Genomic DNA, 72,089 nt, shown 5'->3' with positions numbered 1-72,089 from the left:
CGGCTCCGCGAAAGAGGGGGAGAAAACGACGAGGTTAACAGTGCCGGCGAGAGTGTCGCGGCGTAGATCAAAGAGTGGCGCTACTTTCCAACATCAAGGGGCTTTAAGCAAACCTTTGGAGTCGACAGTGCGCATGCGCAGTAAACAGGAGCACACTTTTCGAAAGCAGCGTAGCGTCCGCTTCGGGCTCTGCAGGCTTTGCGGGACGTTCTCGCGTGTCCACGAGAGCACGGTTTTCCATATCTCGCGTGTCGAAGACAGCGCAGTGTTAGATAACGCTCCGGCCGAAGTATGGCGCCCAAGTTTTTGCGGCAGCACTACTAACCGGGTTAAATTCAGCCCTGCAGTTGACCTGCAGATGCTCGTACGTGCGAACCTGAGGGAGTGGACACATGTAGCAGCGAAAATGCAGGATTTAACAAACTAGCCATTCACAAGTCGGACAGTGCGCGAGCACACCTACCTGCTGCTCGGGCGCTTCGTCGCAAAAGACCATATAGCTCCCCGCAGGTGAGTGTCGGCCACGGCGTAAGATATTAGGTGGGGACACTCGCGAGGCGCGATCGACCAGATAAAGTTAAAGCGCCTATATATAAAAAGTAGCGCCAACCGCTTCCCTCCTCTGTTCCACTGTCGCACTCGGTGCGGCCAGCGCGATTGAAGCGGTATATCCGCAGTGGCGCCGCCTATGTCGGGCCTGCCGTGGCAAACGACAGATAACGCGCTACCAGAGGAAATCCGCGGAAAACTTCGATCGCGCCCTGCGGAGCAGTTTTTGAGGCGCGATTTTGCTTCGTCAGTCAGTAACTGGCCTTAATAATGCCGTTTTGGAAGTAGCAACGCGACGATGCGAGACGGTGCAAATACCAAGTGTGCAGCAAGGGTTTGCGCTCGCCGGATGGTAAACAAAAAAGCATTTTGCCCTCGCCTTGTCGGTTGCGGCAACTTAAGGCGCAGCAGCATGCCATCACAACGAACTTCTTGTCCCTAACACGTTTGATCCGTTTGTGCGTACAGCACTTTCGTCGCACAGGCCCGAGAATGGCGGTCGGAGCGCGCAGGAAAGAAAAAAAAATATATATACAAAAGCGCAACTACTGCTTCCACGTGACACGGATTGGGCAATAGGGGAGCGGAGGAGGCTGGGGCGACAGGAGGTGGCGAGGAGGAAACGCCGGGGTGAGCGCGGTGGCGGCAAGATCTAAGAATGGCGCTACTTATATATAGGGGCTTTAGATAAAGTAGCAACAGCGCGCGTCAGTCGGCCCGGTGCCGGCAGCCGATACCTATCGGCGGTTCGAGGCAACTTCAAGACAGAAAAGGTTTTATCTACCGTTGGTGTACCAACCGGCGATTCGCGGGAAATCGGAAATGGTTGCGCGACGCGCGAAAGTAGGTCACCGTGGTGAGGGGCGCGAGGGCAGAGGGCATCGCCTCGACGGAGAGCAGATACGGCGGCGCGATCTCTGGTTGCTTGTGTTATCCGCGCGTGCCTGCGCTCTCAATGCACCTCGGTAAGGCCCACCGTGACAAAGCCAAATCAAAACGCGCCAAGCGGCGTTCAAACTCGTAAGGCAAGATTAACAGCACGGGACGGATCGCCGGTTTAGCCTTCGGACGAGCGTGACGTGGCTCAGTGCAGCCGGATCACGTCGCACAAACGGAGGCCGCTGACGGAATTCTCGCGGCATCGTTTGTTGAAGCTCAGCCATGTCTCTGATTAATTGGTCTAACCCGTCACGTGAATCCCGCTTAAGAAATGCTTAGAGGCCCTTGGATTCTGTGCTGTTGAAAGCTTTGTAGCTGTTCTTCGCTCGCCTTCCGTCGCATTATGTTAGTTGCTTGCGTGCTGAGCCACGTTCGCTGACCAGGAAATCAACATATTTTGAACATTGCCGTCTGCAAAATGAACTTTAAGTGGTGAGCAGCCATGTGCAAAATCTGACGTAACAGGGCTACACAGCAGGCGACGATGGGAAGGAAATGCTTCGTTATAGGTTGCAAGTCAGGTTACCAGACCTGCGAAGAAAAATCTACTTTGTTCGATGTTCCTTCTGATCCAGAACGCCTCAAAGCCTGAGCTCAATCGATTCCTAGGAAGAACCGTACGCTCAGCACAAAGGATGTAGTTTGCAGCAAACATTTCACAGACGATATGATATTGAAGATACTTCTCAGAGCTAGGAGGAGAGCCTCCTCCTTGACGTGCCAAAAAGAAGCGTACTTTCGGAAGATGCAATTCTTTGCGTTTTTCCGCCTTCTCCCGCACATCCTTTGCCGGCGTCAGGGAATAGAACATACCCTAGCACGAGGTACTCACCACCACCACCAAAGGCAAAAAACAAAGACTGCAAGACTGCAACAGCTGCCACACCTCAAGAAGATCCTGCGATGCTTTTAACGCAAGAGGAGGATAGCAAAGCATCCCCTGAACCGATGTGCAACGAAGCATCCAAAAATGTGGTCCTGAGAGGAAACTCCCCCGCTTCTGGTGGACTGTTTGCAGCAGCAACTTCAGCAGGAAAAGACGAATGGAGAACAGATGTGACTGTTCAGGAGTGTGCTTAGACCTCTCAAACGCCAACTTGCCAAACTCTGAATGGAACCATCACACACTGTGTGACTCCGGCCTACACTGCTTTTATTTTATACAAACTGGATTGTCGTCATCTGCGAATTCACTGTCAGTCAAGATTCTCAATGTTCAGCAAGTCAAGGATGCGACGTTCACTCTGAGCACTTGCGTACTTGGTTGAAGAGTTGATTCAGCGCTTATTCCTGAATCATGTGAATTGCGCTCTTCCGGTGACTGGAGTGTTGTGAGTGAAGCCCTCAAAGATTTTAGTGAATTGAAAATCTGTTCTGGAGGGCCACCACAGGAGAATTACGCAGACGTGTGCCAGGAGTGTGGCTACGTGGATGCAGCTGGCGTTTGGCGTCGCAACCGGTGCTCCATTCTTCCAGCTGGAGAATCATCTTGTACTTTTTCCTTGAGGAAAATACAAACTGTTTCTGATTATGATTCTAACTTATTGCAAGAGGCTCAAAAACACACTCCGGATGCACAAGTACAGGAAGGAGAAGCGCAAAGAGGAAAAACGAATAAAAAATCCGTTGAAATCAATCGTGAAAGTCAAGGTAAATACATTACGATGACCACGCATTACCTGCTATAGGTCGAAGTTGCAAGCGCTGAAGACTAAAAGAAAGCTATTTCAGCAACTATTGTCTTGTCGTGACAGACTGAAGATACTAAGTGACGACTTGCTTAGCGAAACACTCACTGAAGCAAACCTTTCAGAGGCGCAGCAAATGCTAGTGACAGAGTGCGTAGAAGGAACCCGACACCAGTAAAAAAAAGGTGGAAGGTAAAATAACTAGCTCCTGTTGTGCCTTCGCTCGCCGAGCGCCTATAGGTTTTTTTAGAGAGAATGACGTCGTCCCCCTGCCGTCAGTAAAAGCCATCCGACGTTACATATCTCATATTTTGTTTTTTATTTATTTATTTACAATACTGCCGCTCTCGATCGAGAGCATAACAGGTGGGCATATTGAGGGTACATTGTAGAGTAAATGTGAGACGAAAGAGAAAAAAATGTATCTATACATATATATGCCTAGGAATGTACAATTGCGACATACATATTTACTCGTGTGATTTGCAACAGCAACATAAAAGACGGAAAAAAGTTTCAGTGAGTAGTACGTATACACTTAATTTCAACATGAAACAAGAAAGCGTACCAAAAAAAATTAACACGCAGAAAAGAAAGAAAGAAAGGCAATCAAGTGATTAAAATATCTATATATATCCTTTACGATGAGACAGTCAGCCTGTTCAATTGCGTAAACATGCTGTTTGTCAATTTAAAGTTAGTGCCTCTATTTTGGTGCGGAACTCAGAGAGAGTGTTAGTGCTTGTTATATTGCGATCTAATTGGTTCCATTTTCGTATTGTAGATGGGAAAAATGAGTTTAAATGCGTCGACCTTGTGAGAATATTCCACCAATGTATGCAGATGCTTATGTCGGCTTTCACGTGACTGTGAATAAGCGACATATTTGGAATGGTCAATTTTATAAGTATTATGAAGAATTTGAAAAAGAAATATTAATCGTGACTGTACCGCTCTAGCTTCTAATGTCTGAAGGCCAGAGGCAACCAACAGGTTAGTAGGGGAATCCGTACGTTTATATTTGTTGTGAATAAACCTCACAGCCTTACGTTGGACAGTTTCTAATTTTTTAATGTTAGTCTTCGAATGCGGAAACCATACTGTATTAGCATACTCTAAAATAGGTCTCCCGAAGGTCGTGTAGGCTAGGAGTTTGGTGGACGGAGGTGATAATTTTAGGCATCGTTTAAGGTAGAACAGTTTGCGCAGCGCTGTGGTAGTGATGCTTGTTATGTGAGTGTCCCATTTCAGGTCAGATGTTAATGTAATACCTAGATATTTGTGTTCTATTACTTTTGCAAGGGGTTGGTTATTAATAAGGTACGTGTAGCAAGAGGGTTCTTTCTTTCTTGAGACGGTCATGGTCACGGATTTTTTTACGTTTACTGGCATCTGCCAATTATTGCACCAATCTGCCAGCATACTAAGAGATCTGTTAAGTAGGAGGTGATCATTGTGACTTAATTTCTCTGTAAATAATGCAGTCGTCAGCAAATAACTTTATACTGCACTGTATGTTACTGGTCATGTCATTAATAAATATTAAGAATAAAACTGGCCCAAGCACAGATCCCTGCGGAACTCCGGATGTTACTGGTACATTTTTAGATGGCATGTTTTCTATTACTACGAATTGGGATCTGTCTAATAAAAAGTCTTTAATCCAGGTGGTTATTGCCCCTTTTCCAAGCACGGTTTCTAGTTTCGCTATTAGTTTTATGTGGCAGACAGAATCAAATGCTTTAGCTAGGTCAAGTAATATCGAATCAATTTGACTGTGGTTATTGATAGCACACGCAAGGTCATGAACTACTTCAGTGAGCTGAGTAATGGTTGACAAACCGCTACGAAAACCGTGTTGATTAGGTGATAAGTAGTTTATTGTCTCTAGGAAATTAGTGATATGTTTCAGAATTATATGCTCGAGCAACTTACAGGATGTACTTGTTAATGATATTGGCCTGAAATTAGGCGGCGTGTCTGTGTCTCCCGATTTGTGGATTGGAGTTACTTTAGAGACTTTCCAATCGTCTGGTAATTTGGAAGTTAAAATTGATTTGCGAAAGATCAGGCCGAGGTACGCGCTACATAATTCCCCATATCTTTTGAGGAAAATATTAGGAATGTCATCAGGGCCATTAGCCTTTTTGGGATCTAGTTTTAGTAGGAGGTTAAAAATTCCGGCATCAGTGATGTCTATGGGATCAATACTCGCATTAGTAGTCGTTCCTAGCGGAGGTAGCAAGCCGTTATCTTCCCTAAACACTGAATGAAAAAAATTGTTAAATTCATTTGCTCTAGCGGTGCTTTCTTCTGGCGAGGGCGTGGACGCAGAGGAAGAGCTCACACGAAAATATCTCCAGAATCTTTGCGGATTACTTGTAAGAAGGTTCGGAAGGGTTTCCTTGAAGTACTGTTGTTTCGCTTGTCTTTTCTTTGAAGTCTGCAACAGCGGCAGCTAGCTTTGAATTTTTACTTGGGTCACTAGCACTGTTTTTAATTGTACGGCGTAGCCGTTTAACTCGTCGTTTTGCGTGGATGACTTCTCGAGTTATCCATGGGTTGTCTGACCGGGGTCGTTTTTGCTTAAGAGGTATGAAGTTACTCATGCAATGAAGAACAATGCTTTTAAAATAGAGCCATAGCGTGTTAACAGTTGTAGATGTTTCCAAAGCCATGTCAGAAAACGATTGCAACTCATGCACAAGATAAGTCGATATGCTACCGTCGTCAGCTCTTGCAAAGTTAGGCACATTTACTACAGGTGACAAAGTTTTTAATGTACTATGTAATGGTAGTAGACATAGTGGTATTTGGTGATCTGATATACCCTCAGTAATATGAACCTGGATGTGACTTGCAGAAAAATGAGTGCTAAGAAATATCAAGTCTAGGATATTTGCTGTGGAACCTTGCGTGCGTGTAGGTTGCAGTACGACCTGTTGAAGGTTGAAGTTAAGCATGAGGTCAACTAGCGCATTCGAGGCAAATGATGTGTAATGCATAGTAGTCCAGTTAAAGTCTGGAAGGTGAAAGTCTCCCATGAGGATGACTCGAGAGTTGCGTGCGTGTTGTTGCATGAATTCTTGAAGGGCCTCTATGCACTCGTGACCCGAGGACGGACTCCGGTAAACGCATCCGGTTATCATTGGATTGCCATTGCACAGAATCTTGCAAAATGCTGCTTCAGCTTCCTCAACCGTTGGCAGATGCGCAAAAGGAATGGACTTTTTAATTAGTAGGGCCACGCCCCCGCCTCGACTTGATCGAGCTTTTCTAATCACTGAGTAGTTTGGCGGTGCGATTTCCTGGCTATGGATTGCAGATGAAAGCCATGTTTCAGTGACACTAACTATGTCGAGATCGCGATGAAGTAAAAGATCTTCAAATGTGTCAAGCTTGTTCAGTATACTCCTGGCGTTTATATTCATGAGTGTTAGTTCCTTGACTGCGCATTGCTGCGAGTCACTGGCCGGCTTATCGCTTCGTCGTTTTTTTGCAATGACACTTTATCATTCTTTTTGTCACACCAGACGTATGGCCGATTACTGATGTATACTTCCGCTACGTCACCAGCGATCGACAGCAGCGCTACGTTGAAGACGCATCCCTCCTTAAATCTATGGCCTGTCTATTTTCGCACTGTGCGCAAATATTTTCTACCTATCTCTTTCAACGTGACGCGCTCTTTGTTAGCCAGGGCTACTTGCTTATATTTTGAGAGCAGAATATCAGTACAAGTAATCAGACAGCGTATTCTTCGGCTGTTATCAGTTCTATTTTCGCGTAGCCACGCTGTTTTTTTTTTTTTCGTGAGTGCGTGAGTGAGCGGTGAGGCAGCCATGGGACACAGATGCTTAGTCAGTAGGCAGAATTTTTCCGTTCCTCCCCCATCGCTAAGTGACAGTAGCGGCCGGGATTTGATCGCCTGCGCCCAGGTTTGCTGCGCAAAGCCCGAACCACCGCGCTGCTATAGTGGTTACATTTAGAAAAATAAGAAATAATCGGGTGCGATGACTCTTTTTATAACCCTTTGCGACACGGCGTCCTCGTTTGGGGACTCGAACTTCGGAGGCGCGTCCCACGCCACGTGTTTCTTCAAATGACCTAAAACTCAGTGTGCACATTCGTGTCCGCTTCCTGATGGGACAACTAGCGGTCAGTTAACTTCATTGTCCTGCGTATTGCTGCAGATGATCACTTTGCTGGAGACACTACCATGTTAGACAATCGTTCAACGTGCCGCGTTCCAAGACCAACGTCAAGAGTATTTTTTTTCTCCGGTCGACACGAATACAACCGAAAAAGCAAGTGTGCATGCGTTTCGGGCCTAATAGTTGATTCTTTTTATGCAAGCATTGAAGCTGACGGATTTCAGAATAATTAGGTAATGAGTTATACGCTAATTAATTTTTTACTGAAACTCGCACAAAACAGCACATTGCTTCGTCTTCTTTCTTGGAATGTAATAGTTAGCGTCTTGAAATGATGCCATGCGCATTTGACGCATTTGCAGACAGTGCATCATAATTCGTGTCTGAAGGGGATGAATTTATTCACAAGACATTTACAGAAGTGTCATGAAACATAGGTCTCTCAATGATCTAGTAGGAAGTGAAATGTCCGCCGTTTTCTAGCACCTTATTGATGCGTGTGGGCATCGACTCGTACAAAGATTCAGTAATCTCCGGTCGACCGCGCAGGCTTTCCCCTTCTTGTGCGATCGCTTGCCACAGCGTATCGGCCGTGCGGCCGCGGTTGGCTCGTGTGGACAGCCGTTTCTTCAACATGCCCCAGACATTTTCTATGGGATTCAAGTCGGCGCCACATGGAGGCCACTCAAGCTGGCAAACAGCATGTTCTTCTAGCAATGACTGGACGATACGTGCTTTATGGATCGGGCTGTGGTCGTGTTGAAAAAAATAGCAGCCGTCGCTGAAGGGACCGTCCAGCGCATACGGAACGAGGTGTCTAGTGATGACGTCGCAGTACCGTGACGCAGTGAAGGGCCCTTCCAGACGCACAAGGGGACCAAGGCCATCTTTGCTGATTGCTCCCCACACGCTCACGGAACACCGTCCACTGGATAGAACACTCTGTGTGTAATTAGGCAGATATCTGCAAGAAATAGCATACAATTGGGTTCCAGCGGCGCGTCTAAAAATGTTGTGGTTCCTCTTGCGTATGAACTTTATAATGCTGTTATAGAGTTGCAATAGAAAACGTGCAAACATCATTAGATAGTACTGAAAGACCCACTGGCAGCTTTTAATTAGCTTCAGAGTAAGTAGTACTATGAAACAATCGTTAATGTTTTCAACATAATACCACTACAGAAAAATCTCGTAATGTCCAAAAGCTCATTTTACGTGAAACATGTTGTGATGCAGAATTAGCTTCGTGAATTAACTGCCAATACACTGTAAACACACCTGCAGTTTAGTGGACGCCAAACCCGCTTCCGTTGGTCCCAGCGCGTGGAAAAAGTTGACTCGTGGCTAAAGATGACATCGCCCCATTTCTCTGTTGTCCAATCTTTCATTGCTGTAGCGGACATGAGTCGTTCTTGTAGCTGGCTGTCTGAGAGGCAGGGCTTCTGTGCTGCTACGAAAGACTGCAGGCCAAGCTCACTCAGCCTTCTTCTTACAGTCTCAGACGATACCGTGAGCGAGAGCGCTTCTCGGATATCCTCTGCACTTTGAAAAGGATCAGCCACGATGGCGGCCGTAATCAGGCGGTCCTCTTCCTCAGTCGTGGCCCTTGGACGCCCACTGCGCTCCATATCTGTGAATCTGTCATCGTCGCGGAAAGCTTGAATAATCCTATTCACGGCAGTCCGGCTCCTGTTGGTTCGGCGGCAGATTTCGCGCTGAGGTATTCCCTCTATAAATAAACGCACAATGTGCCTTCTTTCGTCAAGTGGAACACGCAGCGGCATCTTTCCAAATAGGCAATCACCACGTGGCCTGAAGCAAGTCTACTACGTTTTCAGCGACTGATGCGAAGATGCGCCTATGTGTGAAAGAAAATTTTCTATGCATCCGCTTTTTCTTTATTTTTGATGACAGTGAGACACCTCCCTACCCTTTCTCTCAAGACGCAGAAGCAGCAACACTCATTGGACCAAGATGCTGCCAACCAAAGTGCGCCAGTAAACGTCGCGTAAAAAAAATCGTCGCAGCGCTTCGTGAAACTTATCTACCCACTGGCACACCAGTCGACAAAGGTTGCAGTGATTGCTCCGATACTGCTATCAAGCCAGATATGTGGCGGTCTTATCGCAGACAGCGCTCTGCGTCAACACAACGAACTAACAATGTCATGCACGGGAATAAAAAATTAACAGGCAGGCGAGTACCAAGAGGGCTCATATCCGGGAGAGCGCCCCTGTCGCCGCTAGGTGGCGTACCGCTAGGTGGCGCGGATAGGCAGTCTGGCACGCGCTCGCGTGGTCCGCAAACTTTTGTGGTTGACTGTACAATTTATCGAATGCGAGGGACGCTTTCTCGTGTTTTTCACGGTTTTCTTTCGCGCTATCCCAAAGCTTTTTTTCTGATTTCTCGCACTTTTTGTGAAAAGTCTTCCCCGATAGACCAGTCCGTGTTTCTCAGTTTATAACCTCTCTTTAAAACATGTGTTTTTGTCGTGAATTTACGAGCTTAAATATAACAGGCCTTGCCTTGTTTCTTTTGGCCTTGCCTAAGCGGTGGATGCGTTCTATAGTTACTGGTTCCAAACCAAGCGTATCCTGGACGATTTTTCGGTTTACTGTATCCTCTAGTACCTCAATAGTTTCCCCTTCAAGTTCAGGAATGCCATAGACGATCAGATTCGACCTCCTACTACGATTCTCCAGGTCGTCAATTCTTTTTTCAAGCGTTTCAATCATACGATTCATATTATTAACCTGATTTTGGCAAGCATCAAGTTTTCTTTCCATTATAGTGAACGCGTCCAATTTGGTTTCGATATCAACCAGCCGCTTTTCCTTAATGTCCTTGATATCTGCTGCAATTCCCTTAAGGTCCTTAGCGATCTGCGCAAGGTCCGGTCCTGGATTGGTTTCAATGTCCCCTCCAAGTAAGAGCAGGCCCCCCGGATACACTGCCGTCTCGATCACAAAGGAAAATGGCCGTGGGCATGCCAGCACTACCAAAAACGGATTGCTCGTGCGAGTGCACGTACCATAACGTTTGCTCACCTGCACAATGTAGGCAAACGGGTTAACTGAAGTCTGCATGCTGGTAGTGCTGTCATGCCCAGTGACCAAAACGTTGCCGGTGTGGCCTTTTATAGCCTCGATGTGTGGTGGCGCTGTCTTGGAGAGTGCTGAATGGTCCACACGTGTAGCTGTTCGCAGATGCACAAGATAATCCAGCGAAAGATTTCGCGGGAAGCAGCTTGTGACGTTGTACCCTTGCGCAGCCCAAGTCGAATCCAACTGTTGCGCCTGTCCAGCGCACGCAGGTAAAATGGACGCGAACAGGATCTGCACAATGTAGGCAAACGGGTTAACTGAAGTCTGCATGCTGGTAGATATGTCATGCCCATATAGATATGAAGTGCGGCTTTGACAAAGACATTTTTTCTCAGCGCTGAAAAAGAAGTTGCAAACGAAGCCGACATTCTTCAGCCATGGAATGCTGTTGATGGACGAGATGCAAGTGAGACAGTGCAAGCGGTTCAAATCTAGGACTTTGAGATATGACGGCCTTGTGGATCAAGGTGAACAGAGCATGCAGTCACCAGATTTGGCCGCTCATGCCGTTGTGCTGATGTTCTGCCCGTTTACCGACCGCTACACGCAGCCTGTGGCAGTTTTCGCTTCCAAAAACGCCACGCGAGGTACAGTGCTGTGCTAATTGCTTTTGCAAGCGATTGTGCTCCTTGACGAAGCAGGAGAAATCATTTACGGGGTCATGTGCGATGCGGCAAGTACAAAGCGTACCATGTGGAAGCATCTTGGTGTTTCTGGTGACATGGAGAAAGGCAAGCACTTCTTCCAACATTCTCTTGATGCTGAACGAAATATGTACGTGTTTTCAGACGTTCCGCACTTGTTTAAGTGCATCAGGAACAGGCTGCACTAACAAAAGTACCTCAATGTGAATGGAAAGTGGGTGAATGGTCACACTACGTTTCGGTACTCAAAAAGGACGCGGTGCACCATGGAGGTGCACCGCATCAAAGGTGTGTCCCAAAATTACTCAGCGTCATATTTACCCATCCAACATGGACAAAATGCGCGTAAAATTCGCGACTCAAATTTTCAGTTCGTCCATAGCTGCTGGTAAAGTATTACCCTGAACAAGGTAAAATCAATCTGACAGACTGTGAGGGAACCATTGAGTTTACAGTGCGACTGAACGATTTATTTGACGCCTTAAATCGACGGTACCCGGCAGAAGGAATAAAGCAAAGCAGCAGCGACATCACGGTCTTGAAAGAAGGCTTGAAATGGCTGAACGAGTGGGAGAAAGAGCTTTCCGATGGGTCGATTAGTAAAGACATGTTGCTGGCAAGGACGACGGCTGCAGGCCTTCGCGTCACATTGAGATCCACAATTGATATTTGCCAGCGTTTACCAATAAGTGCAGCTTCCGATGCGTTCTGACCGCTAAATTCAATCAGGACCCGTTGGAAGGCTTTTTCGGGAAAGTTCGGCAAGCAGGTGGTTAGAACGATCACCCTGGCATGCCTACAGTCCTGCAGTTGTATAGAATGCTGAGCATATACACAATGCTAAAGCCACCCAAGTTCGGAAACTGCGAAGCTGCAGAAGATGCCCCTATCTTGTATTTCGCTTGCTTCAAATTAATCTTCAAGGGCGAAAAATGCACCTGAAGAGCAGCTCGAGGAAATGCGCCCAAATTGAATGGACTCATTCGCACCGAGTCATTGGAATGTGAAGATGATTTCCCTGCCAATTCGACCACAGCCCAAGGTGTTGACTGTATATTTACTACGTCTGTAGTTCGCTGAGCAGGAAGCTTCGGTCAATGTTCTCATGCTTAACCTGCAGGCGGTCACTCACCGTGACTTCATGCGTTGCACCGGAAGCTGCCCTCACATATTTGAAGACGAGGGAGGACTGACCCACCCAAATCACAGGTTCTACTCCTTACTGAAATCCTCGGAAGAGTATTTCGCCAGTCACGCAGACGACCCTCACGTGTTTGGAACGTGATTGAGCATGTCACTGACTAGCGGTTAACATTTCCGTGCGCCGAACACAAGACGGACGCAGTTGCTAGGATCCTACGGTACTACATTAGCATGAGAATGCGGCAACACTGCAAGACGCGAGGCCGAAATGCACCTAAAGAAAGCTGCAACAAAAAGAAAGAAGCAAGGCTTTGCAGTGTTTAGACTCGTCGTCTTGCACAGTTCGGTCATGCCTCGCCTTTGTGGTGGTGTCAGTTTTGTGATATTCAGTTTCTATATATTTTCTTTCTATGCTGTGTATGCGAATGAATTTTTGCTACAAGAACATTTCTTTTCTTTTTTTTTTCTTGTTATGCAACGCAATAGCAGCTTCCAATAAATAACAGTTATTTTGGTACAGGCGTATTGACCATTTATTTTATTTCGTTATGTTGTGCACACACCGTTTTTGTAAGCATGCCTCCAGTGGCGACCTTAAAAGGCCACGCTGTTTTCAGTATGAAACAAACATGATTGGGCGCATCCCACGCAGAGTGGGAAGTGATGGTAAGTGAAGCTTTCGCAGCAATGAGATAACATGCACAGTGACCGCCTTGCACAGCACTTTGTTCGCCCCACTGTTCTCCCCACAGTGCGGAACTTTGCGCCATTAGCCATTTGAACCACAAAAATGTAATTCGGGACCACACGAAACGGTACAGCAATTGGTCCCGGTACTGTAAGTGGTTGCTTCGCAACAGAGGAGCAATGCTTCTCGTTTACGAACAGTCACGCGCTCTCGTTCAAAGTTGTGCTTTGCTGCGAATCAAAAGCGCGCGTGCCCCCCTCCCTGTTAGTGCGCTCGGAGACCCCGCAGCGAGATCGCCGATGCGAGAGCACCGAGTACCGTCAGCGAGCGCGCGTAAACCAAACTCCTTAATAGAGCCGCAATACACGAAATTTTGAAAAAAAGCTTCGGTTCAAGCACGTGTTTGTTGCACGCGAACAATTAGTATAAGTTGGCGGGAAGCGCTAGGGGGAACCAGCTTCTAATGCCAGCATGTTTCCCATAAAGAAGCAGAGAGCCTGCCGCATGCCGCTGAGATACGAGTAAATCCGTAGCAGTAAGAGCGCCCTCATTGAATTCAGATTTCCCGCGAAGCGCCAGTTGCTATAGCAACCTCACATAAAACCTTTTCTGTCTTGAAAGTTGCATCGTACCGCCGATAGGTATCCGCTGCCGGCACCGGGCCGATCGGCGCGCGCCTTTGCTACATTATCTGGTCGATCTCGCCTCGCGAGTAAGCCGAGAAGTGTCCCCACCTAAAGAGTAGGTGGTGTCGGCTAAGCGCGCGATATATGTTCTTTAAAGTAGCTAATGCGTATTCTTTCATGTCTCTTTTTAGGTCGGGGACGGGCAGGACTAATGTCAGAGCGACGAACTCTTGCAAGAGATACTCGACCTAGCTCGGGTAAGAGGAGTGAATATTCGTGCTCCACGAAGGGCCGACGTGGCGAGCGCCCGTCCAGTTGCAAGAGCCCGACTTTGTAACGGCGCAACCACGGCGGCAGCACGAAATTCCGCGGCGCTTGCTAGGAATGTCGCTGCCGAGCTCCACGTCGCGAGGCAGCGCCTGTGAGTGCATTCGGCAATGTCCCCGTCGGCAACCTGCCTAGTTGTTATGCTGCACCATAGTAAATTTTCCTTGCGATTTTTCGTTATGCTGCTATGCTCGGCGTGCTACGCAAATGTTGTCACGGTATCAATGCCTTTGGCACAATTTTCTTGTGTCATTCTCGGAAGGTACGCGATGGACGGCGGGATTGGCAACTCGAGGTGCAGTCGTGCAAGCCGAATTCTAGTTCTAATGTATCATGAGGCGTTGTTCGCTTCAGTAGTGCCCCTCAGGGCTACAAGACCACTGACGTGCCGTGCGGTCGACGCTCGTGTCTTATTGTTAAAAAATTGCAAGGGTGTACTTTTCATTGCATATGCAAATAACGATGCGGATGACGCCGCGACGCAGCTTCTTGGAGAAATTCCGAATAAAGACGACGCCAGAAGCTACGATCTCGAGAACATCACGGGAACCCAGAGAGGGAACAAACAGCCTCCCGTAATCGCTGAGCAGCCTTTGACATCCTTCGCTGGCCCCAGCGGAGATGTTTCGTCCAACCAAACAGGAGACACAGGAACTGAGACTGGCCAAATTGAGGCGACCCTTTCCACATCCCACCCTGCTGCACGAAATGCACCACCACGTGGTATGTGCTTTTCAATAACTGCATTTTCCCCTTGATGTAATGAAATACTGTCTCTTTAATTTGCATATAAAATGAAAATGAAGTTTACGGTTGTTTTCTCATGTTCGCAGTTTTTGACACTCCTTTGTGTGCCTCACAGCTGTGGTACTACTGCATTCTACTGTTTCGTGAACGTTTTTTTTTTTGTTTTTTTTTGTTTGTTTTTTTACAGCGGAGCTGTTTAAGCTCTTGGTTAGGCTGCGTAGTGCGAACAAAAAACTGCGCCTGGCGATGACGTCACCGCGCGTTGCCTAGCGACGCCTCGCACAGCTGGTACGAGGCGTTGCTAGGCGATACACGTGACGTCATCGCTCGGCGAGGTTACCACCCTCTCCCTGGTTACCCTCGTCACAGCGCGAGGCGCGGCCGACGTATCCGGGGTTCGTCGGCGTGCCCCGGCTGAAGCCGGCGTCGAGATGCGACATGCTGCATTTCGCGCCAGCCTCATCACCCAGAATATACCACATCCGCGTCTCGTCGAGCAAGATGGGCTGGTGGATAGCCGTGACTATCGAAGGCGCGAAAACCCTCTTTAATCCAACTAAAGTCCCTTAGTCCAACGTGTGCGCCGCGCCGCCTAGACGCATGCGGATTTTATACGAAGCTAGGAATTTCATGATGATACGAAACTGCGAACTCGCTGCACATGCCGCCACCAGTATCCATCAGCTCATCTTGCTCGGCGATACACGGATGCGGTTCATTCTCGATGACGAGGCCAGCGCGAAATGCGGCATGTCGCATCTCGACGCCGGCTGCAGCCGGGGCACGCCGACGAACGCAGGATACGTCGGCCGAGCCTCGCGCCGAACTATAGAGTGCTGCGCTTTCGCTGGCGTGCCATCCCGGTACCGAGCACGCTCGCGCGTCAACGCTACGCCGGACTATAAAGTGGCCTTTAGAACCCGAGTATCATCCCCGATACTCGGGGTCGGCTAAGTTTGACTAAGAACCAGCCAAGCCAAACCAAGTTAAGCAAACGAAAGCAAAGACAAAACTAAGAACCAGCCAAGCCAAGCAAAGTTAAGCAAAGTGAAAGCGCCGAACCAGCCAAGCCAAACCAAGTTAAGGAAAGCAAAGTTAAAGCTAAGAAAGGGCCACCAGCGTCGCTGTTTGCTCAGTCTTCGGCTGATAAGTACCTCGGCGTACACATAAACGAAGGAAAGAATTACTCAAGCAACCACCAAGATAATCTGAAAATAAAGGGGAAGCGGAATGCAGCATTAATGAAACACAGAGCACTGTGGGGCCACAATAAGTATGAGGTGGTGCGTGGAATCTGGAAAGGAGTAATGGTGCCAGCGCTAACATTCGCAAATGCCATTATATGCTTAAAATCGAATATATTGGCGGGTTTAGAAGTTAACCAAAGATCAGTAGGCCGGTTGGCTTTGGGAGCACACGGTAATACGACAAATGAGGCAGTGCATGGAGACATGGGTTGGGCCTCTTTTGAAGTCAGAGAAGCACAAAGCAAAATTAGTTTTGAAGAAAGGCTCAGGAACATGGATGAAAATAAATGGGCGGCTAAAGTGCACAAGTATCTCTACATGAAAAGCGTGGACACAGAATGGAGGAAGAGGTCAAGGAAGTTGGCAACCAAGTACAGGATAATCGAAACTGTAAATAGACAACCAGGGGTCATCAGAAAGAAAGTGAGAGAAATAGAGACCGTGAATTGGATGCAAAGAATGGAAACGAAAAGGACAATGGAGATTTACAAGAATGAGAAGAAAGAAATTAGAAGGGAAAATCTGTACGATAACACAAAGGGCAGTGCCTTGCTATTTGAGGCTCGAGCCGGTTGCCTAAGGACGAAAACATATCGGAACAAATATTCGGAACTAGATGAGACATGTGTATGCTGCAGTAAAGATCCAGAGACCACTCAGCACATCCTAATGGAATGCGACGGGATCCACCCAGCGAGAACCGTAGGTAACGTGCAACTCCCAGAAGCGCTTGGGTTTAAAGTGGAAGGAAACATAAACAGATCAGCCGTAGAGATCAGCAAGAGACGATTAGAGTACTGGTGGAAAAAAAGCAGGGAAAAGATGGATACGACCTGATCTCTTAAAATCATAGGCAGCGGTACAAGCTAAATTTTTGAAAAAGGTATACAAAAATGCGAGATAAAGAACATGTGTAGTATACCTGATTAAATCAAGCAGGCTAGGTGACTATTTGTCGCCACCCCGTTTCAAAGGGGATGCCAATAAATCATCATCATCATCATCATCGCACCACATAGTGTGAAGGTGCCCCTAATTTTTTCTTTCTTTTTTTACGTCACAACTAGAAGACGCAGTGAGAAGGATGCAAATTATGAATTCCTTGAAGAAAGAATGCGCCACGACTTGCTCGTTAAAGAAAAGGACTTTGCGCTCAAGTCCAGGCGTCCGGCACTCGAAGAGGACATGCTGGCCCCGGAAAAAGGGCGGACGTTCAACGAAGGTTGCTTAGTTGACTTGCTTGATGACACAACAATACTTAAAGAAACCCGTATTCCACATAACTCCTATATCCAATATCATATGACATATAGGAAAAAGAGGTTTTTGTATAGGATCCTACATGTTTCATATCGGATTATTGGATATGGGGGTTATGGGACATATGGATGTTTCAATAGGGAAAGCGCCAGCTTGCAGTACAGTGGGCTGAGGAGCGGCGGTTGCCAGCCGATGAACGAGAGCGGGAGAGGACGGAAAGAGCGTGCACTTGTCGCAGCCCAGAACCGTCACTCACGAGCATCATCGAAAAGGTGGTGTCCACAATAAAGTAGAAGAAATGCATTTATTTCCTCGTCATTGGACAATTATTTCGCAATTGACATACAAACCTACTGACACGCAGGAAAAAAAAAAACTCAAGCATTTACTTACATGAATAGCAATTCAGCACTTTGTAATGGTAGATTGTGAAACATATGGAAGCAGCATACCAGTTTTGGCCAGCTGCTGCTGACACAATTTATACTTAGAACTCAAGCAGTGGCACATAGATAGATATACACTGTTATGACCTTAGTGTTATTTGGCTAGCAAGCATTCGTGGTGGTACTGTGGTAGTGTAGTTCCACCCTGCATGCATAAATGTGCTACTTTGCGCAATCCGCCTTTTGCATGTCCCGAGTGCGCATGCGCTGTGCCCTAGCGGCGAGCGCCGAAAACGTTTTGTACGGCGTCGGTGGTTCGTGCAGCTGAGGACGCACGCGTATGCAGCGTAGTCGTCGAGGACGCGAACTCTTTATTGCCGGCGCTGCGCCGGTCGACGACACGGTATTTGCGCTGTGTTTCGGTAGAAACTTTAGCTGTTCACAGCGATATTCGGTTAACGTCCGGTACATCACAATATATGCCGACACGACACCGATGTCGGTCAGAAGTCGACCTCACGCCGGCGCCAACGCTCGGCCGGCTGTAGTTGTCATACTGTGCCAGTGGGAGACCTATATTGTCATGCAAGTATGACGACGAAGTGGCCAACGACACTACCGACGACAACGAGTGATCGTAGTGTGATAAGCTTTCGTGCCGACGAAGCCGACAAAACCAGTGTGCTGATCGCCGTGCGAGCGGCCGCCGAGTGAGAACATCGCACCGACAACACCAACAACGTGAATATCGCCGCAAATGCGCTCGTGTGTGTATTTATTGACGCTCAAATTGAGTCGAAACGGGCTTTCGACGCTGATATGCACGGTTTCCAGCCCTTTACAGCCCTCCACATCAAGTTTGAGGTGGTTTCGATCTCGTTCAGGCAGCTTCATTAAACCTAACACAGCCTACGAGTTCGTCCGCTACCGGCGGACCTGAAATATAGGATAATCAAGTACGACGAAGGAAACTGCTTATACAGTTCGGTCCTGACCTTACCGACTTGAAGTGAACCACTCTTAGCATAGTAAGATGCACACACAGAGAGTGGGAAGCGACGACACGGCGCAGTGCTAATACCGCGGTACAGGCACCGTTCTTTAACGAAGGCTGTCGGTCGCAGTCGCCGGCGCTTCAATGAACGAAGTGCAACTACGGAGAGTGTATTTTTATGCTGCCAGATTTAGTATTTGCTGAAAACAGTTTGCCTCTTATGCTAAACAGAAAAACGTAATGGCCCTTTCGATACTGCATCGTAAGCAACAACACCGCTCGTTGCCACGCGAGTACCGCAGGCATCGGCATTTTCGCGTGCCACTGCGGCTAGGTGGTCGTTGTCGCCGTTTTCGATGTGCCCGCGACGTTCATGCCTTCTCGTCTCAGTGTGATCGCTTCTGATATGGGCATGATAAGTGTTCATATATGCTTTGGACATTTCCTCATTATTTCGTGTGAGCGGTGCACGGTTTCTACTGTACTTGAAGCGAACAGCGAGCGGTGGCCGTACGCGTGCCGATGTAAACAAATACGCCGTTCTTGCGCTGCATAAATACTCTAGGCGCAGTGTCGCCCCTTCAAAGAGCTATGGCCACTGTTGTCCCGACTCAGCTATAAAAGCAGTTTTTATCAACCTATGAGCTTACGTTCTGTGCAGGTCTAACAGTGACAAATGCATGAACTCGGCTGCTATATACGATGCGCCTAACCTCCGCTGAGCGGAATCGACCCCAACTTGATGTGGGCGGCTAGCGAGTGCTCACGTTCGTGCATTTCAACTTCCGAAGAATGTTTGGACTCATATTCGGTACGAATAAATATGAGTAACAGTAATACAAGCTTAGGTGGTGTGTCAATCGCGTTACGGTGCGATGTATCGCACGGTGACTGGTTTTGTCGGCGTAGCTGTACGAAATCCCTTCATCATATTTCGACGACTTGCGATTGTAAGTCGCACCAGAGTCATTGCCGGCTTAGGCATCCTGTCCAACAAGCGGCCACTCACACAAAACGAAAATTACAACGACTGACAAATGCACAAACCCATTTCAGCTCGCTTCTTTCAGCGTGCCCCTGCGTCCCGCGGGGCCCCGACGCCGTACATATAGTTTCTCGCGGAGCCCGCTAAAGTGGCGCCACAGCGCAGTGCAAAAGGCGGAGTGTCAAACAAAGCAAAATATAATATAGAAAGTGTTGTAAAGTGACGTCAACTGCCTTGCAAGCGCTGGCGGCGCGTGCGGTTTCTTCTACTATCGTTTCCCTTGGCCTCCCTTTCATTTTCGTATATATAAGCTCCCTGACGGAAGCAATAAACATTCATGTTCCAACCTGCCAACTGAGTGCTGTCGTATTCGGCATACACGGCACGTGTGCCGAAACTATGCAACAGAAAGCGTGATTTTTTTAGGCAGTGATAACGTGCGGCCTGACACAAGCCTCGCAGAGCACGTTAAAGGAAAACTTTGATCATATACTTGGATTAGAAAATATCACAAAATATGCTACATCCTGGGTTACGCACCAATTCGCGTCCAAATAATGCACATGGACCATAAATTATGTGCATCGTGGTTTCAAGTATTGTTGCAGAGAAGGTGACTGCAAGGCATAATATTGCGACACCTGGCTGCCATACAAACATGGGTGGCAGTTAGATAGAATGGTGGCAGCTTTGTATATTTCAGCTAACTGCTGCCTTAAAAGCTTAAAGGCGGAGGGGCGTTCTACTCCGGGCGCTCCCGCCTGGGCCACTGTATCTTAAAAGCCTGTTCAAGTTCAAGTTTAGTCAAATAGGAACAGTACACAGGAGATATTGTATAAAACGTCCGGAGCCCAAGCTTAAGGCTAGTTGGGATCCATGCTACGTCGGGGACACAATCCGGCATGCGCTGTGTTTTCGCGGCTTAATTCGCGTTGATGCAAGCACGAAGGTCAATTCGCTCGCTGCTGCTACCGCGCTTCCTCTCTCCAGCGTTTTGGCAGCGAGTTTCCGCGGCTATCGAGTGATATGTGTTCATGTTGGCTTGTTCAGAGCGTGACACCATGCTTGTTCATTTAGTTACTACGTCTGGTTTTACTAGTTTATACGGTCGATAAAACTTCCCTGACTTCGTATAACTGTCCACTAATTTGCTATCGCAATCGATGCTTCGCCTTTCGGGCAAAACTGCGACTTTTTTCTTGGCATCGCTGACAGAGGTGCTTCCAAACGGAAGCTTTTAGGTAGCAAAAGCGTTGACTTTGCGAAGTACGCACGAATTGGAAATGACAGTCAGGGACTACTCGCGGTTGAGCAACGGCGCTGCTAGGCGGTGCGAACTGTGCAGTAAAGCTAAGATCACTGGAACTTGGAAAGCAACGCAGCCGTCGACGTTCGTACAGGCAACAGTGTGCTGTTGTTGCCAGGTTTCGTCCAACGCGTCACTATGGTGGCAGCAGCTCAGCTACGCAACTGAGCTTACCGCTGTTTCATCATCATCATCAGCGTAGTTTAATGTGAAGCATTGTTTGCGAACTTCAATCGTATCGAGTCTATATCTAGCATCCTACGTCATACCGTGACGCCATCGTGGTGGTTACTTCAACTGGGTACCTATGAGATAGGCATGCGAGGCATGACATGCATGCATACATAACATGAATTACATGTCATGCCAAAAATGTCATGCCATATTTGTCTTGGCTTGTGCCGTGATATAAATTGAATGACGTGACGCCGTAGTGGTCATTTCACTCGATATATATCAGGGGAATGCCAGCAAGCTTGAAAGTAGAAAAAATCGAGAAGCAGACGTAGAGAAAGCTACGGGAAGGTGGCTGGAAGGAAGGCCAGTCACCTTCCTGCCGATTTGTCTATGTCTAGTTCTCGATTTTTTCTACTTTCATGTTTGCTGGCATTCTCCTAGCATAACTATGTACCAACTAGCCCAACAAGCCACTCTCATATGAATATGAATGATAAGGGATATGAATGACAGGCATGCTTGACTTGACATGTATGACAAGACATGAATGTGCATCTCATGTCATGACATCAGTAACATCAATGCTTGTCATAGAATGAATGTGATGACATAAATGGTATGAATCAGATCATGCCGTCGTGGTCGTTTCTTAAACTCGATATATATCAGGGTGTGAATAACATGCATTCGTGACCTCACATGGATGGCATGACTTAAATTTTATGACATGAATGACATGCGTGTTATGACTACCATACCACGTTATGCGCGTCATGACCTGGAGGACAAGACATGCATACGAATGTATATCACATCAATGATATCACATGCTTGTCATACTATGTATGTCATGACATAAATTGTATGAATGACATTGTATGAATGACATGTCCTTGTGGTTGTTTCTTTACCTCGACGTATATCAGTATATGAAGGACATGTCATGCGTGTACGCCCTGACCTAAATGTCACTACATAGATGGCATGTGACAAGAAATTCAGGAGCATGTCATGCCTTGCCATTCTTGTCATGTCATGCAGGCATGTGTCGTCACACATCTGATACAAACCTCGGTAAAGAAACGACACATGATGCCGTCAACTCATGTCATTTATGTCATTCATGACAATCACATCCTAAAATGCGAGCAGGTCCTTGATATTGACACGTATACATGTTTATCTTTCACCGGTGGCCGCTTTCCACCGGCTAACAAATGTTAAACGTTATCGCTTGGCGCAGAACGCGCCTGCATTGGAAGCTTCTCGAACGTTATCGATGCTTCTATCCGTCGTCTGTGGTCACCGACGCTCATGTAATCTGATTGTATCAGCGGCGCGAATTCTTCAGAACTTTCTAGAAGACACGCGGGCACCAGGGATTAATCCGGAATCTTCGATAACTCACGTATAAAAGCCGACGCGTTTCGCCGCTGATCAGATTTCGACGATCGCCGACTGTGTTCGCTGCTATCGTTGTGCTTCGAGTGTAGCTTGCTTTTGTGGGCACAGGTTCGCCCAATAAAAAATCAGTTTCGTCATACAGTTTTACGACTGTTTTCTTCAGCGTCACTAAACGTCACATCTGGTGGATGTGCTTTTGTGTCCATGCAGCGCACGCCCCCGAAAAGCCGTGATCCAAGCCCGAACCATAGAGAAAGAAATTTAACAAGAGGGGACACTCGTCAAAAACTGGCAACAGGAAACACGTTACCATACGTCACGCTATACTTTTGACACCGAACGTTAGCTGCCGCGAGCATCGAAAAAAAAAAAAAAAGAAAGTGAACTTAAGTTAACAGGCATTGATTTATTTTTTTTTAATTCTTTGCCGCGAAAACTAAAACGTTTTGCGTATAAATGAACTTAAGCTTTGCGACTTATTTTCCTTGCCTTACCTAACCACAGGTCAATGACGCGCCAGATACATGCGTCATCCGTCAGACACTCCCCCGAAGCCAGCGAGGATGGCTGCGCGCGCGTTTGAGCGCTCGCGCGCGGCGACCCGTCTGTCTCATTATTTTTTTTTCTTTTTTAAATGTAACCTGGTTTATTGGGCTCTGGGCGTATTCTTGCGTTCATTCTGCACTGGGAGAAGACACCACTGCACTATTGGACTGCGGCAAGGTGAGAAATCTTGTTTCACAGTCTGCGACGCAATTAGGCTTACGGCACGCGACCGAGACTTAAGACACGCAGTTAGCGAAAAACAGCTCGGCCATCCTGGCGCAGTTAATTTGAGTAAATGAATCGTGCTGAGGCATGTTTCCGACGCTTCCTAGGGGACTATTGTAACTTATTTTGGTTTTTGAGCCACACTGGCCGCACAGGGCGCCGTGTCGCAGTTAGCGAGAACTCAGCCGTGGTGTGTAGTCTAGTGCATCTTGCTAGAAGTTTGTGCCGCTTTCTCTGACGCCAGACATTACTGAAAAGTAATCTCGTTACTTTCTGGGGTACTTTTGAGGCACGCTGGCCGCACAGCGCGCTGTGACGCAGTTAGCCATAAGCAGCTCGGCCGTGGTGATATAGTTTGACGTGTAATGAATCTTAGAGGGACAAGTCTGTGACGTTTTTTGTGGCTCCGCAACAACATATACCTTCTTTCGGTACTCAGGCCTGTTGAAAACGCGATGGGCGATTGCCAAGAGTGATAACATGGGGTGTGCTGCGGGCGCCAGCAGAACGCGCGAACGAAGAACATATCAGAAACTTGTGATTCGAAAATTACGTCTTCTAAAGGACTGAAAAAAGGCATTGCACCCACGCATTTGTCTTGAGTGCCTGTTGCGTCCGTCTCTGTGTATGTCGCGTACCGTCGCGTCGCCCGAGGCCAAGTTTTCGGAAACGCGAAGTCGCTCGTGTATTTGTGCTGCCTAAGTGCAGGAAATAATGCCCGGAAATTGGGGAACGCTTGGAAATCAGATGTTTTCATATATGTTTGGGATGAGTCGGGTATTTTCTACGCCATGTATGTAAAAGCGAATTCCTTTTTTTTGTAATGCCGCCCATTCACCGCTTTCGCACGTTTCGCCTCGCAGTATTCCTATGTCTAAATACCAAAATGACTCATGCTTGTACCATGCTGTTACGTGCTTGCAAATGTAACATGCTTGTAATTTACTTTTTTTTCAGCTGGTACCGTCCGGTGGAGCTTCATACAGGAACTACTGCCTTACCTGCTGGTGTCACAACGTTGGATGAACGCACAAAAAGCGCGGAACGAGCTTTTATATAGAGCAAAATAAATATTTCCTCATTGCACAAAAGGTCTTGCATCTACTTTGTGAAATTGCACGTGGCACAGATTCGATGGGACTTTACGAGATCGTTCGCAATCATTTTTACTAAATAATAAACCGATTCTGCACGAAGACCAAAAAAAAAAGGAAGAGGGGGGGGCGCAGCCGGCGTGCTAGCTTGCGTTCAAAATACGCGCGCCCAAAACCGAAACCGGAAGTGATGTAAGTGATCGACACCGACCGCTTGGCACGCTGCAGTCAATTCGGCCGCTGGGCCCTATGGGAGTGTTCCCTCTTGTTGAATTCCTTTCTCTATGCCCGAACCCCAAAGAGGGTACCAACGTTGTCCCGGACCATCGAGCTAGCCTCAGGCTACAAAACCAACCCCCGGAGTACGGACTTCTTCCCGAGAAAACCAGGAAGTGCACGGTCACGACGACCGCATCAACCATGACAGCCCCAGTGCCGCCTACACCGATCGTGTTACAGCACCCCCGGGAGCCACCGACGTTCCGCGGATCAACATTTGAGGATCCGGAAAGCTGGCTGGAGACGTATGAAAGGGTCGCTGTATTTAACAACTGGAACAGCGACGACAAACTGTGCCACGTCTTCTTCTCATTGTAAGATGCTGCCAGGACGTGGTTCGAGAATCGGGAGTCGACCTTGACAACATGGGACCTGTTCCGCGATGGCTTCCTGCAGCCCTTTACATGCGTTGTCCGCAACGAAAGGGCCGACGTTCTCCTAGAAGTAAGGGTACAGTTGCCCAACGAAAACATCACGATTTTCACGGAGGAGATGACTCGCCTGTTCAAGGACGCCGCCCCCAACACGCCAGAAGAGAAAAAAGTTGGCTTCTTGATGAGGGGTGTCAAGCTAGAGCTCATCGCCGGATTGATGCCCAACCCCCCCCCCCCCCCCCAAGACTGTTGCTGAATTTATTTCCGAGGCCACAACCATTGAGAATATACACTCGACATGCAGACAAGGCAATATAACCGCCGAACACTCGCCGCCAACAACATTCACATTCAAGCACTTGGCAGCGACGATCTGCGCGAGACTATCAGAACGGTCGTTCGTGAGGAACTGCAGAAGCTCTTTCCCAGGTCTCGGCCTTAAGTGGCGTCTATCGCCGACATCGTCAAAGAAGAAGTTCAGCGCTCACTTGAAGTTCCCGATGTGCAGCCGCAATCGCCGCAACACCAGCCGGAAGCGCTGACCTACGCCGCCGTCGCCCGTCGACAAGGTCCCCCTCCGTGCTCGCGCCAGGGTCCCGTAAAGCCCCAACCACAGGCATGCGTCGGCATGCTTCCGCGCGCGCCGACAAGCGAACGCGCCGCTTCGCGTCGGCTGGAGGAAAAGGGCGCGCAACCACAGGATACTAGCTCTGACGCGTGCCGGCGCTCGCTCCTCGGCTGCAGTGCACTGTTGCTTGACCATTTTGTCTTCAACCGTCCAAGTGCGGCCTAAAACAGCCTTCTGTAAACTGAGCTTGAAACAATAAGTCAGTGATCTGTATGCTATTTTAGATATCAAAAAAACACGTTTGATTAATGAATGTACGCCTGCCGCAACGGTTTCCTTGAACATAACTGCACAAGCTATCGACATCAGCGATTGCGTTCGCGTTGTCGTCTGCAAGATCACTTTGCAAACACCTGCACGAGCATGGCATGTCACATCAATAGCTCTCGTACGATCTCTCTCTTTTTTTGTAGTTAGTTGCACAGCCAACTATGTAAGAACTACCTAAGAACTACGTAGGAACGACACAATGTATCAGTGAAAAATCTGTATTATAAATATAATTATGCTTGTTGGTGCATGAATGAAACGCGTAAGTGGGTTCTGAGAAAATCAGCAAAAATAAATAAATAATTGAAACACTTGTGGCGCTCACAAAGAGACATTTCGAACAGCCAAAATTTACCAGTTTCGTAGCTTGTCTCCTGATTCTTGTTTGTCTAATCTTTCCCATGGAACCTTTAATTTTTCTAGGTTGTTTTGAAGCATCAACACCGCATCGGGAGGCCTTGAAGCACTTATTCGTACTCTTGAAGCACTTATTCAAATGTATGGGCAGCTCATTTGCATAATATGAAAAAATATATGTAAACAGGTTGTTTTTAAAATTTATACACTTCAAGTCCCCACAAAAAAAACGGAAAGAAATACCAGTTTGTTTATTGTTTTCTGCCTACAATGATGTTTCCAATGAGAAAGACATTCAATTTGTTATGTGAGGCATGTAACAATTGCTGTGCCATAAAATGCACAACAATGGACATGGCAGCCAACCATTCTTAAACCCCAGAAGAAATTAATGGCACAATGCATATGATCAAGCAAACAGCGTTTTATTACACTTAATGGATGCTTTAAAAAACTGTCACACTATAATAATATTGCACAAAAGCTACTGAAATAAACTAATATACTAGTACATATTTAAAGATCAATTTCATATTACAGTAACAATAACCAATCAATCAAATGTTTATTATAGGGCCCTGAAACAGCTAGAGGGCCTCTGACTGGTGCACTTAAAAAGCAATATGCGAGACAAAATGTACAGAGAACACAAATGTGGAAGACAAAACAATGCGAGATAGAGAAACATATAAGGGAAAAGAAAACAAGGAAGCGTAAACTGCAGGTAATCATACAACATGATTGTCTACATATATACAATACATAGAAAATTAACTCTGAAATATGGCAATGCAGGCACAATTCTTATTATGTTTTTTGGAGTCGAGCCATATATAGGACAGTCTTTATTGAAACAAGACCAGGCAGAGAATGCGGAATGTTACCTGGTATACTGTTGCAGCACGACAAATTGCGCAGCTTTGGGAAAGTATAATGCCATGGACCACCTTATACAGGAACGAAAAGGCAGGATTTAATAAGTCTTGGATGAGTGACTAACAACTTCATTAATCGAAGGGGTGAGGTGTAAGGGAGTCTAGAGGTGTGAATTGAGGTACATTTGAGAGTGCTGGACTATGGTCGCCAGAATGGCAAAAGTGGTGTTGGAAGACAGATATCAATTTATTCTGGATGCATGCAGTGATGTCAGAATTAATTTGCATGTTCTACCTCAATCTACAGAGACATACTCTAGTAGTGGAAGGCACACAGCAGCATACGATTTCAGAAACAGAACAGGTGAGTGGTCATCATGCAATATTAGACATGCAATTCCAAGAGCGTGAAGGGCACTTTGTGCATATTTAATGTGTGAACAGAAGCTTAGTGTTTTGTCGAAGTACACACCAAGATCTTTGATTTCATCGACATTGGACAGTGGAGCATCCCGAAGGGCGTATGAAAATTGTACATGGTATGTTTTGCGCGTGTAACTTAATGCCATAGTTTTGGAAGCATTTAAGGGTACATACCATTATTCTTTCTGCACCAGCTTGAGAGTGAGAAAATGTCTTTTTGGAGGTCAATGCAGTCGTGAACACTGTTGACAGTCTTAAACAACCTTAAGTCGTCTGCATACAAAACCATGCTGTCCATCTATTAAAATGTTCTTAGCACTAACAGAAAGCAGGGAATGCAATACCGATTCAAACACTTTTGACTCAATGCAGCAGATAGATATAGGCTGGTAGTTAGTAACTGCACTCGCAGCACCCGATTTGTGCACGGGCAATATCCATGCTACCTACCCAAGCGCTAAAAAATATGCTAGACTTTAGGGAACTATGGAAGATGCTTGCGACAACAGGGACGCTTCTATACGTCTTAAGCAATGTGGGAGGAATACCATCAACACCACAAGAAAGGGAAGGTTTGAGGCACTTCGTACATTTGAAAACAAGGTCTTCATTGACTGATAGCATAAACACTGTGCCAGGCGTAGAAGGAAGGTTACTTGAAGCATCCTTTACACAATAGACACAACATAAATGTTCTGCAAGGCATCACCAGTGTTCCAAAACATCATCACCATTTTCATCAAAAAGACACCTCTTTGGTGCTCTCTTTAGAAGAATGACAGCGCACGAAGCTCCAAAAATATTTTGAATTATGTGTCATGCTGGCTTCAACACCATCAATGTGGTTGTAGGGATCATTATAATAATAATAATAATAATAATAATAATAATAATAATAATAATAATAATAACCTTAGCAGTACCATGGCACTCTAGACAGCTCGCAAGGCTTTTTAAAAAAAGTAAGGCTCATGCCTGCACGCTAGAGCGTCTGATAGTCAGCCATCTAGAGCAGGAATTTGCTCTAGATGACGCGCTCGCTCGCTCGCTCACACACACACACACACAAACAAACACGCTTGCTCACTTGCAGAACACATCACACGCACATACAGGGCAATAACTGGGAAGTCGACGGTGCACAATGTACAGGAGTGCCGTTTCACTACGGTCGCAAGGAATGGGAGTCCTAATGGAGAGAAAGCTCTGTATAAGAATGGAGTTGCAGCGTTGGACTGTACAGGTGTGATGGGGCTCAGGCTGTCCTGATGGCTTGTTCAGACGGACAGAACAAGAAATATAAGTGTTTCCAGAGAGCCACACAGCGCCCTGCAGAATAGACAGACAAGTGCAATTTTGCGCTGGTATTGCAGGGTGCGCCACTTAAGGGCTTTGAGGTGATCCTTGTAGGCTGGCATGAGCTTGCGACGATCGAAAAGATGGGAGTAGAGGGTGTGCATTGCCCGGCGCTGAACAAGCTCAAGTTTGTCAGCGAGATGAGTTTGGTCAGGGGACTAAACTGATGAGCAGTACTCAAGCTGTGGTGGTACGAGAGAAGTGTAGAGTGCTCTGAAAACCTCAGGTCCCCAGGGAAGGGAGAGACAGGTCACAAATCCCAGAATGCGACGAGCCTAGTGACTTGAGCGGAAAAGTCGAGAGAAGGGCTGAATATTACACCCAGGGTGGGAAGGGTCCGAACGGTCTACATGGGGGTGCCACTGAGGAAGTAGGTTGGGTGCACAGAGGTTGTGGTGTGGCTGATATGCATGGCAGCACTTATTTCAGTGCTAACACAAAGTTTGTTATTGTAGGCCCAGTCGTCCACCTTTACAAAATGTATTTATTTCAAGCGCATATGCTGCACTGCGTATTGGCATTATGTTGCAGTGCAAGTGTTAACTAGTGAATTAAACACATTCTGCGAAGATGCATTAGGAACTTGGTTTTGAGTTAATTTTTTTCCCGACTACAGTTTATAGTATCACAGCGAGATGCATTTTAGTGCAAGCTGAAGAGATTTGGGCAGCTTAAGCATACAGACTGCGAAATGCACTGATGACACCTTTACCCCTTCCCTGCAATGCATGCACTCACACCACCTGCTCTTTCCATAAACAAAACAAAAAAATATCAAAAGCCAATTGCAGTTTCACTGACTCAGTACGTGCTGCTTGTCAAGCAGGCATCGAAGCAATCCTGGTATACGCAGCAGCATGCATAAGGTCCTCCTTATGACGCAGGTCCTCCTATGCATTGCACACGGTGCACATAGTGCAGATTTTTTTTTCTTCCAAGTGCTCAACTACAAGAACACATGACAGTGCTGTATCACGTTTCCTTCAGTGTGTCAGCGTTCTTGAGCGCTGCACGAGCGATTTATCGTCAACTAGCCCATAAGACACCTGCACTTGAAAGAAGTGAGTGAAGGAGTACTGTGAACTTGCACTGAACTAGATTTCACACGCCTTATCGAAGAGTGCACTTTCAACTAAACAGATGGCATGGCTGAAGATGTACGCGTATTTCCCATTGTTCGGCTATTAGTGTCTTTCGCTTTCGCAAGTTATCTTTGCCGCTGGAAACAGCGCAGAGCTCGCCCGTTAAACCCAAGTCCCGAGACCACATAATTCACACACGAAACACGCCGCGGTTCACCACCTGAAGTTCCACACGGTTCATTTACACCACACCACACACAGCACGAAGTCAGGAGAGCCATATTTAAAATCACAGCAGCGCAAAGCGTAACGCAAATTTCATTTCCTTCGGCAGAGTTTCTCAGCTGGGCTCGTTCACCGCCGGTCGAAGTCGACGGACGCGCTAGGCCTACACGTAATGTAAACAACATCGGCGGTAGACGAGTGCTGATTATCCAGACTTCGCACTTCGAAAGCAAGTTTCCATTCGTTTCGAGCACAAGAAAATATACATACAACAAGCACAGGCGTTGCCGCAATCGTCTGCAATCGTGATTAGGTTGGATGTTTTAGCAGACGATCGCACTGAGATCGGCGGAATCCAGCGGGCCGGCAGGTTGGGTTCGGCGGCGTCTTTCGAACGCGGCACGAATTCTCGTCGCACTTCCACCACCCACGGTCGTGGGGCGTGTCGGCCTAGTATCACAACACTGTCTTTCAGAAACACTGTCGCGCGCGTCGTGCGTCCGAAGCACTCGGACGATCGTTGGTGTCGGCGCCTTCGCATCGGCGGTCATCATCAGGCGTAGCAGCCAGAGGCTTCGCGGACTCTGATTGGTGGACGCCGGCGTCGCGTCGGCCGCTAGTTTTCTAGCATCGGCAGCTGGGAAAATCTCCGCGCGCCGGCACGCGTCACCCCGTTCGCGACTGACGCTCTTGACGCATTTGACGCATTTGCGCGTGCCGGCGCGTGCCTGTAGTTGGGCATTAACGCCGCAGCTCCGTCGTCCACCGCAGCCGTCGCCAGCCCGCCCGCCCGTCGCCCAGCGCAGCTACCAGGGGAAGACGGACATTTGGCGCGCCCCCAACCACCACCCGCTCTGCTATCATTGCGGGGAAGCCGGCCATGTCTACCGCCGATGCCCATACCGCGAGATGGGCCTACGAGGGTTCGCCGTGAACGCGCCACGCCCATAGCTTGGCGAGCGACCACGTGACATCGCCGACTACCTTGCCGGAACCCAGTGGTAACCACGGCGACCCTCACGCTCGCCGTCACCAGGACGCTAAATCTCGCCGCATCGCCAGCTGTCCGCCGGCCCAACCCGGGGCCGATCTCCCAGCCCTTACCCGGGAAACTAAAGGCTGCAACCGATGGAGGTGCGGTTGCTGTACGACGCAATGCCGAAGATCCTCCGCCGCCGACGAAGAAGATTCGCGAATCATCACGACGACATATCAGCACGCCGTCTGGAAAGGGCATTCATGACAACACTTCGCCGCCGAAAGAATATCTGCCGACGCGACGTAGCAGCAGCGGAGCAAGCCGACGCAGCCGTGATCCGACGCCACGACTTAACCGTAACGCCCGACGACGGTCTACCGACCTAGACGTGCTAATCGATGGTCTTAACGTCACCGCTCTCGTCGACACCGGCGCCGACTACTCCGTCTTAAGTGACCCGTTCGCCGCCAAGTCGAAGAAGGTGAAAACGGCCTGGCAAGGACCCGATATCCGGACAGCGGGAGGCCACCTAATAACGCCGGCTGGAATGTGCACAGTGTGAGTCACGGTAAACAACCGCACTTACCCGGCGAGCTTCGTAATCCTGCAGCACTGCTCCAGGGATGTCATCCTATAGGTATGGACTTTCTAAACCAACACAGTGCAGTCATCGACTTACGGTACAATCGATAACGCTTTGAACCCACAACGCGATACCACTGGATACAAACATCAGTTACCATGCCTTTAACGTGCTAGAAGAACAAGTCACCGTTTCGCCTCGCTCCAGCGTAATTATTTCCGTCGGTACCCAAGTGCCTGCAGACATGGAGGGCGTCATGGAGGGCGATCATCACTTACTGCTCGAACGTGAAATTTTACTTCTCGAACGTGAAGGGAAAGCAAGAGTGATGCTCACAAACTTCAGCCACGAATACACACACACATTAACAAAGTCACCACGATCGCCTACATTGTGGTCGTCTACAGTGCACCTGCAACGACGAGTGCAGTACCTGAACCAACTTTCGACGTCAATCAGAACCTTCCCAGGCATAAGAAAGAACAGCTAAACGCCCTGCTGCTGCAATACAAGGACTGCTGCTCGTCTTCGTCAAAAGTTCGACAAACCCCTGTCGCCAAGCACCGCATCATAACCGACGAATATTTCCGCCGACTCCGTCAGAGCCCGTACCGAGTTTCGGCGCGTGAACAAGAGGCCATAAAGCAACAAGTCGACGAAATGCTACGCGACGACGTCATCCAGCCGTCCAAGAGTCCGTGGGCGTCACCCGTGAAGTTAGTGAACAAGAAGGATGGAACCCTGCGTTTCTGCGTCGATTACCGTCGCCTCAACAAAATCACCAAGAAGGACGTATACCCTCTCCCACGTTCGAGTGCTGTGCCTCCCCGCCTGTCCACGTGTGAAGTGTGGTGTGTGCACCCCCTGTGTTGGTGGTACGTGCGCCCCATGCAGAGCGTGTTCCGTGCGCCTCGTGTGACACACATTTGGCGCTTCACAGGTGCGACTTCACCTACGTGAGGACCTATCCGCCGCCATGTCCCGCAGCGACACCCCCAAGAACAAGAGCTCCCCGCAAGGGTCATCGTCGCACCTAGAGCGCGACGCTCAGGCCTCCAGCACCAGCAGCACGAGGCTGCCGTGGCGAGGGCAGTCAACATCGTTGACCTGTGGCTGGCGAAGCAAGACTCGGCTATATATATGAACGACATTAAATATCGGGTCCCTCGGTTTTCTTCCTTCTCGTTGATATATATATATATATATATATATATATATATATATATATTGCCACGATACAGTGAAGGGGCTGCTACTGTCGGTCGGACGAAGACGACGGCCACGAAGTAGCCAGAGGCGCGCGACAGCCTTGCATCCGTCCCCGCTGCTTGTCCAAACTTTCTATATAGCGATACTCCCTAAATAAACGTTATCAGCGTAACATCTTTTGGTGGAGGTGCTGGGTAAACCTGTCAACGTGCCGGCTCCGTCAACCAAGCACGGAACTTCGAAGCGGTCGCCGTCTTGGTTGCTCCGCGATGACCAGTGGAGTGTCGACGGTGCAGCAGCCACCGGCTCCTGTGATTATTTTGCACCCACAAGACCCCCCTATTGAAAAAAATGTGAACGAGAATGTACGAGAAATAGTGTACGCGATTATTGCTCCGTAGACTGTGCGAGAAACTCGTTCAGTCTGCGAGAACTCGTTGAGTCTACGAGAACCTCGTACAGTCTACGCAGCAATCATCGCGTACATTTCTCGCACACATGTGTACGAGATCGCGTTCTTGTCACTGAACGAGATTCTCGTACATTATGAACGAGTTCGTTTCTACGAGCTGAGTGCGTACAAGATGACGAGCTTGTACGACCTGCGAGAGTATGCACCCTGAAAAAGATATGCACCTCATATTCATATTTAGTATAATAATGCAAATACAATTCTTGTAAATACAAGTGTTCATGCATGAACACTTGTGCTGACCTTACTGCCGTGTTGTGTCGCTGTAATGGTTTGTTCAGAAATCTACAGTAAAGAGTTATGTTGAGGTGAAAAAAAATGTCAGGTGAGGTAATGGTTTGTACTTGTTAATAAACAAGTACACGTTACACAGGTTCTTCAGCACACCTGTTCAAGCTTACATTAATAGTCCTGCACTGCCCTCCTCCTATTTTAAGCAAGAGCACGTCACACATCTCGCAAGCGTTGTTTATTGGACCTTGTAATGGTACTTCAATACACCCGGTCTGTTGACAGAAGACCACTGGAATGTGTTGCTTGAGTGAGAGCTTGCCGCGCACCTGAAAAAGTAAACAAAAGCCAACAGTTTTTTTTTCACACATGCAATAAGATAACACATAGGCAAAAGCAGTTTAGCTGACATTCACACAGGTAAGAATGCTTTAGCATTGAGAACATGCGATAGTGAACAAAATTTATTAAAAATAAGTGGTTTCCTGCAATGCTTATGACTCCTAAGGAAACGTGCATTATAGTGTCGTAGAATAACCTGTTACATTAGCAGATCAATGAAACAAGTGTTATTACAGTAAAAAAAGGTATTATTGAGTAATAATAATTACTAGTACTGAAGCAACATAAGTAACATGCATAAAATCTACTTATAGAGAGCAGCATCAACAGGTCGAGCTAATTAAATTACTTGGAAACTGCTATTCTGCCAGCAATACTAAAAATCGTGGTGGTGTAGTGGCTTTGGCATTGCACTGCTAAGCCGAATGGCGCAGGATAAAATCCCATGCACAACGGCCACATTTTGATGGCAGCAAAGTGCAACAACACCCCCATAAGGTGCATTGGGCACATACCACCGGTGTTCAAAGTTAATCCAGAGTTCCCCACTACAGTGTCCCCCATAATCATATTGTGCAGAAGGACTTGGTGTTAGGCAAGTTGCTGTTTGCTGAACGACATAGCGCAAAGGCACAAATACACAGAAGATACACAGACACACGTCACAGGCGCTACTAACAACTTTATTTGAAGCACAGCGAGATACAGTATATGTACTCCTCACAACGCGCAGGCGCACCAGCCACTTCGGGCAGAGCACAGAGGGCGATTATCAGGGCTAACACGACCATTTTGAAGATCTAAAGAAAGCAAGTTTCACATCATGAAAACAATATAGGTCAACTTTCACAAGCACTACTTTTTTTCTTTTATGTAAAATGCTTCCAACAGCTCACGTGCTGTTTTATCTTTAGTTGCTGCCCAGGATCTTCCCATCATGAAATCTCGCACGACAAGGACAGGCTTTACAGTGTGCTGAAAGATGCGCATTCAAGTCTTTCGTCGTGTTGTTAGCATGCTCCATGATTCGATCATTGATGCAGCGGCCAGTTTGTCCTACATAGGTCTTTCCACAAGACAGTGCGATTTCATAAACCCCTCTGGTAGCACATCGCCAGTAAGGTGTGACGTGTTGTACTTGGCAGCCTACCTTAGATCTGCCCATTATGCGGGGACACAGTTGGGCCAGCATATTGGGAAAAGAAAACACTACAAAAGCGGGCACACTGGTGAATGAGGCCAGAGCTTTTCTTTCTTCTTCTTCTTTCTGGGGTTTTACGTGCCAAAACCAGTTCTGATTATGAGGCCATGCCGTAGTGGAGGGCTCCGGATTAATTTTGACCACCTGGGGTTCTTTAACGTGCACTACAACGCAAGCACACGGGCGTTTTTGCATTTCGCCTCCATCAAAATGCGGCCGCCACGGCCGGGATTCGATCCCGCGATCTTGTGCTCAGCAGCGCAACGCCTTAGCTGACTGAGCCACCGAGGTCAGAGCTGGTGAGCCGTGTGGCCCAAGACCGCAAGTTGTACCGTATGTGTACGGTATAAGTTCAGCCACAATTTAAAGAAAGTGGTGAACAGGCATGGAGTGCCTCTATTGTTCTCTGTTCCCAATAGGCTGGCCCGAACGTGTCCCCGCAAATGGGCAGATCTAAGGTAAGCTGCCAAGTACAACATGTAACACCTTACGGGCAATGTGGTCCCGGTGTGGTTTATGAAATCCCACTGCCTTGTGGAATGTCCTATGTAGGACAAACTGGCTGCTGCATCAATGATTGAATGAGGGAGCATGCTAAAAACATGACGACAGACTTGAATGCACATCTATCAGCAAAAAAAAAAAAGCCTGCCCTTGACGTGCGAGATTTTATGATGTGAAGATCCCAGGCAGAAGTAAAGATAAAATTGCATGTAAGCAACTCAAAGCGTTTTACATAAAAAAGTAGTGCTTGTGTAAGTCAGACCTCTGTTGTTTTGTACGACGCGGAACTTGCTTTCTTTAGATCTTCAAAATGATTGTGTTAGCACGGATAATCGCCCTCTGTTGTCTTCCCGAAGCGGCTAGTGCGCCGGTGCGTTCGGAAGAGTATATATACAGTATCCTGTTGTGTTTCGAATTAAGTTATTAGCAGCACCTATGACATGTTTTCGTATATCATCTGTGTATTTGTGCCTTTGCCCTACAATATGTCGTTCAGCAATCATATTGAGGTTTTGACAAATAAAACCCAAACATTTTATTTAAAGCAAATAGTATTGCATAAGGCCAAATGCTTATATAGAATCATCTGGCAGCAGCTACGTTTAACAAAATTTAATACTGTCTAAAACAAGAAACTTTCAGATGGTCTGAGCAAAAATCTACTTATGCCAAAATTATTGTCATTAATTTTATATGGCCCATTCCGCCTTACTTTCTTTTTAACCAAAGTTATATATGCAGTGCAGGTGCTCCCCACACCTAAAGAAATTGTCACCGTTCCTTAAAGTGCATGGTTTTGTTTCAAATGACAGCACAAGTATGCTTTGCGATTGTTAGCCAATGAAATGATTGTCAAACTTCTTGAAATCACGGACTCCTGGACAGGATAACTAGTCACATTGGGCACCTCTTTCATCAGTTTTTGTCCACAAAATCAAGCAAGTAAAGACATTACCCTGAGTCTGCAACTGTTAATGCGTTCTGTTTGGTAATGATAATTTTATGGTCATTGACCCAAGCCAAGCCAAAAAAGCTCCCTTTCTGGAGCCGAGACAGGTTCCTGAATTACACCATGGAAGGTAAGCTCGTGGGCCCTTCTCCTGCTTCAGAAAGAGCTTACTGCTGGCACGTTACACGATGCAGCTTACTTTCGTCAGTGTTGGGTGAAGTGCCAGTGTTGAAGTTGTCTTTTGCGCAGAATGGCAGTTTCAAGTATAGTGGGCTTGTAGGAAGACAAGCTCAAGATAACTTCCTGGTTTGAACAGGCTGTTTTGGTTATAATACATCAAGCTTTCTTGTGACTGCCCGCACAGGTGGTCCGTTAGTCTCGCTGTGAAGTTGACATTCAGCTGTATGTCCCAGAAGACCCGAATAATGGTCTGCTCTAGTTCACACGCTCTTGATTTTCTGTCAGCACTCTTGAACTCTTGCTGCCAGTAATTTCTTCCCAGCTGGCCGAATTATCTCGAGGCCCCACGCTGACACTACCGATGCTTTCAAGTGTAGACTTTTCAGGATAAGGTTCTTTGCAGGTAAGGTGGCACTTACAGATTTCTATTCTGGACGCGAGTGAGACGAACCAGTAAGTCTTGGTAACAATGTTTTGTACATAAGTTCTGTAGAAGGTATTATCAAGGGTTCGACGAAAATTCATGTAGCCAGCTAACGACTATGAAGTTGTGGTGAATGACCAAGTGCTTATCATCGTGTTAGTGACGATACAATTTTTCGTAAAACGTTTAACTCCAACAGGACTACACACAAGATGTAACCAAGACTTGCCGGTTCATTTCACTCAGGTCTTGAATAGCCACCTGTAAGTGCCACCTTTTTTTAAACCACACTTGCAAAGCCAGGAGTCTTATCCTGAAAAGTCTTCAATTGAAGACATCAGTAGTGTCAGTGTGGGGCCTCAGGATAATTCAGCAAGCCGAGAAGAAATTGCTAACTGTACAAGTAAAAGTATGCCAACAGAAAATGAAGGGCTTGGAAGCCGATGTATTCTTCGCAAAGTGTCAACTACAGGGTCATTGTTCACGAGTTCCTGGATGCGTAACTCCATGCCAACTTCATGCCGACGCTAAGGAAACACCAGGGCAGGCAGTTGCAAGAAAAGAAATTCAGTGCTCTAAGAAAAATGCGGCCACTCAAACCATGAAAGTAATGTTTAACTTGTCTTCTTACAACTACACTGAACCTAAACATGCTGTTTTGGGCAAGGGAACAAACATCAACACTGGTGCCTTGCCTGACTCTATGAGAGTCATCTGCGCCGTGAATGGTGCCGTCAGTGCACTTCCTTCTGAAGATGAGGCCCGCACCTGCACTGTCAGTGTGCTGTACAAATTTCAGAAGCACATCCCACAAGCTTGTCTGCCTAGCAAAGAAGCTGTGTGGGGCTCCAAAACCCATAGAACCAACGAAACAAACCCAAACCTCGTCCTTTCAACTCTCGCTTCATATTGCTGTGCAAGCAGTAAAATTGGATGGTGTTAGTAGTGTTCTGTCCTGTCACCTCCTTGCCTTTCCTATGAATTTTATGCTAAATAAGGCTTTTTCTTGGTGAAAGAGTGCTAGTTTAAGGCATAAACCAGCTCCATGGCAGTTTGCAATTAAGGAATGTAAACATTTGCTGAAAATAGGTCCACGAAGAATATTTCAAAAAGAGCACTTTAAAAAAACACACGTGTATCACCAAGGCCAACCCTTGTGTCTTCTATCTCAACATATTTCTCAAAACTCGAAGCTCAAAACTGATATCCAGGTGCAAGCTCTCCATATCATATTACCTTGTCAATGATGAAGCAAAGCACGCTGGTGCCTGGATGTTGTGGGACCAACTCAGGCGTGGAGATCAGCACTGATCAGCAACACAGCACAGTCTGCTTACACTTTCTCTGCAGGCCCAGCCATACCTGCATTAATACAAATGGGCTTAGTGTCACGTGAGTACAATATAAAAAGTGGCACCGTGAACAAATCAATCCTTGTTTGGTATACATATGAAAAAATGTAGATATTCTCCATATAGCAAGCTTCACTTTGAGTAACAAATCCTGCACTATAAGAAAAATATGATGCATGAGCCATCTATGCAAGAAAATTAATTGAAGATCCCTTTTTCGCCTCCCTCCTCCTCCTTGTGTATAGGTGGCAGTCAGATTAAGTAAAGTAGGCCAGACAGCCACATAGTGTAAGCAAAGGTGGTCACTTGGTGGGCCAATTATGATACCATAGCACGACATGCATTCTGCAGGCACTGCAATGTTAAAGCACCCATAAGCCTAGCAGCATTACCCAATAGGGCTAACCAATAAGTGTCCCCAGCAGCATAACTCAGCATGTCTACCAGGAGGCTTTCATTACACTTTGACAACTATCCTCCTACGGCTCGAGCCCAATTTTTGTCAATAGAAGACAAGCTTTAAGCATCTGCACAAGGGCACTTTAAACAGTACCACAATAGCTTCCTACCTAATCCCACCTTTAAAATGACATTGGTAAGTTCAGTACCATGTGTAGAACCAATCAAATTGTTCTGCAATCAAGTAAGCATCCCCTTTTCATACACGCAAATATCAGCAACACTACTACTGCCACATGGGCATTTTGTAGACAAAAACACCAAGCGCAAGAGGTGAAGCTTGGGCAAGTTGATGATGGCATTTTGATGGTGTTCATGGCACACACATGCCAAAAGAATAAGCGACAGGCAGACAGTGAAAAATAACTGTCCTCTTTCACACTCTGTGTGTCCCTTAGTGCCTTGGAATGTGTGAGCAGTGAATGCCACCATCTGCCTGTCCCTTATCTCCTTAGAAAGTGTGCACTGTGAATAGCATGGAAAGGAACATAAGAGACCAGATAATGCTACAATAGATAAAAGAAAACATGCTCTCTGATGCAACACGTCTTTAAGCAACTTAATTTTCAACCAACATCCTAAGCCTGCCGCGCTTAAAGAACTCACTGAAGAAGTTGCTGTGTAAGACAATAGCTTGCTTTTACAAAAAATAGAGCTAAACTTATTCTATTATTTTTGCAAACTGGTGCTTCAGTACTGTGAAAAGGTGGTATTATTGAAAACCAGCTTAATTTTTGTGTAATAAAAAAGCCTAGTCAGCTACAGAGATCAGGCTTGATATAAATCTGCCAGTGAACACGGTAAATCAATATTTCCATGACTGTTGAGGTAAAAAGAATCGTTGACAAATTCCCAACACACTATGCATGTTTTGGAGAAGACAGTGCTTTTCTACTGCAAGCATTTAACAGGGCCCCAGTGAATACAGTATGATATAACTTATTGCAGGACATTTCAAACAGATCCTCTTTATGGCTTCTTAGGGACTTGGGTAATGAAGAGTAAGTGCAGCGACATCTCTGAGCACCTCAAAGACAATACTGGTGATTACATGGCAACACAACTGCTGACATGCAAGATAACTTTCGGGCAGTGTTGTCTCATGCCACATCAATCAGACAAAACTTTAAAGGGACACTTAAGGGAAAAATAATTATTTGAGATGCATCATTGAATTACTCTTCCGCAAACCCAGAAAGACTGCAGTTATCCACAAGTAGAGGCTTGATAAGCTAGAAAATACACAAGAACGATATACAGGTGGTGAAACCACAATAAAGTTCCCACACCTGCTGGCTGTCTGCTAAGGCCTAGTTAATTTGTTTTTGGCAAAAATTGACTATATTGCATTCTAAAAGAGGCAAGAACTGAACTTAGCAATTTTGGAGCAAGTGTACTGAACCGCAACAGCCAAAATATACGAAAATACTCTGGAATGCATGATGTCCTCCAACGTACGATGTTTACCCTATTGAAAATTTGCCCGATGCTGGGCATGCTGGAATCCATCATCCATCATCGTGGTGAATTATGGTAATGGGCATGCTGGGCGATGGGCATGCTGGGTGATGGGTGGAATGCTGGGTGATGGGTGGAGTGCTGGGTGATGGGGTGGAATGCTGGGTGATGGGTGGAATGCTGGGTGATGGGTGGAATGCTGGGTGGCACGCTGGGTGGTCGGTAGCACGCTGGGTGGCATACTGGGTATGACAGTGGGCACATCAGGTCGAAGGCAAGGTGTGTAATGAATCAAAGGAGCAGCCATTGCACTTGGGAAGCTCATGATGGGCTGTCTTCATGTGTTCTTGAGTCTTGCAAAGTGTGCAGTCTGTGTCTTACATGTGGCCAAGTATGCCGCTACATTTTCATGCCATAAGAAATCACTATATATCACCATAATATGTTGCATATCCTTACACTTTATTAAAAACATTTAATAATTAAGTTTGGGCTATTCCAGTCTTGCGTACGCGCTTGCCCTGGTGACCTGCTTCTGTAAAGAAGCTCCGGAGGTGCTTCCTTACAGAAGCAAGGCGGTGCTCAGGAGGTGGTGCTGGTGGCCCCATGGGATGCTCGCTGATGTACTTCTCCAGGCAGTCTAAAAGAAGAGTGCAATATAAAAATAAATTGTTTTTTCAACAATTTGTAGTAATAAGTGAATGAAGGAAATCTGCAATTACTCAAGCAAGAGATTCAACAAGTTTCAGATAATACAATGCAGCATATATTATAGAAACATGCTACTCGGCACGCATGGGAGAGCAGGCGTATTTGCACAGTGAGAATGCATAAACATGCATCACATTGTTTTGCCAAGTTGCAAAATCCACGCCTCTTCTCAGCAGGAGGTGGCTTTACTGCAAAGTTTAGTCATACGGCAGCTGTATTCAAAGCCCCTTCAAGCTGACTTCTTGCTTCCGATTTTGCATAATTTGCTCTTCAACCACCCAAATTCCTGTCAGATTTGGAGAGCCAAGACATTGCTAGACTGTCTCACGCATGCAGGAGAGCTGCAAGGTGCGACCTCTGTCATCTGCTACCGTTTACTTGTTGCTCGAACCTTTACCTCGTACAGTAGGCAATGAAGTGGGTTGTAACTTTAACATTAGCCATGTAGGCAAAAATTTTTTTATGTCAAAGACGTAATCATGGCTGGTTTGCATGCTTTATTTAGCTGCCAATGATGGCAACCAATGTTTCAGTGTTTTTAAAACTCCATAATGCTTTTTTGCTAAGGTAGCCTACATCTTCAGTGTAAAAAAGCCTAAGGAAGCATCTTAAAATACAGAGCAATCTCTTATGCTTGTTTGTTCCTAAAACCCATTTTTGCAGCAAACGCTATTTGCAGCAAACTGTTGATGCCAGTACAAGAGTTACCAACACTTCGATTCATAAAACAATTGAAACTGCGCAGAAAAACAAGACCAGTTACAGCCACACTATGTAGTCATCCGTTCTAATCCAGGCTGACAGAGAGTTCTAGAACTTTGTATGATGCCCAGCACCTTGATCTTTTGTGACACTGACGACAGGCATGAAAATTTATAGGAAGCTTCACACAGGACAAGCTCTGCTATACATGTCATAGCATACATGTACCACTAATGTGCAAGGTCTTTTGTTAGTGTAGTAATTCTTTCCTCATTTTTATGCTCAAATAAGACACATGTAGCCATCTGACTTTCTTGATTGCATTAGTTGTCATTCAAACCGATTATAGGGTAAACTGCGGACAATTTTCGCAAGACACCAATGTCTCGAAATTATCGTATGCTGATTTTACAGTGCATATATGCGGCACAAGAAAAAGACATACCTAAGGGCACTTGCATCATTCTTTGCCATTTCTTTCCGTTGTGTGTACATCAACACTAACTCATCCAGATAACTTTCAGATATACAGTCATGTTTCTTAAATTAGGTGACTGTTTACTTACTCTTCACAGCAGCCACTTTCGCTGGTGTTGCTGGAAGCTTCCCGGATGCGTCAGAGATGGTCCGACAGGCCTGCCCAGTCAGGCTTCTCTCCCCAGCTTGCGTTGCTGACCACAGGTGCCGTGCCACGTCTAATGTGCACTTGGCATCTGAGGTAGACTTCATTATGTAATGCCACTTGTTTAGTGGCATCACAATGCCCGCGCCAATCTGTACCTGCAATAGATATGAAGTATTGTTTTCTCTGACCAGTACGCGCAACACTAAAACACGCTTGCATAGGTTAGGTCCTTTGATTTCGGATTAAACCCCATAATTTTCTACTTCTGCACCTCGAATAAGGTTTATAAAAATGGGGTTAAACCCACTCTTATTAGAGAATTAACCTTTCTGTAAAGGATAACAATACATGCAAGTGTTACTAAACTAATAAAAGTTGCCCACCTTGTGAGCAGCAAGCAGTCATATTTTATACAGCTAATTTAACCTTGCAATAAGGAAATTGATGGAGAAAGCAAAAAAATTAGTTCAAATAGGCGCAGTGCCACGCAGAGAACAGTGCAAGAACAAGTGCCATCGTGGCCTCCGAGATTGCAAGCAGTGTCACAATGCGAACAGAACATAAGAGAACCATGTGCGCCGGTCTCCAAAGGCCACCATCATTATATACTGCACGGCCTCGTTCTGAAGCACACTGGAGGCATGCCTTGAAAGCACGATTACCCTTGCATGGCTGAAAAAGAGTGAATTTCCTTGTGGCTTCTGAAATTCACATGCAGCACTCACTCATCTTAGCCATGACTAAACTGAAGCAGAGTATGTGCCTAGTCCCGCCGCAATTTCAAACTTCAGAACTTGGCGCACACCCTCCTTTTACTGTGATCGCGTTTCACATGTTTGTTATAACAGTACGGTGCTATTGAATATGTTCATTATGTGTGGACGCAGTTTGAACAGGCATGGTCATAAAATCGTAAATACAATAAAATGTGGTCATTTTACCCATAATTCGTTATATCTGCGTTTGTTATAAGGGAGAATTGGGGGGGGGGGTATTCTGTAAGAGTCCACCTAGTGGGCCATCCACTTCGGCTGTGGCGATTGGTTCCAGCAGCAAGTGCGAGGAGACTGGCTAGCTCCTCCTCGCGCATACCACTGGAGCGAATCGCCACAGCCGAAGTGGATAGTCCACTAGGTGGATGGACTAGGCATGGAGAGGTTTGCAGCACACACTTCAGCGACGAAGCATGCGCTACAAACCTTCAGTGGTGGCGCCTTAGGCTTGCCGATCCAGAGCTTATTCACAGCTCATTTCTTCTTAAGACACGCGTAGAGCGGAAACGAATGAAGCCTTATCTCATCCTTCACCGCTCGGTTGGTGCACTGAGACACGCAGCACATTCTGTTGCTGTTATTTTTTTTTCCGTGGCGAAGGTACAAGCTGTTAACACAATAGATACGCATCTGCAGAGTCACACAGTAACACTGTGCGGATACTCTGAAATATTTATCTCGCTGGCCACTACGCAGTGCGACTGTCTGCGTGCATTTGCGAATACTGCGCACGGGGACACTGTTATCGCCCTTGGACTTTTTACTGAACACTGCGGTGACCACAACGGCAGAAGTGCCACTGGAGCATCCATATCATTTCTATCGCAATTATATAGGAATGGCACCCATGTGCATCAGCGTGATCTGCGTTCACGAAGTGAAACATCAGAAACTTTTTTAAATCGCTTGCCAAATGAACAGGTGCATCTTATAAACCGGTGCGACTTGTATACGTTTTTTTTCTGAAAGACTGCCGTTTTAGGGGAGTGCGACGGTTTGTTTTTCTGAAAGACTGCGGTTTTAGGGGAGTGCGACTTATAGACAGGGAAATACGGTAATTATGCACCTGACGAGCAAAGACGTTTTAAGAGGCCTCGTAAATTTCTGCATGGGACACAATACTTTGTCTGTAATCATACCCTGCTGATGTTAATGTGTCTACTGCTTGAATAAAAGGTTTGAAGAGCAGCACGAGTGTTTTGCAGTATCTGTGCCTTTCCATAAGCCCTTTTTTTTGCTGATAACAAGTTTCACAGTTCAAACTAGCCCATTATCTAGCTTTACCCGTTTCAAGTGACAAACATGAGGCTGACTTTTCTTGAAGCCGATGTAAGTCTTTATTTGGAGTCAACAGTGTTTAAGCAGTAACGTCACATTCCTTTTGTGTGGCAATTATTGATGATACAAGGACCCTTTTCCCTGACATTCCATTGGAAAGCATGTCTATGAAGACAAAGTGAAAGAAAAAGTTGGCCTCACCTGTCCATCGACAGTTGAAAGCATTCCACCAGTGCATGGAGACCCTGGGTGCACAGCAACAGCCAATTGAGCAGAGTGTACAAGTACCCCTGCCGTGCTTGTGGCCTCCACTGCAAACAATGGCAACATTCATTAAGCACATATAGTGGTCATAGCAGGCTTTCAGTGCATAAATCATAGGAAAACATGGACATAAACATAGGCCGACCAACATTTTAGTGCGATTCAAGCCTGACATGCGCAGTCGCAATTTTAACTTGCCTAATCCAGTGTGTTGTTAAGCCACATAGTCACCAGATAAGTAAATTCTTTAATGTAGTTTTGCTTGGAGAAATAGTAGACACTTGTGCACGTTAGCAGCAGGGACCGTGCATTATTGCAGTGATTATACTAAGCAAATGTGGACTACTAAGAACTTGCATAATGTGCATACTTGCTTTAAAGGAGTGCAGTTAATGGTTTTTTACAAAGCCTTCATTGCACTAGCATATGTAACAGAAAGTTCTATCCTGCCATAATGAAACCACAGTTTGACATATGACATGCTTCCTCCATTAACTGAAAAATGCTCACTCACCCCCAGCTTCAATCATCATCATTGGAGCCTGAGCGCTCTCAGTCGACACACCTGCACAGACAAAACCTCGTGTAAGAGAGCTCTTGCTTTTGTGTCTTGACCAGTTCAAGATGCCTGACATGTTTTCTCTATTAAATAAAAAGAAAAGCTCACTCACCTGCCGGCTCAATTCTCATTGGGGGTGGCGAATGGCTCCCGCCTGTCACACCCAAGTCTGCCGACTCGAACACTCCTGCATAGACATGAGCTATTGTGGAAAACTTGGACTGGTTCCGGTGTCCACAGCAAGGAATGTGAAAAACAAAAACAAACAAGAAACAAGCGCATGCTTCGCGCAGACAAGTGTCGCTTAGCAACGTGGAGACGCATCTCGCCCTTCTTTCGCGCTTCTGCACCGTACTAGCTACACGCGCGGAGAAAGGTAACCTCCGTACTCTCAGGAATGCTGCACGACCGCACTTTGCACTTTCCAGACGTTTACTCGCGCTTTTCTTAGTAATAGTTCAGGTGTCCGTCCCGAGTGAGATAGTTGCAGTGCCCACGGAAGGAATGTGAAAAACAAACAAGTTTGCGCTTTGGAGGCTACAGGGAGCTGCCCTTTCATCAGTAGTTTTTCAGTGCCTGTTCTACTTGCGTAACTCAGTGTTATACCATGCATCGGTGGTGCATGGCAGCGGGATCTATAGAAAATAGTAGCAGCGCATGCCAAGAGCCAACAGCGACGTTTTTGTGGATAGCTGAAATTGTGACAACTTATGAACTGATGGGTTGATGGGCGGAATGGTTAATTTTGTGGATTTCACTATAACAACCTTTCCGATAATGAATGATTTACCGCGGTCCCCTAAGTTCGTTATATTGAGATTTCATTGTATGTGCTTGGAGCTAGTGCTTGGAGCCTTTGGATTTAGTGGGACGTACACCCATAAGAGGCCAATGTTTGAGCTGATGATGACGTGTCTTGCTTGATGTTAGCCAGTGCTTGCTACCGTTGTAAATACACCCTGTAAACAGTCTCCCTACTGTGCTTCCACGTAACATTAATTTGGTTGAGTTGCGGGGCAGACACCACCTTGAGTCTACCTCCATGCTGCCAGGGGACAACACGTCGCCGTCAGCTACGCCTGCGACCACCACCCAGTTTAATACCTCCCACAGCCCAACTTTTGGGACAAACAGCATTGACGAAGATGAGTGGCTCAGCATGTACGAGAGTGTCAGCGAACAGAATGCCTGGGATCAACTACAATGCTGGCCAACATCATATTTCACCTCGGCAGAACCCCTCGCATCTAGTTTCGAACCCACAAGGACGATCTCACCAGCTGGCACCTTCAAGCAGGAGCACCGCAACCTATTTGACAACCCATTTGGTCAGCAGTGCCAAGAAACAACTGACAGCACGTACCCAGACATCAACTGAGCCTTACTTGTACATCCAGGACGCACTGGCCTTGTGTCTACAAGTTGACCAGGAGATGACCAAGGCTGACAAGGTCACTGGCATTTTGAAGGGCATCACAGATGATGCATTTCATCTGCTAGTCTTCACAACCACAAAGGGAGCTATGCACAGCTAAGTGGCTGCCAACACATACCTTCATTAAATTCGAGTGTTCTCTGAGGCAGTCATTAATACAACGGCCAGTTTGGCCAATGTAGCATCGACCGCAGGAGAGGGGGATCTCGTACACTTTGTTGTGGCAGCAATAAACTGGCTTTTTAGTGTGTTTCTTATCACATGTGTGGGGCCTCGTGTCTTCCTTATTCACTTTTTGGCACATACTACAGAACTTGTTTCTTGCCGAAAAAACAACTCTAACGGCGGCCTTATGTGCTACTTTTCTTTATACGATGAAACACCTGGTGCAAATAGGGAATGACCGCGGTTCTTGAATGCTAACTTTTCTCGTTTTAATTGTTACGTTTTATAGGTTTTGGCTGTTTTAAGTCTGCTAAAAGACATTCGACAATGGTGGACAGCAAATTGTCCAGGTAGCCTGCCATTCGCAGTCTGAGCACCTGGGAATCAAAACAGCTGCGCATTGTGTCAAGGCACGACTGTGACAAGGCAGCCCCTAAACAAAATTTGCCAATCGCACGCTTAACAAGTTTTGAATGCGCCAAGCTGTAAGGTACGAGGCTCTTCTTGGTTGGAGTGGGAGGGCATATTTAAGTCTGCTAAAAGACATTCGACAATGGTGGACAGCAAATTGTCCAGGTAGCCTGCCATTCGCAGTCTGAGCACCTGGGAATCAAAACAGCTGCGCATTGTGTCAAGGCACGGCTGTGACAAGGCAGCCCCTAAACAAAATTTGCCAATCGCACGCTTAACAAGTTTTGAATGCACCAAGCTGTAAGGTACGAGGCTCTTCTTGGTTGGAGTGGGAGGGCATACTACAGTATAGACCACTTATAACGTAACCGCTTATAGTGCAGGACCGGATATAGTGCGGTCTTTTCAGACTCCCGTTAATTTTCCCATAGCACTCTATGTATACGCGTATCGCTTATAGTGCAGTTGCGGGAAACGAAACACTGGTTACAGTGCGGCTGCCTGCCAGTACGGAAGTCAGCGGAGACACAGAACGCTCCCCTCAAACGGGCGCCCCAAGGAGTGCTCGAGGAAGAAAGAGAGACGAAGTGGAGAAGAGCATGTGGTGCGAACGAACAGCCAGTGAGGCTGAAACCAGAATCTTGAGTGCGAGTCGTGAAATATCACGGCGCGCATAGCGAGCTACGGCCACGAAACTGCCAAGGCCGGACAACACTCGCTTCACGATAACAGCAACTCCGCCGCTTCGGTGGCTCCCCCCGCCCTCCCTCGTACCTCCCTCACTTTCAACGGTCACCATGTGCGCCCGCCGCCGTGCAGGCGCCGCCGCTACAGCCGGCCCGGCGCCAGCTCCCCGAAGTTTCGTTTTCTGCAATTATCAGGAAGCGGGCGTTGGCCGGCCTGAGACAGCGCCGCTGCCACAGCGTGCAAGGTCAACACGTGACTAGAAAGTAGAGGAAGCATAAAGGAGAAAGAAGGGTTCACTGCCATTTTCTACGCGTGGCTACGGTAGCGTGGCTGAGACGTCGGCACGTAGACGCATGTTCTGGCGCAACGCAGAATCGGCGACCTTGCCATTTGAGAGAGGGTGAAATTTCCGCCGCATATTTTTTCTTCCTTTTTTTTTGTTTTGTTCCACGCGACATTGAGGGGTCTGTAAGCTTTTACTCTATGGCGGTGCCGGCGCAATGCCGGTCAGAGGCGCCGCCGTGTGATCTGGTTCGAATTAACGAGATTCGTCTGTAAATTGAATGCAAACATTCTAGCCGCATTCCTCCACTGTCGCATATGCGTGGCGGCTCGGTGCACATAATTTGCATATGTTCAGGCCTTGAAAATGGTTGCTTTGGTTATAGTGCCGTACCACTTATAGTGCGGATATTTGCGACTCCAGCGACTTACGTTATAAGCGGTCTACACTGTATCAGCACGTACATGGTCAGATAAAACAGTTAAAGATCAAGGAACCTAAGTTTGTTATTATCTATAAATTCAGTAGTTCTAGTTTCTTCATGCAGGAATGAAACACGTTAACAATTTGTCCAAAGGAACTCGCGTATCTTGCACGTGGATGATGACGACCATTTAGTTGTGCTGTGTTTGCATTCTCCATTGTGGCTATCTTCCTGATAATGTATTCCTACTATGATATGTTCTCCTCTCCCTCCTGCCTATTCAAGCCCCTGTATATATTGCTGTGTGCACAATAAAATATCGGTTGAAAGTCAGCGCTTCGTCTGTCTCAGTCATGTCCCGTTGCTCAGTGCTGTTGTTTTCATCAAACCTGACTTACTCGCAATTTAATTGTTTAGAAATGCTTGCCGATAAGGTACAATCCACAAAGAATGTTCTGCCAGTTTGGAGTTATTTATGCAGCTAAAGCTTTAATATCTCAAATTTACGAAATTTACGATTTAACAAAACTTTTCGCTCCAGGTACGACTTAGTTATATCGAGGTTTGACTGTATTAGTTCCGCTGTTAGGCAATTCAATTGCAGATGCACGTGAGGTATGATGCCACACACACCTTTCACAAGTAAAATTATCTCCAATGACATCAAGCATGCACTGGCTTTGCAAAAGCTGTAAGCAGCTATCAAAGTTTGCAGAAAGTAAACAAGGCAAGTAAGAGGAATATGTGCAGTCGCAAGAACAAGTTTGAAGACCATGGCATCAGCAAAAAAATTAAAATATATACTCTAGCGCAGCTCCGCTGCCTGGAAATAGTTTAATACATTGTGTTGGTCAAACACGCACACGTAGATGTGCACTCTTGATTTCAGTCGGAACACCCAGACTGCGAAAAAAAAAGAATATCGTGGCACCTTTGGACCCCAAACTGTTGCTCGCGACTGTACATTGTCAACAGTGTCAACACTGTACAGTGTCAACGGTCACAGACAAAAATGGCCCTTGCATTTGTAATGCCCGTATACTGGTCTGTTACATACACTTACTGAAACTGCAGCACAGAAAGAGTAGTTTTCAAGCTACACTTTTGCTAAGTAATGGCTTCGTGTAGGTGAGTCAAGCAGCACTTTTTCTACACCAATTAATAAAATGGCGATTTCCTGCACTAGCTACACTCTCGTAGACAGTGCAGGTAGAAAATTAGCATAGCTTGCACTGGAGGCGCAATGCCAAAGAGACAGCGGAGCTTATGGGCACCTAGCTAGTCCTGGCTTTTGGGCTAGGCTAAGCACTACCAACTCATCCCCAGCATTTCTCAGGATTTATTGATTATTGATCGATTAGTTATTGATTGGCTATCGATGACTGACTAAGTAGTACCAACCATGCATAGCTAGATTTAGCCAGGCTCAACTTTGCTAGTTCACAGGAGTATGTGTCGTGCTTGGACTCCTTCTGGACTACTGCCAGGATCGGTCCACATTTTTTGTTGACAGATTACACTCAACATAAACAGCTCCGCCTGTTAAAAAAATTGCATTACTCCCAGTCAGTCACATACTTCGCTTATCAGGTGACACACGCATAACATTTTTTTAACATGATTGACACTATATGGGCCGTGAAAAAAAGGTCCGCAAGCAGTCCAAAAACAGATAAGCATACAGGAATAACAGTACCTTCATTCAAAGATGGTGTGCTGGTCGCTTCGTTGGTTTTTTCATGAGCACCCAAGTCTTCTAGTAGCTGCTGGTGGCCCACAGACAAGTTGTCGGCACACATGCTCTCTGCATGATTACCATGGAGAGCGCGGGCACTGGCTTCGGCCTCCTTTTCAGCTTTGCCATGAGCAATCTCTGCATTTAAATTCATTAATGCGCTGTTCAGATAAATGCGAACAAAAGACTGCTGTACACTTCAATTTGCAAAAAAAGTTCATTACCGCCTGCCACTGCTTCAGAAACATGAGGAACAGGTCATAAATTGAGTACAAAAAGTGGATTCCAAAAGGTATGCCTAGCATGGAATAAGGTGCCATCATGCAAGGGTTGCGATGTAGGCTTGTTGGTACATCTTGACAAAAGGGGATTAGAAACACCATGACAAATGAAGGCATAGTGGACACACAGGCCCTACTATCAGCAATAGTGAGCTTAGTTCCTTGACCAAGCTGAACTAAAGTGCCTTTAGGATGCAACGACCCTGAAATATTAAAATAATAATTTTGGGGTTTTATTACGTGCCAAAACCATGATCTTAATTAAATGAGGCACACCGTAGTGGGGGACTCCAGAATATTTTGGACCACCTGTGATTCTTTAACGTGCACCTAAAGCTAAGTACACAGGCGCTTTCGCACTTTGCCCCCATCGAAATGCGGCCGCTGGGGTCAGGATTTGATCGCACGGCCTTGTGCTTACCAGCCCAACACAATAGCCGCTAAGCAACCACGGCGGGTGCCTAAATGATCAAGCTACTCAGCTTCAGTTAATACAGGCCAGTGGCTTCAGTTTCTGCCCACAGTAACTCAAACTCGTAAACTCTAAGAAACATTCGGGAGGGTCGCCAGGTATGACTAGGGCACATCCACAGTGGCCATTAATAAATAACTTGGTATCAAGCCAAGATTATCCTGAATGCAAATATCAACAGCAATTTTTATGAACAAGAACTTTGTGTGAAAAATGCACGAAGAACTAGCTGGGAATTCTATATGGCTTTATGTGCTGCAGGCTGTCAAACAAACTATTAAATTAATTAAACTGAATTCTGGAGTTTTATGTGTCAGAACCATGACATGATTACAATTAAGGCACACTGTAGTGGGGGGACTCCGGATTAATTTTTACAATCTGGGGTTCTTTAATGCACACCCACTGCACGGTACACGAGCGTTTTTTCGCATTTTGTCCCCATCGAAATAAGCCGCCATGGTTAGGATTTGGTCCTGCACCCTCGAGCTTAGCAGTGCAACACGAAAGCCATGACGCCATCATGGCAGACTGTCTAGCAAATATCATGACTAAGTGGAATATATCACAACTGTGAGAAGTCAACAGATAATAGCCAAAGAAAGCATTGTGGAAGTTTAGTTGCAAGTTTAAATGAAGCTGCAGAAATGGTAAATTAAAGGAAAATTTAAATGGACGAAAAAACCTGCCGCTGGTGGGGGCCAAACCCTCGACCTTTGTATAATACATGCATTTAGTGCAAGTTGTAGGTTCAGTCCCCACCAGCAGCAAGTTGTTTTTCCATCCCTTTCATTTTCTTTTGCTTTACGATTCCTACACTTTAATTAAAACTACAAATAACTTTCCCTATGCTTTCATTACCTTTATTATGTTGTTGGCTTCTTATGGTTGTGATTACCAAAGATCAGGCGCCTCGGTTCCCCTTCTCGTTCCGGTGGAATATTGTGATTTTTGCAAATGGAGCACAGAGTAAATAAATCTATGAAATCATTGTAAATTTATCCCTTATGTATGCATGCACACATTTCGATGGCAGTGCTGCACGTAGCTGGCATGATGAGACAATATCTCGTTATCCACACGTGCTTGGGGAATGAATGAAAGAATGAATTTCGTTAATATCTAGCAGGAGCATATTCTTATTCATCGCAAAGAAGTACCAGCAGTAGCACGCTATCGGAAAGTGTGCATGTGCTCTCCAGTGCTCATGGGGAAAAAAAGCTTTAAGCCAATGAGTACCGAATTGGAGAAGCAAGCCGTCCAACTGCTATCTGTTGCTGTGCCTCCTAACAGATTTCATTATGGTGGCCACTATTTGTTGTTGTAGGGCGATAGGTTACTGAGAAGTGCATAATGTACTCACCAATCTTTTCGAGCAGAGCATTCGTTAACCTTTTGTTGAGGTCCACTGCTTGTATGAGCTCTCGCTTCAGTTTTTTAAGTTCTTTCGCTTGTTCTTCAATGGTGGCTTTTAACTTGGCGACCAGCTCTTCTCGTGGTGGTTCAGTTGCCTAAAAGTTTAAGCAGTGCAAAAAAATAAGACGGATCACTATAAAATACCGAGTGCTGTGCTTCTGGCCATTTTGACAGATAATGTGGTTTTAAAACTCCTCTATGTTCTGTTCCTACCTTATGCTGGTGCAAAATTCGCTCATGCAGAGCTTCTGTGGCTGCCATCCTCTGTTTTTTTGCCTCCCTTGGTGTTGGCTCCTTCTACAGAGGCAAGATAATAGAGAGCACGAATGAAATGCTACCTCAAGGATATGTACTTATAAACCTATAAGCATATTTAAATGTTCTTTGCCTCATTTTTTACAATTTGGTAGGCAGGTATGTAGCTTCCTGTCTCGCCTCCCTTTAATAAGAAAATGTGGGACCAATGGTGGAATCGCACCATTGGTCACACAAGCTCAGCAGCCTGGTGTTCTAACTAGGCTATGATCACACGCATGCTTCTCTAGCTCTTTGAACACTCGGTGCATGTTCTCCATGCCTTTTTCTTGTCTTCTTCCCCTGTGACCGCTCGAGCTTTCAGGTGCCGGGTAACACTGTACTTTCTCCGGGGCCGGCCCATTTTTACGAGTACTTTTTTCACTAGCAGTTTACGCGCTATAGAAACTACAACACTGTACCAATTTCATGCCTGCCAGGCTAATCATAACTTATCTCTTCACTGGAGTAGAAATCTCATCATTTTGACATACCCTACACGACATAGCCCAAAGTATGAATGATTATATAACACAGTTGCTGATGACATCACAATAAGTGTTTCTCTCGCTTAGTTTGCCCGCTACATCTATGCAGAACACAACAATCACCATATCGTAATGTCATGACAAACGGCCAGCAATGGAAATGGCAATCCACAATGGCCAGTCCTGCCATTGATGCCATATGATTCTTTTCAACGTGGTCGTCATGCTGCTGTCCTCACAGAAGCATACGCTCACTAGCCACACACACAAATAAATTTACAAAAACACGCTCGTCCACCTGGTTTCACTTAGTGGAACTTCAAGCAATGCTGAATAGCCAGATACCTGCAAAATGCTTCGCATAACATGGATTTCCACAGTGAGTGCATTATCTGCAGAATTTTTTAGTAGCTGGCAATGCATTCATTATATCACTGGTATCTTGATAAAACTTTGAATGCCACGTAACTAGCATGCAAACTCCTGGTGGTGTCGAGATAAATAAGTGGACAAGTAATGACTAGACCTTCAAATGACTATAGCGCTCACAAATACTCACCCTTTGCTTGCGAGGTCCTAACATGCCAGTCTCCACCTTAATCAATCGAGGAAAAGGTTCCCTCATTTTTTTTAGTTTTATGTTCAGGGCCTCCAGGGTGTCTGAAACCAAAACAGCACAATAGTATCACTTCACACTTAACTACAGTCAAAAGTACCAAGTGCATGCAGCTACACAAGGATGTACAAAATAATTCTAAATTAAAGATGGTGCTGCAATCAGCTGAACACAATTATATTCATGAAAATTCGCTTGCACTGCCTTTCTTTTACCCAAATTTCATGAATACCCGAAGAGTCAGAGAGACTAACAGCCACTGTACTATTCAATTCTTTTTCATAGACTGTACTGTACTATCGAGGTCCAATAAAATTGAAAGAACAAAATGTGAAGCCGAAGCATACATGCAGGTAAAGGGCATGCCGTTAGCCAGTCATTGTTGTAAAAAGTGCATGCATATGTTTTAGCACAAAATGCATGGCTGCTAACAGTATTGCTTTATTCAATGCTTGCTTTACATATCCCACTGCAGCAGTGCCATTTCCACTTGCCAATATTGTTACAGTGAATACAACTATCAACGCTCATGCTGCGTGATATTGCTCACATATGCTCAGTTCATGACCTGCATCACTGTGCTTTTGCTCCCACAATCAGAGATTCCAGTGTTTAATCTTAATTTATATAGCACCAGGAATATGTTGCACTACAACTGCAGCAATTGCACAGGAGTAACAATGAATCATAACTATGCTTTTGCCACATGTCCCCTCTATTCGCATTTCCCTCACTCTAAATAGTACCAATTAAGTTGTTGTAGTTGGTGGTAAATTATAAGGATAACAGAAAAGGAAGAGAACAAAATCACTGCTGACTGCCTTGTAACCTTCCAGTGTAGTCTCCTGAACCTCAAGAGAAGTCAGTAGTCAGCAAAGCAGCAATGTATCTTCAGTGTCTTCACAATAACAAGAAACACAATGGCTGTTAGTCCCAAGGCATGTGTGACTACAATCTAGGTATACTATTTCGTGTCCTGCCATAAATACAAGACATTGCCTGCTTATGTCCCTGCAAACCACTAAGATCATCAATGATTTGCCAATAAATTAGCCTGAATTGCACTGTTCGTAAACAATACAAAGCAGGAAAAATATTCCATCTCAGAATACATCGCCTTGACCCGCTTAGCCGTTACTACTATGAACTCGAGTAATCATGACAAATGATTGAGCAGAGCAAAATGCCCAGGCAACAAATTGCAAATCAATTAAATATGAAAAATACAAAAAAGGCCTTGTTGAACACATCTTGAGACTTGTTTGCAACAACCTTTACCCTCAGGAATAAGGCATTGACGCGGAGAGTCTCGGGTATGCAAAATTCCTGTGACAACTGTTTCGCCTAACTGTCCACGTATGCGCACCACACGAGAAATCAGCGACTTCAGTAAAACCAACATAGACTAATGATGGATACGTCTATCCATTGAGGTTACGTGATATTGCATAATGTCAACGCGCGCACGCACACATTTGCGCGACATGCGCGCAAGCACACATTACCGCAGTGCACAGGTGATACGTTAATGCCCTGTGGCACGTTGCTAACACCTATCTTGCATATACTAAGGCACATCAGGCGGTTCCTAATCTCAAGACAGTGAGGTACACTGCCAGCATTCGGACGAAATTTCTACAGGGCTCTATTACGAAGCCCTGCGGTGGTTCTCGCCAGCTTCGCAAGATTTAGTAAATATAAGCGCCCTGCCATGTGGACCAACAAAGCTCTAGACAGCCAGTCGCGCATCGATGGAAACTACAAAGACCCAAAAATTGCGCAGTGTAATAATATAAACACCGAGAAGCAAGGTACACTCACCTGCGAGGGCATGAACAAAGGCCGGGTAATAACCTTCAGTGCTGCCATTCTCACTGCACCAGTGAGCTTGCAGTTCCCTTGTTTTAGAGAAATCGTCCTCGTCTTCCGGTTCAAAAGAGTTTATGAGCCGTACAGGTATCACTGCCCGATAATTATCACTATATTTCACGTATGCAAGCATTGCAGACTATGTACAAAACCCACCAAATCAGCACCTCACTGTCTCAACCAACGTCGCCTCTAACACACGCAGTCTACACGGCTACGGCTACGACTTTGTCTTCGCCCGTCTACGACGCCACATGCGTGGACGCCTGGTGGACGTCCTGCAACCCTGCCTTGATGTAGTACGTTGATGTAGCCTTGCCCCTATCCCTCGCTTACAAAAATTAAACAAAAATAACATTTAACAAATAAAATAACATTAATAAATAACATAAATAAACATTTACTGTGGCACCTAAAAATTCTTCCATGTTGTAAAATACATTAGGAACTCCTCACATTCTTGATTTTCGATTAGAGTGGCTTACGTATTGCATTTATAGGTTAATGATTTATGTAATAACTTCCAAAATTCGCCACCGCCCGCACCGCCACATTTCGGAGGCTATGTTTATTTATTATTATTTACAATGTTACACAGGGCTTCCGAGGAAACATTAAGTGAAGGGGGCACTAGAGCAATAAGCAGAGTCATGTCAGCAGACAACTACCATACAACAACTAAAACAAGCAAAAGCACAAACGCTTTCTGCCTCGTCACGTGAAACCATAGTGTCATACAATAATTATTGGATGAAAATGTGTGTGAAACTACTCTCGTGCGTTTTGCACACACGCACTAGATGCTAGATGTGCATATCCGGTAAGCACATTGACCATATCACGCGTCAAATACAAGCTGTGCTTCGAAAAAATAACAGTGATAAAAACGTGGTTGACTTCTCGTTTGCTCATTGCCCACCTCATTCTCATCATACGCATATACGTTCGCTCTAGTGTACGATTATGGATGTCCATTTGGCTCGTTTTAACGCCGCACATACATAAAATCGCGCGACTCTTTGTCTTCTCCTGTGCTCTCTGTAAAGGTGTGCCGCCTCAGAAAGTACGATGATTGCGTTTCGCTGCTCAATCTTCCTCCCTTTCTGCACCTAGCTCTTAAGCAATTTTCCCGATTACCATCTGCAGGGTAGCAAACCAGACTTCTTTCTGGTTCCACTTACTTTTGTTCAAGGCTACAATAAATTAATATCAACAAACGAGCATGACGTCTCATCGACTTTATTACGGGCCGGGCACGTGTTTTCGTGGACGTGCTCTATCCGCAAGTAATGCATTGTTTTCCTTTACACAAATCATAATGTTAGCGAAGTAGTTTGTGCGGCTCTGTAATTATTGCTCAGCTATTATATTTATATTATTGTATCTATTTGCATTTCAGTAAGGCCGGGATCGCTGTTTCGATAAGTAGAAAGGAAAATAAAATTATACGGAGGCTTGATGCACAATAACGCCATCTGCGCAGCCGTTGTGTTGTCCTGCTCAACAGCGCATGGGGAATTCACACGCGGAGAGGACCTGCCGAGACCGGAGTGTGTTTAGCTGCAATGACGAAGCGAAGTGAATGCGAGGTCAATAGTGAAAAGGGCTAATAAAATTAAACCTAAATCGCCTCGGTGGTGCCTTCCTCTGCTGACATGAGCGTTGCGAGCATCGGCGGCTGTATGCACTGCTCTGAGCGGGACGGGCTTGTAGTACGACAGTAAGCTTGCTGACCTGACCTGTATATTTCATTCGGCGCCGATAGTTTCCTATCGGTCTTATTTCATGCACCATCGAGATGCGACGGCAGCAACGCCACAGGGAGCGCTCTTCTATTGCCTAGATCATCGATTTGTGAGACGCGTAGTGCCAGAGCGCTTATTTCCCAGCAGGATAAACGACGTGCCGCACCAACTTGGCAGCGCACCTGCGTGTATTTAGAACATATCTTCCGAGGAGCCCTTTGGGTGAAGCTGCTGATGTTTTGTTCCGAACGCACACACACACACACAATTCAGCGTACTGTCGCATTTTTCTTGTGTTTTGTCTTTGCATAAATTGATTGACGAATTAAGGAGTGTTCAGACAGAATTAATCTCCGACCGTGCGGGCCTTCTGGCGAGTCCTTCAATTCCAGCGATAGTATCTCCGCTCAGCGCCCTTATAGCATATGCAGTCTTATTGAATGTTACGTGTCATCGTTGAAAGCGAGCACTTGTATGGTTTATATAACTAACTCAATCCAGCAGTGACGAAACACGGCATACGCTACGGACCAAAAATAATGTTGCTGCGGGCAGCATGCATGCTAATGAAAATATTAAATTGACAGCTTCGATCTGGCGTAGGTTATCGTCGCTTTACATCCACCACGTGACAAATTTTGCTAAGATAACAAAAGCTGCGTTCCATGAGTCAAACTCCGTTCTTCTCTGCAAATGACGGAAACATCACATATGTAGTTAATTCGTAGCCATGCAATGTCCCGGCCCATTTCATCGCTGGAAAATTACAATTTCGCAACGATTCGGTCCATTGCTTGAACATCATACAGCCATGTCATAGGCCTTGCTGCCTGCAAAATGTAGTACATGCTTTCTGGCATATCGTCTCAACCTGACACGCGCATGCCGGTCACATCGTGATACTTAATTGGCTCCTTTCTAAAAACAATACCTAGACCGTTCGGAATAGGCACTAAGGTCATGTTGCTTAAAATTTACAACAGAGGAAAGGACAATGAATATGCGGTTAGGGCATTGGTGACGCAAAATAGATTATGCGGAAATAAATTTAAATCAGGTTCGACAAAACACGAACCACGGGTTGAGTGCAGAAGGTAATACAGTGCTTGGTGGCACTCGCCATCTCTCTGCTTTCGAGAGGATATTCGTAATATCTATCTATGGCTGCTGTCTTGGTCGTCTAGTCGGTCTAGTAGTCTTAGTAATCCGACGGTGTTGATCCGATTTAGAGTGTACAAGATTGGGAAAGTGGCTCCAACGAGGGCTCTGCGCTGAGGCATTTTTTATTGACAATCCAGGTGACGCCACCGTCGCTTTCTCCCGAATGAGCGGCCCCGCTCGCCGACCGGACGCTTGTCGCGTCGGAGACCCTACCGCAGCTGCATGGAGCTTTGACAGGCGGATACTCGGTGGCGGTAACACTGAGATTATATCCCACCGATCCATACTAAATAAAATGAAAAAGAGCGGCGGAAAGAACGCAAACGACGCAACAACGACGGTGCGTCGAGCAGACGACAGCTACTCAGCCCGTGAGCTCGCCTCAGTCAATGAGCACTGCCGAAACAGCCGGAGCTAACGTTTATTGGCCGGAGATCCATAATAAGGCGATGGCAGCGCCGCGACATTTTCCGCGTTTTTTGCTCTAGTGCACTCTACCCGCTCGCTTTCCGCAGCGGGAGACAGCTGGGTATTTTATTCTGTGGTAACCGGTGATACAGTGGCGGTCTTTTCGTGCTCGTTGGGTATTTTTCTTTTTTTCCAGCTTAGTGTGTACTAAAAGGAAGCGATGACAGAGAATACCGCGAAAAAGCGACGCAAGATATACTTAGACGGGGATGGCTACTTCGATGTGCCGAGCTCTACTTTGTATAGGCATGAAAAGGCGCATGCCGTCGCCATCGCATCGGCAACGTCACGAGCACAATCTACGAGCGTCGGCCCCAGTGCTCAATCGGGAAACGCGGCAGAGGCTTCGCCTAACACATCGCAAGGTGGGTCGAATGACGGAGATGACAATGACATTTCCTTGGACCACAACGGCAGCGACAGCTTCATAATTGACGGTGGTGAAGAACCCGACAGCGGTGATGAACGCGACGATATGAACAGCGCAAGAAGTGCAAATGACACTTGCGAAAGTGAAGACAGCTCTGATAGTAGCGACGAGTATGATGCCAGCAATTTCTCTGATGGTGACAGCACGTTGCCGTCCTGGTTTTCGCAGTACGGCGGCGAAAAATTGCCTAACTCAAATGTAACAAAGGCGGCCGCAATAGCAGCAGTAATGTCGTTCGCGGTTTCTCATGGATTGACGTGGACAGCACTGGGCGACCTAGCGAAGCTGATAAACTTTATTGTGGGCACAAATGTCTTGCCTCAGAGCAAATTCACATTTCGGAAGCTCTGGTCGAGGGACATGCAGGATGTTGTGCAGCATCACTTTTATTGTGAGCCATGCAAGCGCGTCATGGCAACGCATGGCAATTCGGCTGCGTGCAACAGCTGTCACAGTGTCAGAACAACCCAGTCATTGAAAAATGAAGGTTCCTTCTTTTTCATTCTTAACCTGGCAACGCAACTCAGCCTTATGATCGAACGGACCAAAGAGGAACTACATGAAAGCCTTGAAGCACTTAAACAGCCATCAACAACAATCAGTGACATTACGAAAGGCCAATGCTACAGCAGGCTGAGAGAAGAACAGAACCTTCGCCCTGATGATTTGACGTTGACAATAAATACTGATGGGAGCCCTGTATGGAAATCTTCGAAGACCTCAGTGTGGCCCCTGCAATTTATTGTTATAGAACTCCCTCCGCACTTGCGATTTAAGCACCCGGTTCTCGCTGGGCTCTGGTTCGGCAGAAAGCACCCAGAAATGCAACTGTTTCATGAGGAGTTCGTGAATGAGGTGAACAGCACAGGGGTTGTGAAGTGGACTCACAAAGGCAACATTCATGTATCAAAGCCTTATGTATTGTGTGTCTCCGTTGATGCACCTGCAAGGGCATCTGTGCAGAACATGGTGACCTTCAATGGATATTTTGGTTGCACATGGTGCCTGAATCCAGGAGAGCACAGGGAAGGCAAGTAAAATATTTTGTATTTCAATCAGTCTCCAAAATGTTCCTTTATTATGTATATTTTTTTAAATTCGAAAGTTTTTCTTGCCGCATATAACGCATGAGTATGTTATATACACATGGTACATTTTGTAAAATGCAGATATTTCGTATAGATGCGCACAATGTATGGTACAACATAAACATGCTAACATGGAATCTAGATGTAAGCAACAAAATATTACTTTGTTATTTTCACTTATGTTATTGTTGCACTCTTTTTTATGTTCATTAGGGAGCATGCGGTACACAATGGTGTCTCCAATGGAACAGAGAACTTCAGACCGTGTCAAGAGTGAGATGCATCTGGCAAGCAGGCTTAAAGACACCATCAATGGCTTAAAGGGACCGTCAGCCTTGATGAACTTGAAAGGTAGGTAAGAAGCATTTATGCCCTAATTATTTTCCTGATTGCAGTGGTACCTGAGTCACATGGACATGTCTCAAAGACCCTTGAGTCGAAGGTAATTGAAACTGCTAAACTCTGTCAAACTTGAAGGAGTTGTGTTACCGCCACACGGCACTTCTCAATGGCTATCAAGTTTCAGTTTCATGTCATGGAACGAGTGGCACATTGGTTGCCAAGCTAAAGCTACACAAAAACAACAAAAAGAACTGTCATTTGTAACACTATTAGTGCATATATAAATTATTTTTACCTAGACGCTTGCAGTTTTTGCTCATAGTTTTTAGAGAATGTTTTCGTAGCAGGTATTTATTTTTGATGTTTATTCGAAAGTGCTGCTATGAGAGGGTGCAACTGCCACTGGAAGGCTTTAGTGATTTCGAGGGGGTTTCATGAAACTATGTTGACTTGATGGCCATCGAATTTGCCCATGCAGTAGCACCCAAACTTCCGTTATGTCAAGGCTGTCGGTTGGAGAGCCTTAGAAGAGCATCTGGATTCACAAGAGCATCTGGAGGGCCTTAGAGATTCCTGGATTCACAGCTTTGCTGCTTTTGCGCTATGGGCAGTGTAAATGATTCACTGCTGTATTGTATGTGTCCATAACATAAACCACGTCCTTTAGTGACAGTTGTCTTCAATAATAAGAAATATGTGATTCGAAGACAAACTGAGTTTTCTCTCTCTGAAAACGATTCATGGCGGTGGCAGATATCAGATCTTGTATGGTATGTGATAGTACTGAATATTTATATAATTTTGTCAGTTCACTTTCCATGTAGCAACATTAAGGGGCATATATTGGGTTCTTGCAGTTGCATTGCAGAAGACTTGTGTGCATAGCATAGTTATTTGTTAAAACGTCTTCGCCTGACATTAGTTCAAACAAAAGCAGACTCAAAATTGTGAGAAGCTTAAAATAGCGCAAGACATACAAGGCAAAATGGAAAGACAGACTATACGAGTGCTAGCCTACAACTGGAGTTAAAAGGACACCCCCTGCCCCTGGTTTACATCAGTGCGTGCACAAAAACAACCACAATCACAAAAATTTTGATGGTATAGAGGCTGATAAAACATGAGCCTAAAGTACCATGAAAAAAGAATGAGGTTCTATAAACTTGGAAAGAACCACGAACACAACCGAAAGATTTTAAAATTTTTTCGAAATGCTTGCTGTAGGCACACCTAAAAAAGGCTGTCACCAGCTCAGCAACAACAGTTCCTTCACAATTAATGGCACAAATGGCATACTAACAACTCCATCCGGCCCCCGCCTAATCATCTCTGCTGCCTCAATTGATCACACACCAAATAAATAATCTCCACTGCACAATTTCATCACCCAAGCATTCTACACTGCATCATGAAAAGGATGCTACAGGAGGTCCTTGAGTGGCTCCTTTTTGTGCGGAAGCAAAAAAAAGAAGTGTAACCAAGATATGTATCTTGTATGTCACAGCAAAGTTGTCTTCTTGATCAGATGGGCAGTTGTATAAAAGGCTAGCTTACGAAGCATGCAAATGTTTTGAAGGGCTAGATGATATACTCTCACCATGCATTGTAGCAAGTGCAAGTGTCACCCTGAAGACGTATTCTTGGACAGTCACTTTCAGTGATTCTATCACTTTTGCCAGACATAGTACACGGCAAGTTTGATGGCTCGAGCAGTTTTATTCAACCAGCCAAATCAGTGTGTGTGTACTGAATGAAGGTGATGTCTCCGTAAGTTACTGTCCAATAATATGTCCTCAGATTTTGACGGGTCCTTTGATTGTGTGAAAATATTCTGAGTGGAGCGCCTGGGAAGTATTTGATGCATTTTTCATACACAAAAAGGCTTCATTGTACAATGTGCACAAAATCTTGGTCACATGAAAACAATCTAGAAAGGACAACGGCCTCCTTTTGTGTGATAAAATATCACATAAGAAATGGTGAGCTAGCTGTGACGGTCATATTGCAATCTGATGCTGGAAAACAAAGGGCAAATGTAGGCATAGAATGGCAATGGAGAAACCTGTGTGATGGCGCATCGAGGGGCAATAAGTCAAACATTAAGTTCTGAGGTGGCTGCCAGTCTGTTCTGATGATTTTCGTTAGACAGCTTTCTTCAAGCCTAGGAGAGAGCGCAAAAGCAGGCATGAAGGGGCGATGTTCGAAACAAAACCAGCGGAACCCTCTCAGGTTAAGTTAAAAACACGGTGCCCATCAGCATCACTATCTAACCTGGGATGAGTATCTGGCCATATGATCATGCGTTGAAGTTCATAGTAAAAGCGTGATAGTAAAATTTGGTGTTGTATGTATACTAACACAAGGTACATCTCTTCGTTCAGGTCTGGACCTTGTCAACGGATACAGCGTTGAGTATATGCACTGTGTCCTACAAGGTGTTTCAAAGCAGCTGACGGAAACAATTCTATCAAGTTCAAACTCTGATCAGCGTTTCTATTCTGGTAAAGTAACCCTTTCCACTCCCATTTAGTTTGTATTATATTGCTTACATAGTGAAATTACGAGATGCTTGGCTTGTAGAATAAAGTGGATTCACACAGCAAACAAAATCAATTGGGATTGCCTGACCATGTGTCATGGGACTTTGCATCATCAATTTGATGCTTCTTTACCTAGTTCACAATTATCATAGAAACATCTTAGGTGTCTTCAGTGGACAATTTTGGTGCATAATAATGCTGTAGTCCTGGCTACAAGTAATTCTTTGACATTTGAAAAGGCGTATTGCTGTCTTCATTGCCATTGCAGGCATCTGTTGATATGGGTGCAGTGTTTGTGAGTGCATTAACAGCATTGCATACTCAAGCTGTGGTGTAGGTGAGCTTTCATTTCACAGGATTTTATTCCTAATGAATTCGCTTTCCAAGGTTTTTTGCACTTGTCTGCATTCACACTTTTATGTTCCAGAAAGTGGCAATTGTTAGTATAGGATCACATGGGGGGGTGTGCGACTCTACCTTGGAAAATATCCAATCGATCTGGATTGCCATATTTGCTTGTACATGCAACTCTATTACAAAACTTTTAAATCAAAATAGAACAACCTAACAGGCCGTCATATTAACTGCTTAGCTTCAGGAGCGTAGCCAGGCGGTGGCACACTGGGCAGTGACCTCCCCCTCCCCCCCCCACCACCCACAAAAAATTGCTGGGTTTGTATGGTGCCTGCCCAGATCCCCTCCCTCCTCATACCCGGTCAAGTTGGAGCCCCCTGCCTCTCGTAAAAAAATTCTGGCAACGCCACTGCTTAGCTTTTTGTTTAACATAACACTAGCACTGCTGCAATGAATGACATACTTTTTCATCTATGTTTTCAACCATTTCACTCATGCCCCCCCCCAAAATATATATATATATATATATAATTTACAACGTATCTCTTAACTGAACTGAGCCCTAGGTTTTAATGTGTCCTCGGAATCAAATATTCGACTTATGACAATTTTTGGGCGTGTAATGCTGTTTATTTTGATCTGTTTTGAGCACTTGTTGACCTAGATTTATTGGGTGACACCGATAAAAATAATTAAGTTTGGTGACATTTACAGGTGCACCATCAGCACTTTCCCGAATAGATGCACGGCTGCTGTCCATCAAGCCACCTCACTGCATCACACGACTGCCACGGTCCGTTCAAGAAAGATGCCATTGGAAGGCATCTGAATGGAGACACTGGCTCCTCTTCTATGCTTTGCCTTGCCTTAATGACATTCTTCATCAAGAGTACTGGAGGCACCTCTCCAAGCTTTGCGAGGGTATATATATCCTGCTTCAAGAGGAAACTCACCATTCTTGAAATTGACAAAGCTGGTAAGATTCTAAAACAAGTGCCAGTGCATGCGTACAAGCCAAGTTGGAATTCAAAAGCCTATGTGAGCTTATGGTACTGCCTGCAGATACCCCATGCTGTACATTTACTATCAGTCTGCCTGTTGTACTGCAGTGAGCTAACCTGTTAAATTTTTTAGGTCTTGTATGGCCAAAAGCATGTGCACATAGCAGGGATCTGGAAGATGAGATGGCAGATAAGATGGAACATACTAATAACTGTTTTACTCAGAGTTAGCACAGTGAACATATACATTTGCCTGATGTAGCAAGCCTTCTTACACGTAGGAAAAACATGGCAATACAATTTAATGACATATGGCATGCATAACGCTACAGAATTTTTTTTTTGCAAGGTGCAAAGAGATCGAAAAATCGCTAATGCAGCCAGTGGGCCTCAGTTGCCTGAGGCCCTCTATGTAGCCCATTGCTACAGGCGTGCTTGTGGGCGCTGTCTCCGAAGTTTCGTCGTCATCTGATTCCTCCACGTCGCTCTCGGCTCGCACTTCACGATCGATGCCCTCGTCCGTGCATGGTTTCGCAATGGCAGCATCTTCGTCAACAGAAATAAAATATTCCAGCCAATGTCATGGCTCCCCATCTTGGAGTCAACGCACTGCCAGAAATCGCCGCCGGACTGATCCTCTTTGGAAGGTTCTGCGTCGACGAAGCCTGGCTTTGCAGAAACAGTTGCGCACGCAAGTGGCCATCACCTCCGCCCAGGCCACCTTCACCATCTCAATGGCTGAATACAGTAGAACATGCGGCAAGTTGGTGGCTGGGCAGTCAACAGCAATGGGCGAGCGCTCCATAGTGCGGGGCCTATACGATGCCTTAAAGGAACGTATTATGCCTAAATCAAGAGGCTCGACTTTCGAAGTTGTATTGGGCGGCAGAAAAAGTAGAGTCACTGCCGTCAGAGAAGTCAGAACGTGGTGCGCTGAGCAGTTGTCAAGCACAAGCATCACGCGCCTGCCTTGCCTCTGCATGTTGCAGTCCAATTTGCCGAGCCACTCTGCGAATAAATTGTGCATCATCCACGCCTTCGCATTGTGCCTGTAGTGCACGGGCACATAGTTCCGAAAGCAACGCGGCCTCTTTGATTTTGATTTTCCGAACACAAAGGGCACACGCCAGTCGCTGCCATCCATATTAGTGCACAGAAGTGTCGTAATGCACGCTTTACTGTGTTTACCGCCAGCGCATGAGTCGCCTTTCATGACGTGCATTTTGTCTGGCAGCATCTGATAAAATAACGCAGTTTTGTCTGCATTATACACGTCCTGCTCCGCATAGCTTGCAATGACAGCTCCGTTTGCTACCAGCCAAGTGGCAACGTCTTGGTCGCTTGCTGAAGCCGCCTCGCCGACAATCAATTTAAAAATGATCCCATGCTGCACTTTGAATCAATGTAGCCAGCCATTGCCTGGGCAGAAGTCAGAAAAATCTAGCAAGAATGCGAAGTTCTTGGCTTTGCCCAGCATCATTGGTCCACTTATCGGAATGTTGCAAGCCCGTGCGTCAACAAACCACTTGAGCAGTGCGTCCTCTATGTCTGCATAGGTGGCCTTCCGCAGGCGCTTTCTGTTGTTGGCATCGAAGCTGGCGATCTTCTCCTTGTTCTTTAGAATTGTTCAGATTGTTGATTTCGACATGTTGTACTTCACAAACTCTCAGTTCTTTGCACCTTGAGATAGTTACGTCAAAATTGATCGCTTTGTTTCCATGTCCAGCACTTTTCGTTTTGTGACCGCGGCAGGCACAGCAGGCTCCCCCTACCATCCTGAACTCGACTCAAACGCGACTACGACGAAGCGCTCGCGCCACACACACACACTGACAGGGCAAACAAAGTGCCGCAATTGATGGAGCAAATGTACACGTGCCTTAACCAACCAAGCAAGGAAGCATGGAGACTAGTGATGTCAGATGTCGTGGAGTGACACAGCCAAAACGGAAGGATGTTATAGCCCAAAAGTATCCAAACATTCAGTCGGGCATCGTAGCTTGTAGCCAAAACGAAGCCATAATTTCTGCTTTATAGCATAAAATGGCAGAAGAACGAGTCATCAGAACAAACTAGTAATATTTTTAAAGTTTTCTTTATTTGCAAGTAAATGTGGTAACTGAAATTCTATATTTCGCCAACTTCCCCATGGCACACATGTGAAATCGAACTTACTTCAGCAGCCGGCCGGCGTCAGCTTAAGAATGCATGCATCATTTCTAGCCGGCCGGAGCGCACCTGCGGAGACAGGTGAATGCGAGGGAGTTGTGAGAGAGAGAAGAGGGGAGCAGAGTTTGCGAGGACGGGCAGGAGGGCAATCTTGGAAGCCACACGTGGGCAGCGCGTGTCGGCTGGGAGAGGGCGTGCCTGCGGGAAGAGGGTAGCTCGCTTTAGAGGGGCACAAAACGGGTAGTTCGCCTGCGAGGAGGCTCGGGAAAACGGTCCACGCGTGCAAAAGGGTGAGAGGCCGTGGTTATATCATGTATCGCAACACCGGGTTTACGTCGTCCTCCTTTCGCTGTAACCGATCGGCAGTGCTCAAAGACATTCGTTGTACATGCAATTTTGTGCCATTGAAATAATGTATAGTTTGACGGTCGCGGGGGGCTGGTTTTGTTCGTTATAAGCGAACGTTTGTCTTAAGTAGCGCCCTTATATGTATGCTCGACCGTATAACCTAACCTTAGATGGAAAGAAAGCCCTGGTTGCATGTGTTGAGACTGTCGAGACTACATTTTCAAATTTGTAAAGGCACTGTATTCCTCCTAATTATCACTGTGGTCTTTGCACAAGCCCTGTGTGCCTGTTTACATGTCGGGCAGCATGAGAGTACATGTGTAAGCCTTCATGCATACTTTGCATATATGCATTTTATGCATACTTTGCATGCATAAAAAAAACAAATTGGGTCATGGCCTTGGCTGAATACTATTTTACTTTTCAGAGTCTCTTCTGAAGAACTTCGTATCGAGGTGCGAGGCATTATATGGTGTGGCGTTCATGACATATAATGTCCATGCCCTCCTCCACCTTGGAAACTGCGCCCGTTCCCTTGGACCCCTTTGGGCACATTCTGCGTTCGTATTTGAAGGGGGAAATGGCAACATTCTGCGGCAGATTTCTGCAGCAAAGGGCCTTCCGGACCAAATTATAGAGCGAATCATCATGTTTCAGCAGCTACAGCGTGTACTTGAAAGTCCACTTCTACCTTCTGAAGAAAAAAGGTTGTGCAATGGTTTCCTTGGATATTCACCTGTAAAAAACTTTTTCCGTGTGGATGGCCTATCACTCTTGGGCATAGGTAAGAACATGGTGCTGAGCGCTGAAGAGCAAGATGCAGTGTATGATAGGTGTGGAGTGGTTGTATCCACTGCTGTGGAATATGAGCGGTTTGTGCGAAACAAGCAAGTTTTCCATAGCACTGGATTCAGAAGACCGTCAAAATCGGATACTACCTTTGTGCGGACAGATGCTGGGTGCTATGCACGAATTGAAAAGATAATTGTGCTCGAAGAGACAGGCTGTTGTGTTGTCATCTGCAGACCCGTGATTACAGCAGACATTCGTGCCATTTCTCCTCACATAAAGGAGTGCTTCCTTTCATGTGATGGAACACGGAATGTGTTCTTGCCTAATGAAATTGTTGACAGCTGTCTATGCATAGACTTTGTGCAAGAAGATAAGATGTTCATTTGTGACCTCCCAAATAAGATTGAAAGGGATTAAAGGGACACTAACAAGGAAAACGAATTTAGCTGTGTTAGTAAATAACCGTTCCTCATTACCAAAAACAAAGTGTCTAAAGCTACGGCAAAATGGCAGATCCATAAAGTGAACGCTCTACTGCAACTGCATTCCGTAAAGCTACTCACTGCTTATCACAAATGTATACCACCCCTTCATCACATATGCATACCACCCCTTCATCACATATGCGAAGGTGGCATCTGCACAAATAAGAGGGGGGAGGTCGGGCTGCAGAGCTTTTTGATGTCAGTCAGTGCTAGCGCAGAGGAGGGCTTGTTATTTTAACGAAGGTACATTTACAAGTGGCTCTGGGCATTAAATATGTTATAAATAAAAGGTTAGAAAAGAATAATGTATGTAAAATGCACAAAAATCTGCCTTCAGAAATCTTTTAATGAACAAAAATAATGGAGTACAGGCCCCAACATTTCTCAGGTAGTGGTTAATGTTACAACTGAGGATGCAGCGTATGAAACTTAGGCGGTATTGTTGCAGTAATATATCCAACCTTCACGCTGCAGTGTAGGGTTCGGTGCCTGTTTACATTAGAGTTTGAAGATTATATGTGAAAGCACAACATTACCACTTTGGTAGTCTTCACGAAAAAGATCATTGTGGCAGTGGCAAGGGTCACTTGAGAGAACTGAAGGCGACTATAAGAGCGGCCACCAGAGCTAATTGTTCAAAAAGTGCACTTCTCTGCTTTTGTTACTTAATGATTCTGTTAATTTGAGGATTGCAGTTTCAACTTCGTAGTTGTCAAATAACGCTATGTGAATATATTTTTACGAATCAGCTAAGTGGACCAGTTAGTGGAGCGTAATTGCATCATTGCGATGAGCATGTCATAGTATTGTGTTAAGGGGCACCAAATGGAATGCATATTCCTGTGAACGCGTGCATCAGCGCTAACAAAGCAGATGTGGAAGATGTTAGTGCAGTGTCAAGCACTTCAATCTACGTAGGCTGTGCCAAAACAGGCATGCTGTACTGCAACATGCGGAATAAGTCCTGATGTGAGAGAAACGTCTATTTAGCTGATCAGAGTGCTTATGCTTGATGTATCCTAACCTGAAATAAGGCATAATGGATAAGAAATGTCAGGCATACTTCCATAATAACAATGCCGGATTTGACTACCGTACCTGTCAAGGAATTTGGTGGGAGATGCAGGACTTTGATTTAGTCGCAACTTACCAAGAAAAGCACTCATATGAGAAGATGCCGTGTATGCGTGAAAAGATGTAAAGTGGTGATGCTGTCTTGAAATTTTTGCACCAGCTTGCCATATGAGTTATAGATTTTGAAGTCTGTAAATTTTTTTCAGTAAAAACAGATGCATAGTATTCTGAATGAGCCAATGACTAGCTGAATATAGGAAATTTTAAGAACCTTAAATTTAGTGAATTACAGTGGCTGTAATGCGAACAAACGCTTTGCGATCCGTGATGGCACACGGATGTCTGGCTGTGGCGTTTCGGTGTGAAATTCAAAAAGAAAACGCTCGACATTTTCTCTTCTATTGATTGCTGTCACTGCAAATCAATGAAACTAGTCTTTTCAAGACACTTATCATTTTGCGCTGATTCAGTATATTTCTTTAGTTTCACTTAGTGTCACAGGGTAGGCCGTGAACTTTCCAAGCAGCTTTATGTACAAGACCCTTTTTCCAGAAACACATTTTCTTTTTGACACCAAGCATTTTAATGTTTGTCATTTTATTCAACTTTCAACTCCTTGTCCCCATTTTCTAAAGCGAAGATAGTTCTGTTGGAAAATTTGGCTATTTTGACATCCTTCAAATCTAGTTTTCTGTTGTTGGGTGTAAATAAGTTTCTAGTAGAAAAGTGTGTATGCACATATATAGTATATGTGGATAAAACCAAATAGCGAGATAGGCAAATTGCTAATCAAAAGATTTGAATATTTTTGCAACCCTGCTTGAGCCACCCTGCATGCCTGGTGCTTTTCTTCTTTGAGCAAAGGATGCTATCACTTACATTTTGTTCGTGGTGCCAGCACCACTCGCATCGGTGTGAGCTTCTGTAGCTGCTGAGAGATCGAAGTGGTGAAGATTAGATGGTAAAATTAAAAGGGTATTTTAATTAGGGAACGAGAAGTGGCACTCTCTCGCCCTCAAAAGGAATACTCTTCTAGAGAAGGCGTGTGCGAGGATGGGCCATGTCAGCAAATCTGACAGTAAATCGCGAAAGTATTTTTCTTTAGGCAGTTCACGTGTACAGTGTCCACTGCATCATCAAATAAGCTGCGAGTGGGAAAAAACAGATATCACACATTGCAGTAAAGCGAGTCCTACTGTATTTCCTGGTGTACAAAGCACTCATGACACGGCAAGTCTTCCAAGAGCACAGACGAAACACTTTCGCCCATACAGAGTTCTCCCATTTGGCAATCAAAAGTAGCACCACACAACTGCAAGAAATCAATCCCGAGAATCTAAGCATGGGTGGAATGAAGAACAGCAAACTTGTTAAAAGCTTGACCACCAAAGGAGACATCCACATTGACACCACCAGGTATAACAAGTCACATGTCACTCTACAAAATTTTGTGCTTTGATCCCAACAAAACATGTCCTTGTATCTAAGAAGAGTTTTACTGAACCACGCTATGACTGAAAGAGTTACGCCCATGTCAACTAAAGCCATGGTAAATACAGTGCTGATAAGCACATGATCCCTATTCGAGGTGTGCAAGTTGGCAGCAAAGATTTTCAGTGATCATAAAACATGTTCTTGGCTTCTCTATCTCCCTTTTTTTGTTCACCTGCTTCATGTTCAACTTTGCACAGGAACAATATGTTTAGTAAGCCTAAGCACAACTTGCCCAAGAACAAGTTCTTTTGGAGTACTTTCCAGTGACCTCACCTCCATCGGCTGCACTGTCTCTGTAGCTGCTAATGTCGATGGCATCTACTGAGTGCTGCCAAGGGGGTGCACAAACAATGTCTCAGGAGTAAGGAGGGTACTGGTTTGGGCGAGTGGTAGCAATCCATAATGAGTAGTTGTGCATGCGCAAACTGAATGACGGACAGGAATTTGATGAAGACAAGCACAATTTATTGTATGGTGCAGCATGCTCAGACATGCACAACAGTCTCAGAGCACCACTGATGCACTGTTTCCTTCGTAGCTGTCACCATAGATAACCAAGTTCCTTTTGTGACAACTCCAATGAGGCGATGCTGACACACTCGACCCTTAGTTGGCTCATCTCAGTAGCCTCTGTGATCTCTCGTCTGATTCCTGTGTTTGGCGAG

At 45.8% G+C, this 72,089-nt stretch overlaps 1 protein-coding gene and 1 pseudogene across 1 annotated transcript; one reads left to right on the top strand and one right to left on the bottom strand.

Annotated features, from left to right (window-relative positions):
* Positions 1 to 40,927: 40,927 nt before the first annotated feature.
* Positions 40,928 to 55,933, bottom strand: LOC125943972 (uncharacterized). Its single transcript, XM_049663604.1, has 8 exons — positions 55,886 to 55,933; positions 52,614 to 52,761; positions 50,445 to 50,635; positions 45,470 to 45,578; positions 45,313 to 45,363; positions 44,736 to 44,845; positions 42,425 to 42,638; positions 40,928 to 41,085 (listed from the first exon to the last, which is right to left on the bottom strand). Exons 1-8 carry the CDS (start codon positions 55,931 to 55,933, stop codon positions 40,928 to 40,930), a joined length of 1,029 nt encoding a protein of 342 aa, XP_049519561.1.
* A 5,147-nt stretch (positions 55,934 to 61,080) lies between these two features.
* LOC119446794 (uncharacterized) lies at positions 61,081 to 68,852 on the top strand (annotated as a pseudogene).
* Positions 68,853 to 72,089: the final 3,237 nt, after the last annotated feature.

The sequence above is a fragment of the Dermacentor silvarum genome, chromosome 1 (assembly GCF_013339745.2).
Source record: "Dermacentor silvarum isolate Dsil-2018 chromosome 1, BIME_Dsil_1.4, whole genome shotgun sequence".
Taxonomy (NCBI): Eukaryota; Metazoa; Arthropoda; class Arachnida; order Ixodida; family Ixodidae; genus Dermacentor; species Dermacentor silvarum.
This window is presented reverse-complemented; position numbering and strand designations above follow the sequence as displayed.

Excerpts from the sequence above, each read along its gene's own strand:
- LOC125943972 (XM_049663604.1), bottom strand. The coding sequence starts at position 55,933 with ATGGCAGCACTGAAGGTTATTACCCGGCCTTTGTTCATGCCCTCGCAG. Across the intron at positions 52,762-55,885 it reads CTTTGTTCATGCCCTCGCAG|GCAACTGAACCACCACGAGA; the intron begins GTGAGTGTACCT and ends TTAAACTTTTAG. Across the intron at positions 50,636-52,613 it reads TGCTCTGCTCGAAAAGATTG|AGATTGCTCATGGCAAAGCT; the intron begins GTGAGTACATTA and ends ATTTAAATGCAG.